At 41.0% G+C, this 72,089-nt stretch overlaps 2 protein-coding genes across 2 annotated transcripts; one reads left to right on the top strand and one right to left on the bottom strand.

Moving 5' to 3' along the window:
• Positions 1-51,100: 51,100 nt before the first annotated feature.
• cmtm8b (CKLF-like MARVEL transmembrane domain containing 8b) lies at positions 51,101-54,573 on the top strand. The gene is made up of 4 exons (XM_052144804.1): positions 51,101-51,269; positions 53,039-53,212; positions 53,426-53,545; positions 53,814-54,573. The coding sequence occupies exons 1-4, from the start codon at positions 51,114-51,116 to the stop codon at positions 53,898-53,900; spliced, it is 537 nt and encodes a 178-aa protein (XP_052000764.1). The 5' UTR covers positions 51,101-51,113; the 3' UTR covers positions 53,901-54,573.
• Positions 54,574-57,093: 2,520 nt separating this feature from the next.
• On the bottom strand, positions 57,094-58,830 carry LOC127656430 (zymogen granule membrane protein 16-like). The gene is made up of 4 exons (XM_052144754.1): positions 58,803-58,830; positions 58,449-58,539; positions 58,131-58,266; positions 57,094-57,755 (listed from the first exon to the last, which is right to left on the bottom strand). The coding sequence occupies exons 2-4, from the start codon at positions 58,501-58,503 to the stop codon at positions 57,431-57,433; spliced, it is 516 nt and encodes a 171-aa protein (XP_052000714.1). The 5' UTR covers positions 58,504-58,539; positions 58,803-58,830; the 3' UTR covers positions 57,094-57,430.
• Between the last annotated feature and the right edge of the window lie 13,259 nt (positions 58,831-72,089).

Raw genomic sequence — 72,089 nt, 5'->3', positions numbered from 1 at the left:
TCTTAAAATATATATATTTTAAGTACATTTTATCAAATTATTTATAAAACAATTCTGGAGAGGAAGTCCGTGACAGCCATCTGCGCCCCTTGCCTGTGGACCACCTTAACTTAAGCAGCATTGGTATCTTTCATGCAGTGGGACAGAGGGTTCCAATAAATAGTAGCGGAGAGTGAGGACAGCCCACTTGATGGACAAGCACTCCTTGTCTTTGGTGCTGTCCTTCATCTCTCATAGAGAGCTTCCAACTAATGTACAGCCCCGAGCGCTTCTCCCCCTCCACCACTTGGGACAGTACAGCACCCAGCCCCCTGTCCGGTGTGTCCATCTTCAAAACAAAAGGGAGAGAGAAGTCAGGGGAATGCAGAAAGGGCCTGGCAGAAAGGGCCTGCCACAAAGTGCAGCTTTTACCTGAGTGAATGCTTTTTGGCATGGCTTTGTCCACTGGACCGTGGCTGGATCTCCCTTTTTAGTGAGATCAGTCACAAATCTTCAATAATAGCCAGCCAGCCCCAAGAACTGTCTCACCTCCTTTTTGGTCTTGGGTCTCAGGCAGCTTTCAATCACTGCGGTTTTATAAATTTTGGGCCACACCTGACCATGACCCAAGTGGAACCCCAGATACCAAACCTCCACCGGCCCAATTGCACACTTCTTCGGGTTTGCTGTGAGCCCCTCTCATTGCAGCGACCTCAGAATGTCTCCCAGATGCTGCATGTGCCGCTGAAAATCATTAATATAAATAACGATATCATCCAAATAGGCAGTGGCATATGCAGCGTGTGGTCTGAGGACCCTATCCATAAGGTGCTGAAAGTAGCCGGGCCCCAAACAAACTGAACGGAAGGGTCACAAATTGGTGTAAACCAAACAGTGTGGAGAAAGCCGTTTTTTTCACGGAACATCAGCATTAAGGGGATCTGCCAATATCTCTTTGTTAAATCCAATGTCGAATAAAAGTGAGCCATGCCCAACCGTTCGAGTAGTTCATCAACACAAGGCAATGGATAAGCATCAAATTTCAACACTGCGTTAACTTTTCTATAATCCACACAGAACCGGACCAAGCCATCACTCTTAGGTACCCAATCACTGTGGGATTCTTCTATTTACCCCATATCGAACATGCCCTTAATTCTTCCCATACTACCTATTTCTTGTGTTCGGGTAAGCAGTATGGAGGACTATGTATCACTACCCCTGGTGTTGTCTTGATGTGGTGTTTTATGAGATTAGTGTGGGCGGGGAGAGGCGAGAACACGTCAGAGAAATTATTTTGCAACCTGGAAACCTCTGTACATTGTGTCGGCAAGAGGTGGTCTCCACAAGGGATCGGGGGGGATCTCCGGTCCGAGATCCTCACTCTCTGGGACTACCGTTACCAAGGATATTGGTACTGCCTCTCTCCATGGTTTTAGTAGGTTGAGATGGAAAATCTGATGTGCCCCGCCCCTATCCTTACGCACTACCTCATAATTGACTTCTCCAACTTGCCATGTGACCTCAAAGGGCCCTTGCCACTTTGCGGGCAATTTTGAGCTCGATATAGGACAGTAATATACGTAAGTACTTTATCTCCCTGTGCAAACTCCTGTAGCCGAGCTCCCCTGTTATATAGACAGAACTGACATTCTTGCGCCTTTAGCAAATTCTTCTGTGATAGTCGCCCCAGTGTGTGGAGTTTTGCTCTCAGGTCAAGAAAGTATTGGATTACATTTTTGTTCTGTGAAGGTCCTTCCTCCCAATTTTCCTTCATGACGTATAACATGCCACAGGGCTTATGCCCATATAACAATTAAAATGGGGAAAAGCATGTGGAGGTTTGTGGGACCTCTCGCACTGCAAATAACAGGGGTTTGAGCAACTTATCCCAGTTGTGAGCATCTTCGTGAATGAACTTAGGAATCATAATCTTTAAGGTCTTATTAACTCGTTCAACCAAGCCGTCCATTTAGGGATGGTACACGCTACTCCAAATCAATTTAATACACAATAATTCATACAGCTCGCGTAGTGTACGTGGCATAAAATCAGTTAAGATCAGTGGGGATTTCTTTCGGAATCCCAACTCGGGAGATCATTTTGAAGAGTGCCTCCACAACTCTATGTGCTGACATTTTGCACAGACACTGCTTCTGGATATCGTGTTGCGTAATCCACCAAGAATAATACAAAGAGATATCCGCATACTGTCTGCTCTAATGGCCCGACAAGGTCCATTCCAATTGATTTGATCAACGGAAGGGGTTGCAATGGCACTTTTGAAGTGGCTGGTGGATTCACCAGCTGACATTCACGGCATGCTGCACACCAGCGGCAAACATCCCCATGAATGCCCGGCCAATAGAAACAGGTCATGTAACAGCTTAGTGTTTTCCCCTGTCCCAAGTGACCTGCCATCAAATTATGATGAGGTACCTGGAATAACATTTCCCGACGGCATCATCGGTATCATCAACTGGGTTGTATTTTCATTTGTCCGAGTGTCCTGTGTCACTCTATACAACCAATCTTTTATGAGCTGGAGACATTGAACATTAGTGGGCGTGGGTCGTGCCTGCCCCCAGATGCACTGCCAGATGGTCTTCCACCAGCTGGATCGCTTCGTTCAGTGACACCAGTCAGTGTGTTCCCTATGGCAACCGGGAGACGAACTGCTCCAGCACCACCAGGTTGATGACATCCTTTGCATCGCTGTCAGCACCCACCGCCGAACTCGCTCAGTATTAAATAGCAGAAACACTGGCAGTGTTCTTCTGGGCTGCGGCCAACCCGTCGTAGGATAGATTTCTTCAGCAACAAGTAGTCCAGGAGGTTGGTGACCAGAAGCTGTTGTACCACGATCTGGACTTCCCTGTTCAGCAGCAGCAGAAGATGGACCACCCACTGTTCTGGTGGCCATTTCAGAGCTTCAGCTGTGTGCTCAAAAAGCTTAACCTTCTTGGTGAGAAACAAGTGGGGTGTGCTGTTGCCAGGGACTTAGCTCTGCAGCACCCGCCGGTCCTCCTCCTGGGCCTGAAGGAGCACCTCAAAGTGCTGTTGCTGCTACCTTCGAAGCTCCATGAGGGCCTGGTGTTGGCCCTGGTCAATACTGGCAAGGGACCAGAAGACTTCCTCCAGCAGTGAAGACTCCATGACAGCGTTTCTTCCTCCACTCCCAGGTTTCGACACCAGTGAATCAGGTTTGAGGAATGAGGAAGTGGGAGACGGCAAATTCAACTCAAATGTACATTTATTAATCACACAAAACATGTTTTCTTAACAGCAGAATGGTAAATCTCCACATAGAAACACTCAAATGCTCTGGGAATGGCAACGACCAACACACGACTTGCCAGCTGGGTTCTCTCTCTCACTTTGAAGTCTGGCCCCCTTTTTATTTCTCAGTCTCTCACTGCGAACATAGAAACAGCAATAACCAGCAATTAATCTCAGGTGAAAACCCTTACCACATCCTCTCTCTTTCCAGATGAATGTTCGACCATGCCCTCACCTCCACATATGCATATTGTTTACGTCTTTTGGCTATCATTTTTAAAAAGTGTGTATTTTAATGTTTATGGATTGGTCCCATTCACTTCCTTTATGAGTGCCTCACTGTACCCTCGATTTTTTATTTATTTTTACAAAAGAAAGAGGACAACTCAAAATAATTTTTCTGGTAATCAACATTATCAACAAATGCTGTCAGTAGAGTTTAACTTTGACTGAACCTGGTATATTCCTTTAAGATTGAAAGTCTGTGCCTGGGACATGTACATTTAAGGGCAAAGTAAAAACATAACATTTGCAAAAAATCTATAATGAAGGCATGGTAAATTTCCAGAATATGTATGTGACCTTCAAATAATTATAAAAGAAAGTTAAAATCTGCTATTTTTAATAAAAAACCTGGGGAGAAGAGTGGCAGCCTGTTGGCCCCAAAACTCCATTCCTTCGTTGAGGCACAGGCCCGATCATCTCAGCAGATGGGCTAAAAGCCAATCTCGCTTAGCAAACACATGGGCTCTGACAACACCTCAGGTCCAGTCTGTCCTACTTGAGCCTGGAAACTAACTAACAGGGGCTTGTTGTTAAAGCCAGGACCTCCCTTCTGCCTCCAGTTGAGTGCATAAAATTCTGGCTTCAAGAGCAAATAAATGAAACCAGTGCCAAAGCCACAGTGTCACAGTGTCACAGCTGGGTCAGACTCCTGTTTTGGGGGATGTAGTATGGACAATGAACACAAAGGAGATACTGAGGGAGACAGGGAGAAGACTCAGGCATGGGAAACCATCAGGTGTGTTTAGGTAAAAATGTGGCATTGAGTTGGGCTCAGGTGATCAGTGTGGATTAGAGGAGCCTCTTAGGAGAGCCTATCTAGGACAGTATTTGTTGTTAATCTTGAAATTTGGGTGTTTTTGAGAGGTTTGAAACTATTCTATTAGTATTCATTTCTTTTCAACACAATTGGCAAGTCATTTATCTAAATCAAATATTAATTCATCAAAGATTTAAACTCAGCAATGTAGGTTTTATTCAGTTTGCATTGTCCATTTACAGGTCATCTTTTGCATATTTTACACACAAAAAATGCAAGAGCTTTCCAAAATCATCAATTCCTATCTAAGTGAATGGGTTTGCACAACTTCCAGGAGGAAGAACAAACTTTGCTGTCTTCACCAGTGGTGCCTGCAGGTGTATGGCCATATGCACTGTGCGTACCATGAGCGCTCTGACTGACTGACAGAGAAGTATTTACTCTCAGAATATCTAATCAATCAAGCACTAGCGATGACCAATTTGCAAACGAATAATTCTTTTTAGTCTGTTTTTTTCAGTGAACTGACCAAACGGGCTTAAATAACTTTTTAATTGATTATTGATTCAGTACAATTCATTCGGACTGCTCACAGAATCATTTGGAATGGTTTCTTGCACTGTAAAACACCATCGGGATATTTACGAATACAGAGTACAAACAGCACTGAATAAAGTGGAAATGTACCTTCAATCAAGACAAAAGGCTGTCTTTTTGAGAAGTAACTTTGGGAGGTAACTTCAGCCAGTGATATGTCATGTGAACAAGGGGCTGTTCAAACTGAACGTGTTTTTTAGTCCACTCATGCTGTTTTCAATCGTTTCCATGTAAACATTGGCTAGATGGATGTCTTTTGACAACTGTGTCATGCTTCACTGTTTTTAGGATCTCTCATGGGGGCGCTGCATTTTTAGAAGCCATTTTAAATTAAAAAGAACTTTGATAAAAATGCGTCTCGAGACAACCCGGACCCTCTAGATATAAGGTTTTAAAAGGCAGATTTCTGTGCGTACTGAAATCACACAATGATTTGTATGAAACAATGAGCACTTTTGAGTAAAAATTTATCATTTAGTTTTAAGAATTCCAGTTCCCCTTCTGTCACTCACCCGACGTTATGTCGATTGTAGTGACACAAGGGGGCTTCTTTCGAAAGCCTCGGTTACCTCTGAATATGAGAAAAGGCCAATGAAAAATTGGTGAACAGAATTTGCATGTCCCGCCCCCGGACATACGGGTATAAAAGGCAGGGATCGTGCATCTGTTCAATCAGATTCCTTCTTGTGCTCCATAGATGCTGGTTATCACGGTAACCCCCTGTGATTTATTTTTCGCAGTACAGTCCCCCTGTCAGGTGGACCAGCAGCTCCCTTGGGCAGTCCCCGCTGCCCTGTTTGCCGTGTTTGTAGAGCTCTTCCCTCATTAGGCAGGACCTACCACCCGCACCACTTCCATGTCTGGCATAACAGGCCCATGTGACGTATTTGCCACATATTCACCTCCCAGCCTGGGCAGGATGTGGTCTCCGTGGGGTTTTTTCCCAATAATCCCCGCCTTTTATACCCGTATATCCGGGGGCGGGACATGCAAATTATTTTTTTTCATTGGCCTTTCTCACATTCAGAGGTAATCGAGGCTCTCGAAAGAAGCCCCTTGTGTCACTACAATTGACATATCTCGTTCCCTCCATCAGGGAACGGGGGTTACACTAGTAACCTAGATGTTATAGTGGCATCAAATCTTTGAAGATAAGAATGTTTTTTTGACAGTTACTATTACTATTAAGAACTGTATATTCTGCTTTGTTTATGTTATGTCTGTGAAATAAACAGTACTTATTACCTTTGAATTAGCAGAAATTGTGATCGTAGACTCGTATGCAAATTTCTTTTGTTTTTTGAATGACCATTTACAGATATAACATTATTCAAATATTTCTTTTTTCTGTCTATTATATAGTATATAAACTATTTCTGATATACCCACCCCTTAGCTGCACGTTAAACAAAACTGTGGTTGGTCACTTACATGTCAGTTAGTGTGCAGTTCTTGGCCAGAATCCGCTGCATTGTGGACCAGATCTTATGCCGTTAATCAAAGGTCTGGCTATGTCAGATTATAGTATTGAAACTACTTCATTAAGATGTTTATTGTTTTTTTTAATCTCATATCAGCCTGACAAAACTGAATCTTTATGGAAGCATACTCGGGAATATGTGATGATGTCTGTAACGATACTGTAAGCTGCCATTATCAGTATTTATCAGTGACTCTATATGACTCATAAATGTAGGATTAACATTGTTTCTTCAGAGACTCTTTTTCAATAAAACTCTGCTCTGTGCAACAACCAAGCTGCATGATGATCGGCAGGAGTTGCTACGTGAACTTGGCTTGCTGCGGAGACCAGGCCTCCAGTCCTGGGGACATCGTAAGCGGTGTAAGAGGAAGCGAAAGCGTGGCAAGAGGGCGGGGGTCCATACTAGGCTAAAAACGCACCCTAGTCAGCCGGCTCTCCCGTCTACCCTGCTTCAAATGTTTGCTCCCTGGACAATAAACTGGACTACATCCGACTTCAGCAGACTATGCAGCATGAGTTTAGAGACTGCTGCGTCTTTGTTTTCACGGAGACGTGGCTCAGCGACAGAGTTCCGGATGCCGCCATTTAGCTAGACGGGCTCGCCTCATTTCGTGCCGACAGAAATGCAGCTCTGTGCGGTAAGACTCGCAGTGGTGGCTTGTGTGTTTACATCAACACGGAATGGTGCAATAACTCTATGCTTGTCTCTAATTACTGCTCATTGCTGGTGGAGCTTGTGACTGTTAGATGCAGACCTTTTTATTTACCACAGGAATTCACCACTGTTATTATAACCGGAGTTTACATTCCCCCAGCGCTAACGCTAAGGAAGCGCTCTGTGAACTGTATGGGACAATGAGCAAACTGCAGAACGCTCACCCTGACGGACTGTTTATTGTTGCCGGAGATTTCAACCATGCAAATCTCAAGACAGTGCTTCCTAAATTCCATCAGTATGTGGACTTTGCAACTAGAGGAGCGAACATGCTTGATCTTGTTTACTCAATCATCCCAGGCGCGTACCGGGCGGAGCCCCGCCCCCACCTCGGCTACTCAGACCACATCTCTGTTATGCTAATTCCAGCATACAGACCGCTTGTCAGACACACAAAACCGCTCCAGAAGCAGGTGAAAACCTGGCCAGCAGGAGCCATCTCTGCTCTTCAGGACTGTTTTGAGTGTACTGACTGGCACATGTTCAGTGAGGCTGCAACATATGGTGACTCTACCAACTTGGAGGAATACACAGCATCAGTGACCAGCTACATCAGCAAGTGCATTGATGATGTCACCTTCTCCAAGACCACCACCACACGCTCCAACCAGAAGCAATGGATGACTGCGGAGGTGTGTGTGCTGCTGAGGACCCGAGACTCCGCCTTCAGAGCAGGCGACAAGGCGGCCCTAAGAACAGCGAGGGCCAAACTGACCTGGGCCATTAGAGAGACAAAGCGCGCACATGCCCAGAGAATCCACAGTCACTTCCAGGACAGCGGCGACACATAGCGTATGTGGCAGGGCATCCAGGCCATCACCAACTACAGGACAACATCAGTTGCCTATGACAAAGATGCCTCACTTCCAGATGCGCTGAACAACTTCTACACTAGGTTTGAAGCACAGAACAACCTGGTGGCAAGGAAGACCACCCCTCTTCCCAACGACCATGTGCTCTGTCTTACCACGGTTGATGTGAGGAAAACTCTACGTAGAGTCAACCCATGGAAGGCTGCTGGATCAGTAAACATTCCTGGCAGAGTGCTCAGAGGATGTGCAGACCAGCTGGCAGATGTTCTTACCGACATCTTCAACATCTCTCTGAGCAGCGCCGTCGTTCCAACGTGCTACAAGGCCACCACCATCGTCCCCATGTCAAAGAAGTCTTCAGTGTCCTGCCTCAATGACTACCGTCCCGTCGCACTCACACCCATCATCATGAAGTGCTTCGAGAGGCTCGTCATGAGACCCAGCTGCCCCTCACTAGACCCACTGCAGTTCGCGTATCGTCTAAACCGTTCAACAGACGACACCATCGCCACCGCCCTCCATCTGGCCCTCACCCACCTAGATAAAAAGGACTCATACGTTTGAATACTGTTCATAGACTACAGCTCAGCATTCAACACAATAATTCCTCAGCACCTGATTAGAAAGCTGAACCTGCTGGGCCTGGACACCTCCCGGGAGACCTCAGTCAGTCCAGATCGGGAACAGCATCTCCACCACCACCATGCTAAGCACTGGGGCCCCCCAGGGCTGTGTGCTCAGTCCACTGCTGTTCACTCTGCTGACTCACGACTGTGCAGCAATGCACAGCTCGAACCACATCATTAAGTTCACCGCTAACACGACCATGGTGGGTCTCATCAGCAAGAACGACGAGTCAGCATACAGAGAGAAGGTGCAGCAGCTAACGGACTGGTGTAGAGCCAACAACCTGTCTCTGAATGTGGACAAAACAAAAGAGATAGATGTTGACTTTAAGAGAGCACAGAGTGACCGCTCTCCGCTGAACATCGAAGGCCCCTCTGTGGAGATCGTCAAGAGCACCAAATTCCTTGGTGTTCACCTGGCGGAGAACCTCACCTGGTACCTCAACACCAGCTCTATTACCAAGAAAGCCCAGCATCGTCTCTACTTTCTTCAAAGGCTGAGGAAAGCACATCTCCCACCCCCCATCCTCACTACATTCTATAGAGGGACTATTGAGAGCATCCTGAGCAGCTGCATCACTGCCTGGTTTGGAACCGTTTCGGACTGCAAAGCCCTGCAGACGGTCTCTCTTCCCTCCATCATAGACATTTACAAAAAACACTGCATCCGCAAAGCAACCAGCATTGAGGATGACCCCCACACACCCCTCACACAAACTCTTCACCCTCCTGACTTGACTATATCAATTATATTTATATTAGTATTTTGAATAATTGATTGACTAAGAGGTTCTATATACAATAAAAAGAGGATGGGTGAAAGAGGACGCTCGCTCAAGAATAAAATTATTTAATACACTTCCATTTATCTTTAGTCTTGCATGTGGCTTCTTATATAGGCATTTGATTGCATTTAGAGCCTCCTCATGAAACCACAATTTAAAGAGTCTTAAATAAATCTGCACAATTTACTGCGTCAAAAGCCTTTTCGGCATCTAAACTCAATATTACCCCCTCAATATTATATCTCATGATATGTATTGTCCGTCATACATTTTTCTGAGTAACTGCCTTTCGAGTTTGATCATAAGAAATAAGTTCAGGCAATAAAACGTCTACTCTTCATGCTATGCATAGAATTTATAATCAACATTGAGCATGGATATAGGTCTATATGAGGCACATTCAGATATATCGTTACCTTCTTTTGGAATTATTGAAAAAATAGCCTCTTGCCATTTATGTGGAATCTCACCTTTTTTCAAAACCCTATACTGAAAGCAGAGCTGGTGTTGTTTTTTTATATCTTATACCATTCTGTGATAAAACTGTCTATACTTGGGGACTTCAGGATTAGTTTTAAGATTAGATATAGCTGTATGTAGCTCCTTGATAGTTATTTCTGACTTAAGCATATTGTTTTGATCTATGGTAACAGACGACATATGTAAAGAATGCAGAAATAAGTCTACTAAACACAAGACCACGCAGGGTTCTTCCCATCGGGATGAATTTCATTGCTGACTTCTGGTACAGTCGAACAAATAATGGCAGGATAGAGTAACACTCTACCCACAATGATCTAGTTGAAGCCCCATAATTAAACAAAAAGACATTGTATTTTAAAAGAACAGGAGCAATGATGAAAACGAGAGGAAGCCAGAAAAAACAACAACGACGACCTAAACAGGAGACTTTCAAGCACCTGAACTGCAAAGCCATGTGACTTGATTCACTGTTACTTGAGAAATTGAAGAGAAATTGCATTTCCAGTTCAACAAAATAAAAAAAGACATTAGCAATTTCACTAAGAGATTAGAAGAGGCTGAAACTCGCAATGAAGAGGCAGAAACGCAAATTCAAAATTAAGAGAAGGTGACTGAGGAATTGTTAATTGTGCAAGAGACATTAAATTCAAGGACAATTGATCAGTAAAGTCGGAGGATGAGAAAGCTCAGAGGATGGCAAATATATGATAGAATTTTTAGAGAAAATGTTGCAGACTCTGTTAAACCTACAGCCTTCAATTGATCTACAGATTGAGAGAGCCCATAGAGCTTTAACTTCAAGAACGACTGACGCAACAAAACCTAGATCTATTGTGGTGAAGTTTTTACACTGCACAATGAAAGATAAGATATTAAGATCTACTTGGGCCAATTAAGGATTCAATGGAATGAAGATTATCATCGACCAGGACTATACACCTGAAATCGCAATGAATGCAGAAAATATTCAGAGGTCAAAAAATTCCTAAAGTCCCACAGCAACATTTCCTTCAAATCATTATATCCTGCAAGGCTACGGGTGAACTATGAGGATGACACAAAAGTGTATCAGTCTGCTGAGGAAGCAACAAAAGATTTGGTATCAGGTTACTGTAATTATTTCTCCTAAATCGCTGAGAGAATGTATCCAGCGATTAAACTGGAAAAAAACATCCAGGAACGAAGGAAGACAACGCACCCAGATCCTGGGTTTAAGGAAAAAACGTCAGGCTTTTAGACGTGCTGCAGTCTCAGATTTAACCAGATTAGATGAAAATAAAAGACACTTTTAAGGTCAGTCTATAATCATAACTATAACACAATATAACAGAAAACAGCTTTATTTGCTTTGAAAGTTCTTTTTTTAGATTTGTAAATATTATGGACTATAATAAGGACCAGTGATGTGCACAGACCTTAAATGGGACAGGGGCCGAAGGAAAAAGTTGTTGAGCAAACAATTTCCCACTTCCGCTAATATCTCTGCTTGACCAAAAGGGAACCTTTACATTTGTGAAGGGCACCTTTAGATTTGTGCATGAAAGGGACAGGGGCTTGCGCATTTTCTTGGTTTATTCTTTTAAGGGCCCTCCTCTCAATAGGAGAGATGGAGGAAAACCCTTTAGGTAGGTAGGTAAGGGTATCCATCTAAGCTCTAAAAAGGTCCAATTTGAAAGGACTGTAGTGGGAGTCATCATAATTTATTAATTAATAATTTTTTTCTTTTTGGATCGATTGTTGTAAGTTTATATTGTTTGTTACGTTGGAACGGAATGGATTTTTGGCACATTAACCTCTTTAAGGATTTTTAATATGATGGCATCTGAAACTAAAGGTTTTCTTGTTTGTGGGAGTGATCTGAATATTCATTTAAATCCTAAACTTGATTCTTCTAAATGTACATGTCAGATGCCCAATTGTAAAGAAAATAAATTATTTGATGCAAGACATGAGGATTATAGATGTTTGGAGGGACTGGTAGCCAACTAGTCGAAATTGCACTTTTTATGCATATCCACATAAAGTCTACTCTAGAACTGATTATATATTTTTTTACTTTTATGAAAGATAGACATATAATAAAACATTGTGAAATAGGCACTATGGATTTTTCAGATCATGGTCCTCTATCAGTGCTATTAAATCTAGGTGAACAGCAAAAAAAAAAAAAAAAAAAAATCTAATTGGAAAATTAATTCTGGTATATTAAATAATCCACAAATAAAACAATCTGAGATGGAATTTAATCAGCATATTAAACAAAATGATAATGGGATTATGGGATGCAGGTAAAGCAGTAATGTGAGGAAAGATTATTGCAATCACATCTTTCTTGAAAAAGAAAAGGCTGTTTCAATTACAAGAACTCTAGATCCAACTAAAACAGTTAGAAGACCTCAAATGTAATACAAGAAAAGACACCTTTCAAAAATGAAAAACAATTCATAATGAAAAAGATAATCTACATTCACAAGAGATTAAAAAGAGGATTTAATAGACATGGTCCAATTTCATCCATTTTAATCAAACCATTAGAATAACTTTAACTTTTAAAAGTATTTATCAGAGGGAAGGGTGCTAGTGTTGCTAATATCAGCCACTGCTCTCATTGGAAGTCAACAGGATGACAGTCAGTGTTGCTCTTTCTTTCGTTCTCTGGTTTGCACGCAAACCTGCGGCCCACATTTGCATCTGGCCAGATTGAGAAGCCTGATCATTTCACAACACAGATGACATCTAGCCACAATTATGCTAATGCTATGTGAACAGACTGCTCTGGGTATGGATTTTGGGGTGGCATGTGACCTGAGCATGTTTTTGAGATTTACTCATATAGTTAATAATAAATAATTGATAACAATTAATTTCAGTCCAAATAAGCAGAAAAAAAAATCTTATGGTTGGCCCATATATTATAATCAACAGATTATTAGTATTTAAATTGTATCTATAATCATATAATCTGTCAGTGCTTGTGTGGGCATTCATTCATTTCAAAACTTTTTATATTTGTTTGACAGAAAAGCTGTTCTAGGTCTCAGGAGCAGTTTTTATTTATGATAATAGTCTCTTGATATTTGTCCATTCAAAATATTCCAGGGCATTAAATGCTGTTATGGGATCTGAAAATGTCTGTTCCCTTAAAGCATGTTATCACAGTAAATCATTGTATGCAAGTATTTTCAGAGCATGTAAATTCATCAAGATGATGTTCAATAAGGTCACCATTAATCCCCTGTTCTCTGTCCGTATTCTGATTTGTATTGTCCTCTGAATGATAATGCTCCATCAGAAATAATCATGAGATGCATGCATACATAAACACACACACACTAGAGCTGTTTTCATTTCCTGTGGGTTAATGTGACTGAGGATTATCACAGAGTCAATACAGTTCTCTTGTGTGCAGAACGATCATTATTTTAGTGGGAAAAACTGACTTGACAATCACAATCTCACAGCATTTGACTGTCACAAGAACTCTATATTTCTGTTGAGTTTTGAAAGGTATCTTGTAGCTTGACCCAACAATTGATTTAAGTATTCATCTAGACATTAAGAACCCCCCCCCATTTTATATGCATTTGATCATGTGGTGCTTGCTTGTTTTGGCCTTTAAAAATGTAAGTAAATGAAACAGATAGGGATATTTAAAGGTATAGTTCACCTACAAATGAAAAATTGGTCATTCTTTACCCACCCTCATGTAATTCCAGAAACAGAGACAAAAAAGCACCATAACGGTAGTTACATACAATATATTCCAAGTGTTCTGAATCCATTTGGGATTTGTTTCTTAACCCACATTTCACCATCATTAAAAATAACTGGAAAACATTAACTTTTACTCTCTCCTCCCCACCAATAGCTGGTGTGTGGTGGGCGTTCCGGCGCACTATGGCTGCCGTCGCATCATCATCCCTATGCTATGTAAAGTACCTAGAAAAGCGCTATATAAAATGTAAGGAATTATTATTATTATTATTATATACTGTATATATATATATATATATATATAAATAGCTAGGGACCACTGTTCTAAATTCCACAGCAGTTGACAGGAGAGGGTTGTGTTGTTGATTTGTTTAATTCGAGGAGATTGTGTACCAATTCCATGGGGGCTTTCTATAAAACTTGTGTGAAGGCTGTGTTCTAGAAGTGTTGGATGAGTGACAGCTTGGAGGTGGAGGAGAGCTTCGACTAGATCCTCATTCCCAGTCACAGGTGTGTGTCGGAGCCAGAGAGCCTGGAGCCAGCCGCTGAGGGAGGGAGCACAGGTGGCGGGGAGCAGACAGAGGAGCTGGGGCAGCAGGCTAGCATGTGGCACTGATCCAGACTCTGCTGCAACATATGCCGGGGTGTGAATGGAGCAGGGCGCAGGCAACATGACCTAGTGTGCAGCGAGAGAGAGTGAGAGAGTGCATGAGTATGTGCCAGTTGTCTCTAGCTGAGAGAGAAGGAAAGAACTGGAGGATCTCTCTCTCCTCTTTCCATTATACCAAAATAACCTACAATGCAATATTACAACGTCACACAAATAGCAACTAGATTTACATTTCCTGAAGGAAAACAAGACAGCAAAAGAATAGTGTTAAAGTTTTAGGTAAGCTGATGTTTAGTCTTTTGTTTCATGTGAATTAAATAACACATCAGAGCCACTCCACTGTTGGCACAGCTATTCCTACACACCTAAAGGGACCATTGCTGTAGTTGTTATACTTTAAGCTCGGATTGGCCCGCTGGCTCAACGAGAAAAAAATAATTATCACAATATTAATAACTACAGTCTTGACCAACACAAAATGGATATAGTTTTATAGCTTAGAAGCTGTACATTGCAATGCATATAGGCATTATGACCAAAACTGAACAAGACAAATCATCATTTATTAACAATTATGTACTGTACATATTATAGTAATCTGTACAAACATCAAACTGATGAAATAGCCATGTGTCATTGGATAGCTCTTAATGAGTAGCATACAACCAGCCTATTTATTTTTTTATTAGACAAAATTAATTAAATTTAAAATTAATTTTATTAGCGATTAATAGCTAAGTACATGTCTTTGACTTATACGTTACATGTAAACAGATGTTGCTTGTTTTTCGCTTATTACACAATACCATTACTTAAAGGATGGGATTCCTGTTAAAACGAGCCCAAAAACAACTAAATCAGATGCATAGATCATTAGATAATCTACATAATCAAACACAATTATCACACAGCACATAATGTACTATCTTGCTAAAAACATGCTAGCTTTCCTAGATCAGATAACCTCATCAGAAATGATGTAGCACATTGTTCAGCATCATGGTACACTCAATTAATTGTATTAGGATTCAAATCGCTGTAACCAGAGGTGGAAGTCATCCAAATATAGGCAGAGAGGATCGTTCACTCTATTTACACATGGCCACCAGGAGATGGTGCCAAGTATATGACACAGACTCAATGATGGCTTACCTTTAGTCATTGTTGTATTTGCATGTGTAACTAGTTCTTATGTACAATTATTATGTTTTATTTGTTTGGAGGGGCTTTTGGACACTTGGAGAAGCTTTTGGACAGAGCAGTTGGCAGCAGTAGGATCTACCTTATTTATACCATGAGATATATAATGTCAATTTATAGTTAATTTTTGGCACAAATATTTTTGTGTGTGTGATATTTAAGCAATTTCTAATGCTGCGAGTCTCATAATCACAATCTACATCATTAAAAAATGTAAAAGTTTTCTTTAAAATTATTTAAACAATTGACCCTCTTTGTTTTTTTGTTGTTTTTTTGTTTTGTTTTTTTAGTCTTAAGCCTCCCACTGAAACAAGAAACCTTTAAAGACACCTTCAGAGCTGAAAGGGTTAACTAACAAAGAGATTGTGATGTCGGGGAAGATTAAAGAATGTTGTGCAGGTCCTGGCTGTGGAAATTCAAGCATCTCTGTATAGCCTTCTGAAAAATGACAACAATAGTGGCTGAATTTATTTTTAAACAAAATTCCTGATTGATCTATGTGGGATTATATTTTTTGTTCTGCACTAAGGATTCTTTTGATGACTATTATGATTTAGGCTTTGCAAAGAAATTTATATCGAGTAGGCCTAGTGCCAACTACAGTATAGTGGACATGACAGTAATGTCGGTGAGGAACCAAGACAAAAAGATTATTGTTTCTGTCTGTGTTTGTCCGATATTGAAGGTATTGTATAGTCAGCCATTTTTATTGCAAAATAAACCACGATCAGGACTCCCACATATAGTGGATTGTCATTATTACACAGTTAATTACCAAAAAGTGAGATAAATTATTTTATAATGTAAGATGAAAGCGTAACACGGAGTTTAACAAAAGAAAATGGTGCGGCTGCCATCTCATCTGTCTTGTATTAGCCAGGACGTCCCGTAAATGCGCTGAAATGCCCATTATCCTGTATTTAAGCAATGAAACAGTCAAGGGCGATCTCCTCGGTCGACAGTAGGTTCTCAATAGGTTCAACTGTAGAAGTTTGATTACGTGCTTCACATAAATTGGGACTTATAGCTATTAAAGATTGCCTGGCTGGACTGAGTGCTTTCAGGTGATTTTGTAAATCGCTTGCACATTTTCAATCTTACTTAAATGAAATAAAAACTATGAAATAAAAAAAAATCCATGAGTGTTGGCAGGGTGTTTGCTCTAAAAGATGTTAGCCAATCACAGTGGGTGTATATATTGAAGGGGACAGCACATAAAACCAAGCGTTTCAAAAAGAGGGCAAGAGACAGGGTGGAAAAAAGTAATTTAATACTTTATTATGACTGTTTTTGTGCAATAACATTTACTAACATTATAAGTGAACCTCAAGGAAAATAATAAATAAAAAAGTATTACATGACCCCTTTAATATTTTTTTTATTTTTTATTTTTTTTACATTTGTAGTTTACAAAAACAAAAGTAGATAGTGTTGGGTAACTTACTCAAAAAGTAATACACAACAAATGACTAATGACTTTTCTAAAAATTATGATCAGATTACTCATCAAAAAAGAAATCAAATTACTAATTACTTTACTGTAAAATTACTTTCTAAAAAATGTTTTACAATATAGTAATTCACTCAGCATCACACATTTCTCCCTCATTATCGGGCGAACACCCTTTAGCTGTCAAATAAATGCTGTTAGAGAAACAAAATCCACATTTTAAATGTATTTTACATAATATGTTTTCATATTTATGAAATGTACCCAAGTAATATACTAAAAAGTAATTAAATCAACTGAAACGTAATTAGATTACAGTAACAAATTACTTTGTAATAAGAATGCACCCATCATTGTTTAGGGGTGCAGAAAAACCCTTTACCAGTGTTTGAGGAATGTCAATGGAGGGCTGATTTGCTGTGTATTTATAAGCAGCACCACAAAATAACTAAACATGTTGTTCATTAGTATTACTCAGTAATTAGACTGTAATTACGTTGTAACATTCCCACTATACAATTAAGTGCAAAACATGCATTTTGGCTAAGAGTGTTTTTAGAGAAGCTGTCATAATACATACTGACATAATTTTTAGAATGTCAAAATATAAGAACATGGTATATGCTAAAAAAACTTAAGGTTGTATACTATATATGTAGTGGTTTACTACACAAATAATTCTTCATATTAGCTTGAAGGCTCAGGGTGCCTTAAAGCAGTATGTTAAATATTCATGATACTAACCACACAAAGGCAAACATGCCACCACTGGCGATGCCACTGTGGTCTTTAGGGGAATGTCAATCCACAAACAAGACCTCCCAAAAAACTCTGCTCCCGGCTTCAATCTCAGTCTCTCACTCTCTCTCCCATTCTCCCTCCATTTCTCTTTACCACAGATCCTAAGGCTAGCCCAGGCCTGGCCCCTTGGGAGCTGCTCTAGCTTGCCAAGCCAATGCCTGCTTGCATTATTATCATATTTCATCAATTATGTAAACGATGTCCTGCCGAGCATGCCTGCAACAGAGCACCACCAGGTCCCGCCCCTAAACGCATGTAAATGAGCTTGCCTACAGGCTTGAGCTGACCTCCGCCTCTCCACGTCTCTACAACTTACTGTGATTCGCTTTCCAGCGTGTCAAGCAGCCTGGAACCGTGGAAACCTTGAGCAGCAAGCCCCATGGGGCCACTCTGCCAATGTTTGTATACCCGCAAATGTTTCTGCAAGTTGTTGATCTTTGCAATGTTTTAAAATGTTTTCATTTCTTGTAATGAACTTGATCCTGCAGTCAGCAAGCCAAGGGCACAGCATAGCCTCTTTACAATTTTTATAAGCTTAAGGAGGAGTGTTTTTAAAATATATTTATTTTATATGAGGTGGAGGACTAGAGCTGGTGCTGACCATGTAGGTTTCACATTATTTAATAGGAAATTCCCATTTTTTTCAGAAAAAGTTGGGACAGTATAAAAAATGCTGATAAAAACAAAAAGGAGTGATTTGTAAATTATATTCACCCTTCACTATATTGAAAGCACTACAACTACACATTATATGACGTTTTACCTTGTGAATTTCATTGTTTTTTTTAAATGTACAGTAATTTCAAATCATTCAATTCAGATGATTGCAACACGCTCCAAAATTTGAGACAGGGGCAATTTAAGACTAATAAATTTTTTTGGAGTTGAAATATTAAAGATGTTAAACAGGTGAGGCAATTGTGTTGTAGTATATAAGGAGCCTCAAAAAAAAACAGCCAAGTCCATCAAGAGCAAGGATCATTAGAGACTTGTCAATTTGCCAACAGATCCTTCAGCAAATAATCCAGCACTTTGAGAACAATGTTCCCCAAAGACAAATTGGAAGGATTTTGGGCATTTCACCCTCTACAGTGCAAAATATAATTAAAAGATTCAAGGAATCTGGTCAAATCTCAGTGTGTAAAGGGCAAAACTAAAACCACTTCTGAATGTGTGTGATCTCTGATCCCTCAGACGTCACTGTCTTAAATAACAGCATTTATCTGTAATGGATATCATGAACATGAGCTTGGGATAACTTTAGTAAACCTTTGTTAGTCAACACCACTCGCTGCTGCATCCACAGATGCAAGTTAAGACTTTACTATGCAAAGCAGAAGCCCTACATCAACACTGTCCAGTAGCACTGCCAACTTCTCTGGGCTCGGTCTCATCTTAAATGGAAAGTAGAACAGTGGAACTGTGTTTTTTTTTTTTTGTCTGAAGAGTCCACATTTCAAATAGTTTTTGACAAACAAAGCTGTTGTGTTATCCGGGCCAAAGAGGAAAAGCTGGTGTCAGCGTCAGGTCCAAAAGCCAGTGTCTGTATGGACCAGGGGTGTGTCAGTGCCCATGGCATGGGTAACTCACACGTCTGTGAGAACACCATGAATGCAGACGGATATGTACAAATTTTGGAGCAACATATACTGCCATTCAGCACTGTGTTTTACAGGGACGTCCCTGCATATTCCAGCAGGACAAATTCAAACCACATACTGCCCGTATTTCAAGTGCATGGCTGTGTAAGCAGAGAGTGTGGGTGCTAGATTGACCTGCCGGCAGTCCTGACCATCTCCAATTGAGAATGTGTGGCACGTTATGAAGCACACCATATGGCTAAGAAGACCCCGTACAATTATACAGCTAAAGATTACATAATGGATGAATGGGGGAATATTTCACTTTCTAAACTTAACAAAACCGTGTCTTCAGTGTCTAAATGCTTAATAAGTGTTATTAGAAGAAATTGTGATGTTACACTCGACTCCCCCAAATTTTTTGGAGCGTATTATAATCATATAACTTGAAATGATTGTCTATTTATAACCCCCATCCTCACTACATTCTATAGAGGGACTATTGAGAGCATCCTGAGCAGCTGCATCACTGCCTGGTTTGGGACTTGCACCGTTTCGGACCGCAAAGCCCTGCAGAGGATAGTGAGGACAGCTGAGAAGATCATTGGGGTCTCTCTTCCCTCCATCAAAGGCATTTACAAAAAACACTGTATCCACAAAGCAACCAGCATTGTGGACGACCCCACACACCCCTCACACCAACTCTTTACCCTCCTCCCGTCTGGCAAGAGGTACCGAAGCATTCGGGCCCTCACGGCCAGACTGTGTAACAGCTTCTTCCCCCAAGCCATCAGACTCCTCAATACACAGAGACTGGTTTGACACACACGTGTCCTGAGTTGCACTTTAATTACTGTCACTTTATAACTGTCTGCTACCTCAATAACTGCTATGTGCATAGAACATTATTGTGACGAGGACTCGGGCTGGTTGGGATCCATGTGCGGTTTAAGGGGAGGTGTCAACTCGAGACGAGCAGATGGAGTCCGCAGACACACACAGTGAGAGGAGGACGGGCAGGCTCGTAACAAGAACAGGCAGTGGGTCAGGGCAGGCAGCGAACGATCGTGGGCGGAGAACAGGCAGAGTAAACTAGGCAGGCGGCAAACTATCGAGGTCGGGAGAAACAGCCTAGACTGGTACACGAGATAAACAAGAAAACGGGTAGAACGCTCAGAAATGTGGCCGGGGCTAACAAGACTTCGCGAGGAGGGAATTCACAGGCACGGTTTAAATAGACAGGGGCAATGAGAGGCAGCTGGGAACAATCAGGGCAATTAATACTCGGGCGAGTGCGATCGCCGCTGGACAGGGAGAGAGACGCCCTCATCGGTGTTTGTGACAGAGCCCCCCCCTGCGAGCGGCTCCTGACGCGAAGACAAGACCTGCGCCGGGGTCTTCCCCGAGGTCGAGGGGCCGGTCTTTCCGGGTTGGCTCGGTGGAACTCGGTGATGAGGTTGGGATCGAGGATGTCGTCGGTGTCGACCCAGGATCTTTCTTCCACTCCGTACCCCTCCCAGTCCACCAGGTACTGGATCCGACCTCGGCGTCGCCTTGAGTCAAGTAGTTCTCGTACCTGGAACGCCTCCTCGCCGTCTAGGAACAAGGGAGGGGGGCAGTGGGTACCCTCTTCGTCTGCCCTCGGGGGGTCGGCCGGTTTGAGTAGGGAAACATGGAAGGTAGGAGAAATGCGGTAATCAGTGGGGAGTTGTAAGCGAACGGAGGCAGGATTGATCTTTCTGAGGATCTTAAAGGGACCTACATACCTGGGGCTGAGTTTCTTGCTGGGCAGGCGGAGACGGAGATCGCGGGTGGATCGCCAAACCCATTGGCCAGGAGTGTAGTTTGGACCGGGTCGGCGGTGTCGGTCTGCCTGGGTCTTGGAGCGGTTCATGGCTCATTGTAGGTGCACGTGCGCCTGGTCCCATACTGTCTCACTGCGTTGGACCCAGTCGTTGACCGCAGGGACCTCTGACGGCTCGCCGGACCAGGGGAATAGTGGGGGCTGGTACCCCAGGACGCACTGGAAGGGGGTCAGGTTGGTGGAAGGCTTGAGCAGGGAGTTCTGGGCGTACTCAGCCCATGGGAGGAACCGGCTCCAATCTGACTGGTTTTGATGGCAGTAGGTGCGTAGGAATCTGGTGATTTCCTGGTTGAGGCGCTCTGCCTGGCCGTTGGACTGAGGGTGGTAGCCGGACGAGAGGCTGAGGTTTACATTTAGAAGGCGGAAGAAGGCTTTCCAAACCCTAGAGGTGAACTGGGGCCCCCGGTCCGAGACGATGTCCTCCGGCAGGCCGTAGAGACGGAACACATACTGGAAGAGGTGTTCGGCGGTTTCCAGGGCGGTGGGCAGTTTGGGAAGAAGGATGAGGCGACACGCCTTTGAGAAACGATCCACGATGGTGAGTATGGCTGTGTGTCCTCGGGAACAGGGCAAGTCGGTGACAAAGTCCACTGCTATGTGGGACCAGGGACGCCGAGGTGTAGGCAGGGGCTGAAGAAGTCCGGCCGGCGACTGCTTGGGGACCTTTGCTAGGTTGCACGGTCGGCACCTCTGGACGAAGTCAGCGGTGTCCTCAGAGAGTGTTTCCCACCAAAAGCGGTTTCTCAAGAGGCGTGTGGTAGCAGTGATGCCGGGGTGTCCGGAGTTTGGGGCGTCATGTACCCAGCGGAGTACTCTCTCCCGGAGGCTGGGGGGCACGAATGTCCGGTCCGGCGGGCACTCGGGAGGAGGCGGGGCAGTGGCACCGGCTTCGGCGATGTCGGCCATGATGTCCCACTGGACGGGGGCTAGGATGAGCGCCGGGGGGACGATGGGTTCGACCGTGGTTTTCTGGGGTTCAATTTCGTATTGCCGGGAGAGCGAGTCGGCCTTGGTATTCCTGGATCCAGGGAGGTAGGTGATGGTGAAATCAAATCAGGTGAAAAACAAGGCCCATCTGGCTTGTCTGGGGTTGAGGCGCTTGGCTGAGCGTAGGTATTCGAGGTTGCGGTGGTCGGTGAGTACTTGGAAAGGGTGCCTGGCCCCCTCCAGCCAGTGTCGCCACTCCTCCAGGGCGGCTTTAATGGCCAGGAGCTCGCGGTTGCCGACGTCATAATTTTGTTCGGCGGCAGTGAGTTTACGGGAGTAGAAGGCACAGGGGAATAGTTTCGGTGGGTCGCCCTGGCACTGGGAGAGCACGGCGCCTATGCCGGTGTTGGAGGCGTCCACTTCAACCACAAACGGGAGGTCAGGGTCTGGGTGATGCAGGATGGGAGCGGTGGTGAATCGCTCCTTGAGTTGGGCTAGGGCCAGGAGGGCTTCGGTGGACCAGTGGAGTCTAGTTCGTCCCCCCTTTTACCATGGCGGTGAGTGGAGAGGCGATGGTACTGAAGTTCTTGATGAACCTGCGGTAGAAGTTGGCAAAGCCCAGGAAGCGTTGGAGCCCCTTCACCGTGGTGGGTTGGGGCCACTCCTGGACGGCCCGTACTTTGTTGTCGTCCATGGCCACTCCCTCTGGGCTGATCACGTACCCCAAGAAGGCTACCGACCTCTGGTGAAACTCGCACTTCTCGGCTTTGGCGTAGAGTTGGTGTTGGATTAAGCGCTTGAGCACTGTTCTGACTTGACTCACGTGTTCCTCGAACGAGTCGGAGTAGATCAGGATGTCGTCAATGTACACTATAAGGCATCGGTTGAGCATGTCCCGGAAGATGTCGTTGACAAAGGACTGGAACACGGACGGACTGTTGGATAATCCGAACGGCATAACCAGGTATTCGTAGTGGCCGCTGGTGGTGGAAAAGGCGGTCTTCCACTCGTCTCCCTCCCGGATGCGGATCAGATTGTAGGCGCTCCTTAGGTCTAGCTTGGTATAGATTTTTGTGGTTCGTAGTTGTTCCAGGGCCGCGGGCACTAGGGGCAGGGGGTACCGGAATTTGACAGTAACGTCGTTGAGGCCCCGGTAATCTATACAAGGACGAAGGGAGCCGTCCTTCTTGCCCACGAAGAAGAATCCGGCTGCCGCCGGGGAAGTGGAAGGCCGGATGAACCCCTTGGCCAGCTCCTCCTCGATGTAGGACTTCATGGCCAGGGACTCAGGCTCGGACAGGGGGAAGATTCGGCCATGGGGTGGCGAGGCTCCGGGTTTCAGTTCTATGGCGCAGTCACTTGGCCGGTGGGGCGGTAGAAGGGATGCCTTGGCTTTGCTAAAGGCCTCGCTCAGGTCGGTGTATTCATGGGGTATCAGCGAGGTCACGTCGGAGACCTTCTGAACCTTGGTGCCCCCCAAGGTGGGAGGAATCACGGTCCTCAGGCATCTAGTCGAGCAGTGAGTCCCCCACTGAGCGATCTGGTTGGTCTGCCAGGAGATTCGTGGGTCGTGGAGTCTGAGCCAGGGGTAGCCGAGGATTACTGGATGGTGGGGGGAGGTGACGACATTTAGGCGCAGGGTCTCAGTGTGCAGTCGCCCACCTGCAGGAGGACGCCGGAGGTGGTGTAGGTCACACGTCCTGTGCCCAGGGGCGCACCGCCTAGCGCCGCCACTGTCAATGGAGGAAGGCAAGCCGTTAGGGGAATATTATGCCGTTTACAAAACCCTTCGTCAATGAAGCTTCCCGCTGCACCAGAATCTATCATAGCTTGGGTGTTCACGCTAAATGATGGATTGCTGAGCTTAACGGGCACTTCGAGACAGTCCCCGGCTAAAGAGGAAGAGAGCAGTAAACTCACCCCGGGGTGCTGAGGGTCGGGTGGTCTCGTCGGGCAGGTTGCGCGGACGTGTCCGGCTTGGCCGCAATACAGGCAGAGGTGGTTGGCCAGGCGGCGCTCTTTCTCCTCCTGAGTCAGGTGGGCTCGGTCGAGTTGCATGGGTTCCGAGGTTGCGGGATGCTGGGGTGTCGGCGCGGGCTGCAAGGTCAGTCTGCCCGGACGCCTGGAGCGGATGAGGTTATCCACACGGATGGCCAGCGAGATGAACTGATCAAGGGAGACCCCCTCGTCGCGACAGGCCAGCTCAGACTGGAGGTTCGTATTCAGCCCCTGGCGGAAGAGGAGTTTCAGGGTGCTCTCGAGCCAGCCGGTTTGTGTGGCGAGGGTACGGAAAGTGAGGGCGTAATCCGCTGCTGTACGATTTCCCTGGCGGAGCGCCAGCAGCTTCTCCCCGGTGCTCTTTCCGCTCTCTGGGTGGTCGAAGACATCTATCAGGCTTTGCATGAATGAGTCGAATGTGAATTGCGCGAACCCCTGGTTGGTCCAGACCGCTGTCGCCCAGTCGAGCGCTCGGCCAGTGAGCACTGAGCTGACGAATAAGATTTTGCTCTCATCGGTGGGGTACAGCGTTGGCTGTTGCGAGAGGAAGATCGAGCATTGCATTATAAAGCCCCTGCATTTGGCGGGCGTGCCGTCGAATTTCTCGGGAAGCGCTAGACGAGGGGTGGCGGAAGAGGGGGGGCCCGGTGAAACTGAGGACGCGAGGTTGGGCAGAGGCGTGGCGGCTGCGGGCACGGAAGCAGGCGCCGGGAGGTTTTGGTGGGAAGCCTGAACGGTGCGCATAATCTCTTCCATGGCGGAGGTGAGTCTTCCGAGCTGGTGCTGCTGAGCGGCCAATAGATTTGCTTGGGTAGCAAGCTCCTCTGACATGCGGGCGATAACCGCTGGATCGATGGGCGGCGAAGTCTTCTGTGACGAGGACTCGGGCTGGTTGGGATCCATGTGCGGTTTAAGGGGAGGTGTCAACTCGGGACGAGCAGACGGAGTCCGCAGACACACACAGTGAGAGGAGGACGGGCAGGCTCGTAACAAGAACAGGCAGTGGGTCAGGGCAGGCAGCGAACGATCGTGGGCGGAGAACAGGCAGAGTAAACTAGGCAGGCGGCAAACTATCGAGGTCGGGAGAAACAGGCTAGACTGGTACACGAGATAAACAAGAAAACGGGTAGAACGCTCAGAAATGTGGCCGGGGCTAACAAGACTTCGCGAGGAGGGAATTCACAGGCACGGTTTAAATAGACAGGGGCAATGAGAGGCAGCTGGGAACAATCAGGGCAATTAATACTCGGGCGAGTGCGATCGCTGCTGGACAGGGAGAGAGACGCCCTCGTCGGTGTTTGTGACAATTATCTCATAGTATGTTATGTTTACATTTTTAGAAACTGTCATCTTTTTGCACTACTGAGTACTGGTCGGCGCTGCACTGTCTATTGTCCTGTTCACTGTCAGAAATTTGTTGTACTGTCCTGTACTTTTTGCACGTTTGCACGTGCACTTTATATAGGTATATATAGGTTTTTTATATAGGTATTTTATTTCGTTGTGTTGTCTCATGTGGTCCTGTGTAGGTCCTTTGTTGTTTTTATGTAGCACCATGGTCCTGGAGGAACGTTGTCTCGTTTTGCTGTGTACTGTACTAACTGTATATGGTTGAAACGACAATAAAAAACACTTGACTTGACTTGACTATTTTCAAAAAACAATTAAATTCACAAAGATTTGATTTTTTTTCTTTCTCAAATTGGCACTTTTCTAAAAAGAAATATATATATTTCTCAATCGTAATTCGTATTGTTTTGTAAAATGTTTCTTTGTCTACAATCGGCAAACCTACTCAGTTTTCACTGTCAGAGCCAAGGACATACAATGGCCTCCGGAACTGAATGGAAACTCAAAGAGTTTGAGCTACATATATCTGAGCTTCATTAAGCTGAAAATATAGAGCATTGAGAGCCCTGAAAGGAAGAGAAATGTAAGGACTTTAAGTCGATGTAATCTCATATCTGCATAATCTGTTCCCTTTCTGTTGTCTTACTGATATATATCTACACTAGATAAGATGACTGATGCTTCTGAGAGGCAGTTCGCCCAATTATTGAATAATAGAAAAGGGAATAATTTAGAATTTTAGGATACCCCTTTTAAGTTTTTTAGATGTGGAAAATGTGTTTAATGTAAATGTTTGATTGACTGAATGTGTCTGACCATTGAATTTTACATTGTGGGTTGCCATTTACAAACCATTTAGCTTATTTACTAAATATTTATGTTACTAGATGGATAGATAGACAGACCGACAGACAGATAGACAGAGAGATGACAGATAGACAGAAAGACAGACAGACAGACATACAGAGAGATAGATAGATAGATAGATAGATAGATAGATAGATAGATAGATAGATAGATAGATAGATAGATAGATAGATAGATAGATAGATAGATAGATAGATAGATAGATATTTGTTATAATTTGTCAGTAAAACTTTTGACTTCTGAATGCTGAATTTGGAGACACGTGCCATGTTACAGAGTAATTTTAATGTAATATGTCACTCGTTGGCAGATGTCACACAGCACAAAGGACAACAAGCTTATGTTTAGGTTGCCGCTGGTATCAGACTGAGGCTAATATCTTTCATAGTGAGTAGTGACCCTGGTGACATTTGATATTTGCACTGCAGTCAGACTGAGCTGACAGATCCAGACAGCTCTATCAGAGTGACAGATATATATGCAAAACAAAGCAGGTGATTTTCATTCCTCTGCCAATCCACTTTTATGTATGACACAGATATTCAGATATCAATCCAGTAGAATTGCAGACTCTCTCAGCAGGGAGGCTTCTCTGGCTGTTTGATTCCCCCTTAATAACAAAAAATTATTGTTAACTTTTTTAAAGGCCACCTGGCTGCTTCTTTCAGTAAGTTCCTGTTCATTTATTATACCCATGTTTGGTGGAATTTTACACAGTATTTGAGTATAATTTCTGTGCAGACATGATATCAACCTATTGTAGTTGTTGTTGAAGCAAGATGTAAAATACTATGTTAGAAATACCCAAGTCTATTATATAATTACTAACAGCCAGGCCTTTTTGAAAATTACTTGATTCACATTAGACATTGCTATTTGATGAAGAATCAACGTGGAAGTCAACTGCAGCAAGTACAACACATGAACAATATGATATGGCTATTATCATTTGGGCATACCTGGATTTCAATCAGCCAGTAAATACCAGTTAAAACATCCCAATGTCCAACAAATAAAATTTAAAAAATTGGACACAATGTCCGGTGAAAATATTAACACTTAAGTTGATGTCACAAATGTACAGAAAGACTCCATCCCAATGAAGACAGCGATTCGCTGCAATGGAGGTTTAAACTTTCCATCATCTGCATCAAAGTCCTTATCCACGATTTCAGTGGGTTAAAACTCACACACTTCAAAAGGCGGCTCTCATGCCGGCAGAAAGAATCATCTCACTTCAGAATTGCATTAAAACAGCCTTGTGTTCTTCCTTATGGAAGAGAAGGGCACCAGGCTGATGTGCATCTCAAGCAGTGGAGAAACGCTGCACACATTTGACTTCACGTTGCCAGCAAAACTCGTCTGTGCTATGCAAAAATCGTGGGATAATAATCATTAAAATAAAGAGAAAGAAATTAGCCATAGTGAGAAATTATGTAATAACCTAAAATTTTTTGTTATTTAATATTTCTTATGAACCAAAAAATATGTGGCAAATTGAAGTTTACATTTTTGCTATGCCCTCTGTTTTTATTTTGAATGTTTTTTAATAAGAAGCCATTTTTTATTTTTTTTTTAAATGGATCATGTGATGAGGAATCAAATTTTCCTTGATATTTTGACGTCTTTCTACTACACAAAACATACTGCAAATTTCAGAACTCAAAACTTAATCCCCAATGCAATAAAAGAATTTATTGAAACCAAGCTGGAAAAATGTTTTTTCTCTACTTCCACGACTTCCCTACGTCATTTGGGGGAACCTTAACTCATGACTGTCCCAACAGCGGAAAACATCAACGTCTACTTTACGTCAATACATCCTTGGCCCCGCCCACTGGTGCAGTTTGTAAACTGAGAGAGAGAGCAGGACAAAAAGGCCTGTTGTGACCTACTAAATTTTCCTAAACACCAAGTCCCATCTGGACTATTTTGAATTATTTTAAAAGCTTTTAAAAGATGCAGTGTCAAATTACAACTCTGAAAAGGAGACCCCATTCTCTTTCATTCAGCTGCACTGCATCTTGCTGTTTTGAGCAAGCTCGTCCTGTACGTATTCTTTTGTTCATCTGTGCTATTTTTAATTGTTGGTGTATGTAAACATGCACTAGATGGACATCTTTGATCGTTTTGATGCATTTCCAGTGATGTGTTACTATATGTGTGTGCATCTATTCACCAGGCTTTGTATTATGTATGTAAGTTATTTTTTCCCGGCTCATAACATCGTGGATTTCTTGTGAATCAGTCATAATATGATTCAAGCATTGTAAAAGAACAGTTAATGATGGATGAGGCAGTTAAAAACACTTGGACCCGATCAAAAACATAAGTAAACCATTCATTCATGAATATTTAAAATGTCATGACTGTTTGATAGTTTATAGTTCTGAGTGTTAACAGTTGTGCTTAAGATGCACAGTTTAATATATGTATTCAGATGCAATGTTTTGGATGATTAGGTGTAAACCCTGAAATGTAGTTTTATAATATTGTGGAGCTTGTTCATTCTCTTCCAAATGAGTTTCATATATGGCTATATTTGAAAGGCTTCAAGATGTTAACCAATCAGAACAGTAGGCATTTATTTTGACGTTTTCTGGAGGTGCTATGTCCAAAACCGAGCATTTCAGACAGCGGGTCAGTGAAGTGTCTGTGTGTGTGTGTGTGTGTGTGTGTGTTTCTGTTTCATGTTCTAATTTAATGTCTTTTATTTTGAAAGTTTAGTTTTCATTTTCTTGTTCCTGTTCATGTCATGTAATTTCCTGTTCCTCTCATGTGATCCTGTCTTGAATAATCATGTGACTGTCTTGTTTCATGTGTTTTTCTTCTCATTGGTTCATGTGTTTATTGTCTTGTTATCTTGTTTATTAGTTCTGTCTCTTCATTGGTTGTCTTGTTATCTTGTTAACCCATGTCTGTGCATTTATAGCCCTCATGTCCATTGTCGAGTATTGTGTTTGTTTTCCTGGTATGTTGTTTCATGGAATATTCATATTCTAGCTCCTAATTCTTGTTTTCATAAGCTGTGTCAGAAATCACCTCCGATCCTCTATTTAGTGCACTATTTTGGGTGTCCGCCATTTTGTAGGAGTGTCTGAATTCTGAGGGAGCAACTTGTTCCCTACTTTTGTTCACTCGTTCTTACCCACAATGCACTCTAATTTTGAGTGTACTCTGCAATGGTTAATTGCCCATAATACACTGAGGGGAAGATGTACAAGACAGGAGAGGGAGCGTGTGCAAGTGAGTGAGAGAGCGGGCGACAGAGAGACGCCAGTTTACTGCTTCATTCACTCCTGCAATGTTTTATTTCATGCTGAATGTATTAAATTACTTTTTGACAAATCAGTACTTGATTAAAATAACATAATAACATATAGAGATGCAAAATATCTAGGTTACGGATGTAACCTCCGTTCCCTGATGGAGGGAACGAGATGTTGTGTCGAAGAAGCGACACTAGGGGTCTCGCTTGAGCGCTGAATATACCTCTGATCTATGAAAAAAGGCCAATGAGAAGTTGGCAGACAGAATTTGCATGTCCTGCCCCGGACATACGGGTATTACGGCGGGGAAATGCGTCTGTTTCATTCAGAAACGGGGGGCAGCGGGAACTGCCCAAGGGAGACGCGGGTCCACTCGTAAGGAGACCGTACCGCGGAAAATACACACAGGCGGAACGTCCACATAGGAGCCCTAACATGCGGAGCACCTATTCCAGTACAGGGCTAGGGAGGAGTCATCTAGGGAGCCGAGTGAGTGGGATCTCCTGGGAGAAAAAGCGCACGGTATTACCTCTGCCGAGGGAAAAGGCACTAGGTGCAAGCGATTCACCCGGTCAATCCGTCAGCGTGTTACCGAGTTCTACCGGCTCTGACCTGAGAAAACACAGGACAAGACTGACTCTACCCTGAGATTGTAGAATCTCGCAAAGGTATTAGGTGTTGCCCAACACACTGCTCTGCATATGTCTGCCAGGCAGATGTCTCTGGCCAGGGGTGTCAGCCTCAGCCTGGGCATGCTGGCCCGAAGGCGGCAGCCCAGACGAGTCCTCTGCATCAGATGCCGGACTGCTCTCCGATGCAGCGGCGAGCTCATCCAGCTCGGGTGGCTCAAGAGGATAGGCAAGCTGAAGGAGAAAGCCGCTGATGTGTGCCGTAGATCCAACAGCAGATTCGACCAGAGGTAGAGGAACAGGTGTGTGACTCGCAGCTCGCTGCATACACGACCATCGGCTCCGAAGAAAATTTCTGAATGAAACAGATGCATTTCCCCGCCTTTATACCGTATGTCCGGGGCGGGACATGCAAATTCTGTCTGCCAATTCTGTCTGCCTTTTTTCATAGATCAGAGGTATATTCGGCGCTCAAGAGAGACCCCTAGTGTTGCTTCTTCGACACAATGTCGAAGTGAGTGACAGACGGGGAACATCCAGATATATTTAAAACTTTACTCTTAAAATTAACATAATATGCATAGTCCATCGCGTTAGAGTGCAAAATGAACAACAAAATGAGGTGACTGATTTTTTTTTCTTCAAATTAGTCTGTTAAGTTGACCTGTTCCAAAATGTCTCAGCAGAAACTCTTCAGTTCAACTGAATTTCTGTAAGTTGTAAGTCTGATTAGTGCCTGAGAAAATGTGTGTGTGTTGGCTTAATATCAGATAAAACCATTTTTAATATGCTACAAATATGACCAGTCTTCATCTCGTGCGAATGTACATGATTTTCCACATATTTTTCAAAAATATATTAATTTTTTAATGACATTGAAAATTATTGATGGAATGATGGAATAAATCACAATTAAAGTAACTGCCAAATCATCAAAGCTACTAATATGCTGATACAATCATATGCAATAAATTAAGTTTAAACATTTGACTGTGATTGTTGACAAGGTGGTGATATCTTTTGCACTGTCCTGGCCATAGCATTTTAATAAATTCATTGTAAAAGTACATATATTGATTGTTGCTAAAAAGAACACCCTATGTCAAAACTCTGAGATAGTACAATTACATTTTCCATTGCATCCCTATTGGAAATCAATGGTAGCTGTGCTTTGATGGACCCTGAGCTGTTAGCTACGTGGAGACAACATGAAAGAAATAGGCACTGAATGTGATTGCGGCTGTCATTCTGCTCCCAACAGTCCAAATCTCTCTCTCTCTCTCTCTCTCTCTCTCTCTCTCTCTCTCTCTCTCTCTCTCTCTCTCTCTCTCTCTCTCTCTCTCTCTCACACACACACACACTCTTTCCTTGTTTAAGGAAACTATGACTGTCAGTTTGACTCTATCTCCATCCTGTCAACGGCTAGAGCACTCGCTTCCTTCCACTGACAGCCCTACCAGACTTACTCTGATCAATATAGAAGAAGTGCTACTCTTCTGTTATGTCCTTTTGAGAATAAGCGAGAGAGGTAGACAGACTAAGATGACAGGAAGAACTAATCATGAGGACCATAACTGTGAACCAAGCTAGTTAGAGTAAATTTGGCAGTTGTGGAGGTAACATTAGAGTTTGATTTGTTTTTGACTATGCTCACAGTCTGTCAAGACCGTGGGCACAAGAAGAAGAATATTCAGTCTGAAGGTCTATCTGCCAAACTGACCAGTGATATTTGACCCACATATGTTTAGCATATTAACTGGTGTCTGTTTACAGTAGGCTATATCAATCACCAGTGTTGGGGAGTAACGGAATACATGTAATGGGATTATGTATTTAAAATACAACATTTAAGTAACTGTATTCCACTACAGTTACAATTTAAATCATTGGTAATTAGAATACAGTTACATTCTAAATGAATTTTGATTAATGAAGAGATTAATTCGCATTTTATTGTCATTTGTTTCATTTAATATTTAGTCCTTTCAGATGGAAAACATTTATACTTATAAATGATGTGATCCAAAGTGCATTTGAACAGCGGTGAAACACTTTCTTATGATGTGTTACATTCATACGAGCAGACAGAGAAGTAAGTTTGAAGTAAGTTTGGAGCAGAAGAAATAGAAATACACCTTGTGTAAATTGTCAGCTAAGCTAAAATGCTATTTATGTCCATTTTACGTGCACATGTTACCAGACATGATCATATTATTTTATCAAAACAATTCACGTTGGATCTTCTAGTAAGACCTTACTAAAAATCGTATTCTTGATAAAAATGTTTGTATTGTTTTCCTGTAAAAATATCTAAAAATCCTTAAAACAAGATCTATTTGATTTATCTTGTTTTAGAAGCAACACTGCATAAGATATTTAGTTTTTTCAGAGAATGTTTTTTAACATGTATTTTGTCTTGCTGTACTGGCAGAGTTTTTATAGTCAAAACAAGTGAAAACATTTTGCAGTGCTGAAGAAGTAATCCAAAATATTTAGAATATGTTACTGACCTCGAGTAATCTAACAGAATACGTTACAAATTACATTTTACAGCATGTATTCTGTAATCTGTAGTGGAATACATTTAAAAAGTAACCCTCCCAGCCCTTTCCATCACTTAATAATCAAAATGTTATGCAGTATATAAAATTTATTTTGTATATCAGTGTTAAATGCATATTCCCTCAAGTATATCAATTGTCTTCTAATATTAAGTTGATTTTAATAATGATTAAAAGTGAAGTGTGTAATGTTTGGGCCGCTAGCGTCACCAAACAAATTTGTAAAATAATGACTGTTTTCAAAATGGTTTCTGGAACACCAAATCATTTAAGTGAACAGTCACTTTCAATGTAAACGAATCGGTAAAAATAAACGATTTCCTTATTATTTCCTTATTATCAGCGTTCACATGAATGATTCACTGATTCATTTCAGCCCCGAGCAGCCTTAAAGGGAATTTGCCTTTTTATTTTTTGTGAAATATTTACTGTGATGCTGCTTTTATCACTATTTTAAACGTATTTATAGAGGGTGTTTTCTAATTTTTAGTGTATATACATTTTTGTTCAGTTTAATGTTGTTGCTATATTTGTTTAACCTTTACGGTTTTATCCTGATAATACTGTAATAACCATGAGTGTAGTAACTGTTTATTTTGTTACTGTGGTTATATTACAAATACCCAAGTTAAAATATGATTACTGTTGTACAACCATAGTTATTTTTGTAAGAGAATGTCAGCCTAATTAAATATACAACCATCAGGTGACATTATTGAATTCTGCATTGAAAAATATCATTCGATTTTTATCTAAAAATATTTTCTTCAAATAGTTTTAATTTACTGTAGCTTACTACTTCTTTAAACGAGTAGCTTTACTGTAGTTTAACTACATTAAGTTTTAGAAAAAGCTTGAAGCTTGGGAATATAGTTTCAAAGTTTATCCAGCATTGGTAGAGACAATGTTGCTTTGTCGGGCTGACTAGCATGCTCAAACAAACAGAGCAATGTTTTGATAGTGCCATAGAGCCACAGTATTTACACTTTTGTGGGGATTAAATTACAAATTACGTCTTTATTGTTGTTTCTGCATTTTAAGATGAAATAGGGGAAAGTATTTTAACATCTAAACAATTACACACTTGTCCTTTGATTGCAAGCATTTTATTGACACTGAAGTAAAGAAGGTTTCAAAAATTTATTTGAAATTACATCAACCCTGTCTTTTAAACATTCCTGTTTACCATCAGTGGTAAAGAAAAGACAAATTTTATAGAATGTTGTTTGTACATTTGGGCTCTATAGTCCCTCCTCTTTATCTATCAGTGCAAAAACACAAAGGGACACGGTTTGGACCATAGCACCACCCGCTCCTTTTGATCCGGTCCTGGGAGCCTTATGTGATTTCCTAGTGTGGAACAAGCCACCCCCTCCACAATCCATTTGGCTTTTACGTTAAAAAGAACACAACAGGCCTTGTTCAGAAGATGAATGTCTTCTGTCATTGTTCTCTTTGTCAAAATTCCTGATGTAGAATGACAAACAGGTGCTCAGTAGCTTGCTAAGGTCAGTGTCAAATTCATGGGCTCTGAGCCTCAGAATCCCCTTTGACTGCCCTTTGTTGAGTTTCTTTATCCCTTAGAGAAGAATGAAATTATTCAGCAACAAATATTTATTTGTTACATGGGCAAAGTTAAAAATGTACTTGCAAGTAGACATTTTATCAGGTTGAGTGCAATTTCAGAATATGCAACCAATCTGACATTTTAGCTAATTTTATACAAGAACCTTGATATAAACTAAAAATAAACTATTAAATTAGATCTTCCAAGATGTCTATAAATAAACTGAAATGGGTGACAGAGAACTGTCAAAAACTAGCAGCCAGTTTGATTGAATCTCACCAAGGAGGGTTATTTTTTGCTCTGGTTTTCTTTTTTTTATAAGTATAGAAATCGATATGGCAGAATGTGGAATACAGACAAAGTGCAATGTAAATACAGCCAAGTCCCAATGGGTCAATATGGCATGATGAGATTTCTTCCTGGCTCTCCGAGCACACACAACCCAACCCCCCACCACCCCCCCCCCCCCCAACCAACCCACACACACCTGCCCATGCACTCACAGAGGCACTCATCATCTCCCAGACAATCTCAGCTGGCACTTGCACTTGACATTTTTTATTGGTGAAAGGCCAGTCTAGTTTCTGACAGATGCTGTCATTGCATTAGGCTGACATTCAGCCAGTGGATATCAGGGCAAATCAAGGAATGTCGAGGAATTAGCACAGCATTATTGCCTTGTTTGGTTTATGTGTTATAACACAGTTTGAAAAAATCATATATATGCCTTTTCTTCTGTTATAGGCTCAATTTAAATTAAATTAAATAGACAATTTAGTGGGATCTAGAACAGTTACAAATATTCTGAATTGTCTTGAACAAATATGAACAAATCAGCTTAAGCACCACTTTTCAATACATATTATCTAATAAATTTTTTTTATGTACTTGACTAAATGCATGTGTCTCATTATTGTAAAACCTTTTGACCTAAAGGTTTATGCTTAAATGCTTGAAATTGGTTTGGGGGAAAACAAAAAGAGCTTATTTATTATTTTCTTTTTAAAACTAAAATGTTCATTTAAAAAACGTACAATGTTTTTTGGACCTGCTAGTAAACGAAATCCAAAATGTTTCAAGCATACATGGAACTCCTTCAATACTGTTTAGCAACTGATGAAGTTGGTATACAGAATGCCTAGAGTTAGTAGAGCTGTAATTTAGGCATGCATTTGATTAATTTAAAGGCATGAAAGGGATGAATTTAAAATATATGGTTTTGATTTCTTTAACATTTTTGGTCAATACATGTTTCCATTATAGACTTACTGAGCACTTTATAAGAAACACTACAGTCCTAATAAAGTTGCCAAAATGGTATTTTGCTGTTGTAGCCCATCCACCACAAGGTTCGAAGTGTTGGGCATTCTGAGATGCTATTCTGTTCACTACAATTGTACAGAGCGGTTATCTGAGCATTGTTGGGTAAGTTACTCTAAAAAGTAATTAATTACTAGCTACTAATTACATATTCTACAGTGTAATTAGATTACTGTACTAATTACTCTGTCTGAAAAGTAATTGCATTACTTATTACTAATTACTTTCAAAATTCCTTATCAACCAAGGAAAAATGGCGTGGTGGTAGATCCAGCCTCAAGGAGGGGGGAGTTGCTACAGCACGGCGACCGGAGAGCAGCTGGAACTGCCTAAGGGAGATGCGGGTCCACTCGTAAGGGGACTGTACCGTGGAAAATACACACAGGAGTCCCGACCTGTGGAGCACCTATTCCAGTACAGGGTAGATTTGAGTACCCGCAGTGGATTGGGTCGGCGAATTCTTCCGCTGAATTGCAGACCCATAGGGCTAGGGAGGAGTCACCCAGGGATCCTAATGTACGGGATGTTTGTCTCTAACTAATGGGAGAAACTTCCACAGGGCAAAGAAAACAGTCGCAACTCTAGGCAATTGATGTGCCAGCGCAGTAGGGCCCCTTTCCAATGGCCCGCGGCTGCGTGCCTGTTGCACACGGCACCCCAACCCAATCTGGAGGCGTCGGTAATGACCAGGACGCATCAGGACACCTGCTGCAAGGGTACTCCTGCCCTGCAGGTCTGTCCAGGGTTTGGATGTTTGGCGGCAGGCGGGGGTGATCATCACACAGTGTGTGCCTCGGCACCATGCTCGTCTCAGGACTCGAGTCTGAAGCCAGTGCTGATGCGGTCTCATATGCATAAACCCCAGCGGCGCGACCGCCGTGGAGGATGCCATATGCCCCAGGAGCCTCTGGAATTTTTTTTAAAGGGACCGCTGTGCCCGGCCTGAAGGTGGTGAGGCATTTCAGCACCGACTACGAACGCTCGTTGGTGAGACGTGCTGACATTGAGACTGAGTCTAACTCCATGCCGAGAAAAGAGATGCTCTGAACCGGGGCAAGCTTGCTCTTTTCCCAGTTGACCTGAATCCCCAAATGGCTGAGGTGCCTGAGCACCTGGTCTCTGTGAGCGCAAAGGAAGATGTGAGGGGACAGAGGCATGCCGAAGTAGAGTACTTTGTACTGATACACCTGGCCATCGAACGCGAACCGTAGGAAGGGTCGTGTCGAGGCAGAATTGAGACGTGGAAGTACGCGTCGCTTCAGGTCTATGGCTGCGAACCAATCTAGATGCCGGATGCAAGTTAAGATGTGTTTGTGCAAAGCCCGGTTGAAAACTCCACCGCCACCGGTTGTAAGCCACCGCCTTTCTTGGGTATGATAAAGGGCTGTAGAAACCCTTCTTCATCTCGGTTGGAGGGACAGGCTCTATCGCATCTTTGAGTAAGAGAGTCGCGATTTCCGCATGCAGGGATTTGGCATGCTTGCCGTCTACTGCGGTAAAGTGGAAGGGAGGCAGGGGCCTGGTGGGGGCCTGAATTGCGTAACCAAGTCGGATGGTCTGGGCCAGCCAGCGTGACGGGTTGGGAAGTGAAAGCCACGCATCCAAGCTCCGTGCTAGGGGCACCAAGGGGACGATTATTTTTGACGTACCCGGTGGGGCTTCGCAGCGGGGAAGACAAGGTATTACGCCGTTGGGAGGCGAGGACGTGTCCTGAGGCTCTGGTGCTGAGAAAAGACTTGAAGCACTTACCTTGCTCCGCACACCCAGCAGGGGGCGGGTTAGTGACTGAAGAGGAGGTCCGGTAGAGGCGTCCTCTGGACTCGTCAGAACCGCCCAGCCGGGGAACAGTCATGGGGCTGAAGGTCCGCGTCCAACATGCCAGGACTGTTGAGGTGTGGTGGCAGAGTGCCGTGAGAATGGCATTTGTGGGCCAGGTGACCTAGAAAGAGGAAATTGCTCTATTATTGAAAAATTTGCAAAAAATACCTTTAACTGAAGGTTCTCTTTCCGGCCCTCCACCGGGGGACGGAGTGGTCTGTTTACCAACTCCGAAGCAAACGTCTCGATCTCTGGGTCGTCCGTCTCAGGAGCACTTGGGAGCCTTTCGGGTCCTCGAAGGGGTCCGTGAGACGGGGGGCGTGCGCTTCCTGCGGGATGCTCGACGCTGGGGACGAGAGCTGGGCCCACTCTTGGTTGAGGCAGAGCCAGCACATCAAGAACAGGACTACCCAAGTACAAGTTTTGAAGTGCCTTGGCCTGGTGTTGGTTGCAGGAGGGGCCATGGCATGCAGGGCGGAAGCGGTCTGGGACTGCTCCACCATCGGTAGTGAGAGCGGAGGAGCGAGGAAGCCGGTTTCGGGCAGTAAAATGTGCCCTTTACGGCTTTCTCAACTCGTCAGGCTATGAGCAGCGCACATGCCCATGGAACCAATCAAGTATGGGGGGGCGGGGTTTTCCGGTCCAGCCTCGCTATAACTGGGAAAGCATAGCGGACCTCTGGGCGTCAGGCTCAGACTGGGCGAGCAGACACGAAGGTGGCGGCCCAGACGAGTCATCAGCATCAGACGCCGCTGTAACGCTCTCCAATGCAGCGCCGATGCCGTCGTCCAATTCCGGGAGCTCAAGGGACTGGCCGGCCGGCCGTGAAGCGGGCCACACTCATCATGAGCTCGGACGGAAGCAAGCAAGCATGCCAGGGAGGCGAGTCATTAGAGCCCGTCATTATACCAAAATCACCTTCATCGCCCATGGCGCCTGCCCCAATCCCGTAGGAAGGAGGGGAGGCGCGGGGGGCGGCTGAAGTGGCTTTCTCTCATGACAAAAGAAAGCCGCGACCGCAATGCTGCCATGGCTATGTTCTCGCACTGAGAACATGAACCATTCATAAAACGCTGCCTGCATGTGATCGCAGCCCAGGCACGCGAGGCAGCTTTTATGACCGTCAGTGGTGGAGAGAAATCAACAGCATCCAGAAACTACACAGAGGCGGAGAGACGTCTTTAAAAAGACACGTCCTGAAAAGGACGTTCAACGCCAGCTGTGTATTTGCTCTTTTAGAGAAACTAACTCTTTTAGAGAAAATAACTCTTTTAACTGCACTGTCAAAGCGCCCAGGGGCAAACTGCACTGCCGTGCAGACAAGGAAAAAGCCACTGAAGTGCGGCGTAGATCCAACAGCAGGCAAGCGTCAGAGGAACAGGAACGGGTGTGTAACTCGCAGCTGACTGCATGCACGACCATCGGCTCCGAAGACAATTTCTGAATGAACTCGACGTATTTCCCCGCATTTATACCCGTATGTCTGGGGGCGGGGTATGCAAATACTGTCTGCCTAATTCTCATTGGCCTTCGGCGCTCAAGAGAGACCCCTAGCATCGCTTCTTCGACACAACGTCGAAGTGAGCGACAGAAGGGGAACATATATTTTAACATTAGACGTTAAATTTATTTTTTTTAATTCATTATTGTTTTATATAGAATTGTTCTATAGTCTATACAGTATTTAACACAATTACATCAGAAATAACTGTAATTACATTTCTGAAAAATTAAGAGTAATCCCTTACTTTACTTTTTAATAAAAATGTAATTGAATGACATTAATTAATTACATGGTAATGCATTACACCCAACACTGTATCTGAGTGACCGTAGCCTTTCTGTCAGCTGGAACCATTATGATCATACTCCGTTGACCTCTCTCATAAACATTTTGTGTAAACTCTACAGACTGTTGTGCGTGAAAATCCCAGGAGATCAGCAGTTACAGAAATACTCAAACCAGCCCATCTGGCACTAACAAACATGCCACAGTCTAAATCACTGAGATCAAATTTTTTTCTGCATTCTGATGGTTGATGTGAACATTAACTGAAGCTCCTGACATCCGTGACTGGTAGATTAGATAATCGCATTAATAAGTAGGTGTACAGATGTTCCTAATAAAGTGCCCAGTGAGTATACGTCCATGTGCATTATTTCATAGTTTAGACGGCTTTACTATTGTTGTAAAATGTGGAAAATAGTAATAAAAAGAATGAGTACGTGTGTCCAAACGTTTTAATGGTGGTGTACGTAGAACATGCAATCACTGTTTGATCGATACATTTCACAAATTTCATTTGATCAACTTTCTGTTTATAACATTTTCAAATTGTTTTTACACCAATCTGTTTAAGTAGAAAACCTCAATTTTCAGTGTCCTAACATCATTGTTTTCAAAAGTATGTGGTTATTGAGAGTGTTTTCAGAAGTCTCAGTTTTCAGTGGAGTAAAAAAGGTATGGAAAAGAGGTGTAAACTTGTCAAAATCAATGCATTTTCAAATGTTAAAGGATTGGTGTAGATGTAGCCTAAGTAGAGAAGTAACAAAGGGAACTTCACTATTACTTACAGACATTTGAAATCATTCAAAGAACAGTTGGAACACATTGAAGCTTCGCTCATTTTGGCTCAATTTTCTAAGTTCTCAGTGCATTTCGGTACATCGGCCCTTCACAGTTTTGAAAACTGTTATCGGTATGAGGCAGGTTGAGCTGCCCCATGTGACTGTATACAACATTAGGGTACTGAAACATTAGGTTACTATCATTACTTTGGTTTCCTGGGGCTGTAAATACTAGTTTAGCAGACATATGGGACAGCCCTGTCATGCAATTCTAACACCTTTACTGTGTACCCTAATGTGATTCTAAACACATCTAAATGACATTTCCTCTCACTGAAATAGTGTCAATGGCTCTATTAGAAGTTGATAATGGCAGATATAAGTGCTGCAGGAGAGGATATAGAAGATCTGTATCTTAAGTGGTTCTTTCTTTCATGTCTCACTCCATCACTGTAAGGTTTCTGAGCTCACTCAAACACACAGGCAAACAATATCTCTAACCATGTGCCCATGGTGATATGTTCCCAAAACAACCACATACAGTATAGCTCAAATGTGTGCATTAACACAGTTAGGAAAGAGGACATATATTAAATTCTACATTGATTTGAATCTGATATGTCATAGTAACCATGGAATGAAATATAAAAATATAATTCTATGGGATGCAGAAGCTAGGAGTCTAATTCACCAGCCATATCTTGGTCATTTAATGCATTTCCCATGTTTAACATTGGGAAAAGATGACATTCAATTTTTGGATTATCACTGTTATGCTTACTAACATGCTTACTAAATAGAGTTATCAGGAGCTGGCATGCTTTTCTAAGAGACGCCTCAATAATATAGCAATCCAGAACTTCTGCATAATAGTAGTTTTTGACCTCTTAAATAATGGGAGACAGGCAATAATAACAGTGTCTGAGCAGCGGTGATGTTTTGCTTCTTAATTGGGCTTACCTTTTAGAGGCATTTCTTTTTTGTTTGTTTGTTTTTTGTTTGTTTTTTAGCTATGTGATGGAATTCTGGTTTGGATGCTTTCAATTTTTTTTCCACAGCATTAGTCACCGACCCTTTTTAAACAGAACCGTTCAATTATTTGCTGTAATAAACAGGCCCAACTGAAACTGCACTGCATAGAGTTTTGCTCAGCATAACAATATAGGCTATGCATGCATGGGAATTTGCACACTTCTTTGCTAAATTTAAAAATATAGAAATGTATTTGAGCTTACCTATCAGACTTCTCAGGAACATGTTATTTGCAAATTGACAGCAGTGCTGAAAATAGCTGATTAGAACAAGGAAGACATCAAGTATGATTCCCTAAAGACATTTGTTGTGCTCAAAATAACTGTGTGCTGCATTAGCATATGAATAACCTGTATAAACATATAAACATGTATAAACCTTTAAACTCCCATATCAGTGTTCATTCAGTTATGACCTGAGTACTTTAAATACATATTACTTAACATTCTTTATGAAAAGTCATGACCATATTTATTAATTTGCTTATAATGATTTTAGGAGTTGTACATTGGAAAATGTGTTTATTAATAATGTGCTTACATTTTAAAATGTTTTTCTCATGATTCTGGGGGGCATTTGTTGTGGATTTGATTAAGAGATCTTTTGTTTTATTAAAGAGTATTGAGCACAGTATTATCTAGAGCACTCATATTTCCAGTAGTTGACTGTGTTTATTTGTGGTAGTTGTAGTAGTAAAATAGAAGTCATAGTAGTAGTTGTAGTAGTAGTAACAATAATAATAATAATACTAATAATAAGTATTATTATTAAATATATTATAATTGATGTTGTTGTTGATAATTATAACAATTATTTATAATTCAAGATAACCATGTTATAAACTATGTATAATAATTTATATCATAATTAAATAATATCAATATATAACATTTGTATTATAATTATTATTAATACTAATAATAATCATACCTTTTATTTACAGTTTATAATAATGATTTTATTATAAACTATTTATTATATAATAATAAATATTGTATTATATAATAATTTTTATTTTTTTGCCTTTCAGGACTCTTAATATGTTAGGGTTTGATGTAAGGACTCTTAACACATTGAAATGTAAACGTCTAAATGATAACACTGACCAGTTTTGCAGGCAATGTAAACAGCATTAATTCGTTGACAATATAGATGGTATTTATTTAAAGCCACTTTTTCCCTTTCCAGTGTAATTTAGATCGTCTACATCTGCACTAGTACTTAGATCCAGAACCTGGGAACATCCACAGAGCCCCTGATTAAAAATATACTGATAAGCTCAAGCCTTCTGCAGTCAAAACCTTTCCTTTGCCCTGTTCTTTTCTATGACAACTGCAGGCTAAATAATGACTGGCATATACTGTGCGTCCCCAACGGGGAAAGAGTGGTAAACATATTGAAGATTTATCACATCTGCTGCCATAGATAATTACTTCAGAGGAAGTACAGAAACACTTTCAAGAATTGTATTTACACTTGCAATCTGTAATTCATGTACCAGTTCATGCAAGCCAGTGGAATTCCAGGGATGCAGCTTGGCTAGTTCGCATGCAGTCTGGGCTTTTCGTCCACGCAGCGTATCGACTGAACCGACAGGAAAAGAGAAAAAGAGAGAGAAAGGGAGGGCGAAAGCTGCTGAAAAATTCATGCCTCTGCCAGCTCTGTCTATTCGCTGCTCAGCAGGGGCCCGCCTTTGATACTTCACACTCGCGGAAAAAAAAATGCAAATGATTTTTTTCACTGCGTAACACAGAGAGAATGTATCCCTAGTAAGTTATAGGAATATCCTGCCAAAACATAAAGAAATTTAGCCACCTCTCTCCAGCACTCATGATTTTTCTTTTTCTATTTGCATGTTGGTGAATATGAGTGAAAATAACCACTTACCACACTCTTCATTTTTCCTTGCCACCATTTTTGTTTTTAGAATTCATCAATTGGTCCACATACTACAGTGTTTAGAAAGGAGCCATGCTGAAAATCATACAGCTGAAATAAACAAAATCTTTCAATTTTCGCCCACACTTTATTTTACAGTATTTTACTGACTAATACCAAAAAACTTAGAGATACTTGTACTTACATTGTTATAACTACAGTATTAAATAATAGTAACATGTAATATGCGTTTCACAGGCATTGTAATATACAGTGTTACCTTATTTTATTTTTTCACATGTTAAAATACACGGTGAGAGATATTTTGTTGGCTTCCTACCCAATTACAAATGAAAAATGTATCATGCTTAAGATTACTCGTCTGCTCATTGGAAGCAATGATGGCCAATATATTAAAGGAGGTAAATGTGGTCTTTCTGTGAGGAACTGAAGGATAAATATTGGCTTTGACAGGTAGCACAGCAAAGTGGACCACCTTACTAAGACTGGGATCTATTTTTCTCACTTCAGCTCAGTTTCAGGAATGCTGATTAGATATGCTCTCTCTGACATATCTCCAGTGTCAGGGAGTAATCCACCAACGCAACCACAGACCAGACCTGCTCCCCATCTCCCACAACTACCAGCAACCTTCGCCATTTTAATTGCTTGCCTCGTCTTAGTTTTGTATGATCGTTGTTTGGTTTAAATCGCATCTGGTTTGATTATCAATTTCCTACATTGATATTTGGCAGATATACAGTGTTTAAATAATTGCCACTTTGAGGAGATTTTATTTTCTCTAGTGTAAGAGGGTTGTTTGTGTTGGGGGGATGCTGGGATGTGAGGTGGGGTGCAGGGGCGTCTGGGTAAGGTTTGCGGGGAGGTGTACGCATGTGCATGTGTGTGTGTGTGTGTGTGTGTGTGTGTGTGTGTGTAATAATGTCTTCGCTTTGTGGGTGCCCACATCAGCCAATTATGAGGCGACATCTGGTTTAGCTGACAAGTGACTGTGGAGGAGGGTGGAAAGTGTGTAAATGTGAGTGTGTGTTGTGTTTGTGCAGCAGGGAGGCATTTTGGGGAACAGATTTGGACTCTGAACACACAGCAGGGCAGGGGCTGGGCAGAGGGCATTGTTTAAACACATATAGCACAGAAACGCATGGCTGTTACATACTCACAGACATAATAATTAATAGACAGATATGTTTACACCTAGAATGCAATTACCATTTTTATCCACTTGAAAACATATATACAAATGCCTGTGTTATTTTTGCATCCTCTTTTACTCACATAACTTTCTGTTATGACATTATAATAACACACCCTTTGAATTTCAAATGAATGTTGTCAATCAAAAGATCACTTCTGTATTCCAGTTCATACTGCAGTTGGAACAATTCTGATCAGAATGCACATCCTTAATAGTGGGGCTACAAACCTGCACCTCCTGAAACCTCCAGTGTAAATAAATACATTTATGAACCAAACCTGATTTCTGAATAATTTGAACAAAACACTGTAGTCAAACTGTAAAATAGACTAAATCATATTTGCGCAGCTTTATAATGTAGAACAAATAATTTGATGACAAGATTGGCATTGGCATGCTATTGGTTACTTTGGCCTGTCAGGGTGCAGTTTGACAGAGTGAATGTAGTGTTCTGAGAGGCCCCCGGAATCAGGCCAGTATAAATGAGGCAGCTGAAATGGATTACCTGCGGCGATGTGGATCATACTGAGGTGGGTGAAATACATAAACACTGTGAAATGGGCCCCAGCCGAGGGCCCTGACTTACACACAGGCACATCTCTGACACTCAAATTAAAGAGATTCACAAGAATGTTTTCACCATAAAAACTTATGATAAATTATATAAGGAAAAAGTGGATGAATGTATGGTCTATTAATTCTATTAATCAATTTTTTTTTTTCACATTGACCAAGGCCTCTTTTGTGCGTATGTAAGACAAAAACAGTTTTTTTTTTTTTAAAATAAGTTGACATTTTCAAAACATTGCATAATACAGACTTGTAAAAAGTGTGTCTGGCTGTTTTGGACAAATAAAACAAATTAAATTAAAAAAAAAATAAAACTTGCACCATACAAATAATTAAAAAAATAGTTATTTACAAGCTACAAACAGTTTAGTTGTTAGTCAGCAAACAAAATTTCCTTCCGGGTTTAATACAAGTTAAACTCAATCAACAGCATTTGTGGCATAATGTTGATTAAGACAATAATAATTTTGAATCGTCCTTCAAAAAAAAGCAGAAATCGTGGTTACAGTAAGGCACTCACAATGGACATGAATGAACCAGACCAGAAACATTGAAATGTACTCAGTTTAATAAGTATAGCCACATGACAAAAATTTGACATGGTGACATGATATACATTTTATCAAATCAGGGATTTACCAATATTATGGCATTTACCAGCGATACATTGTCATGACAACAAAGTTGTTATATTGTATATAACTTTTAAATTTATACTTTTTTATCACACTAAAATCATGTAAATATGTATAATATTTACATCTTGTGGCTACACTTTTTAAACAGTATGTATTTTAATGTGTATGGACTGGCCCCATTCACTTTTATTGTAAGTGCCTCACTGTAACTGTATTCTATTCTATTAACAGATGATCCTAATTTAATTTATTAGGATTAATTAAATAAAAAAAATCTTGTGCAGTGGCACTGATTCAATCGGTCTTTGCCACAAGCTAAGTAGTGGCATATTTGCAAACATATGATATGATTAGCTACGTTTAAAGTTAGTATTTTTATTTTTATTTTTTTAATAATGCAAACCTACTTCAAGATTAAACCCACTTTGATTGAACTAGGTCTTTGGTTCAAATCACTTGTCTTTGTTTGCTATTAGTGGTCCGTTTGTGGTTAGAATGGATTTCTTTTACTTTTAGCTTCTCATACAAACGGGAGTATTGATTATATCCTCCAGCTCTATGGTTAAGCAGAGATGGACTGACCATTGCATCTCACCCTGACCTGCAAACTTGATGTCTATTTCCATGATCCTCTGCTCCTCTTTAGATTCAGATTGAAATGTTTGCATGTATGTTGTTCTCATAGAAAGGTGAGAGGATTTGCTTCTGTCTCTGAGTGATTTGGTAAATCTAGGCCAGTCCTAGACACCAAAATAATTAATCCCTTCGGTGTTGGCTCCTCTTTCACCTTTTCAATGATTCTCCAAGCGGCTTACCATCGTGTTGGAGTCTGGGTGAAGAGGAGACAAAACAAAAAGCAGCAGAAAGAATCATCAGGGATGAGAACATCTTATTGCAGCCCCACCATCCCCCTCTTCCTTCAAACATACTCGCTCCTTGCTCCAGAGACCATGAAAGACCCTTCATTCATGATAAAAAAAAAAAAAGTTAATTCAGATGGTTTAATTTCCTTTTTCAATTTTGCTTCAAGGAATTGATAGTGGCACGATAACCATTTTCATGGTTGAAAAGTGCAAAAGGAGAGTTCTGGTTTTCATCTACCTCTAGGACTTCATCTTGGATGTGACCATCCTCAGGAGTCATCATTAGGAATGAGGTAACTGAGAGCCAGCTTTAAAGGACAATTCGTTGCTATTATACTATCAAAACTTGAAGACAAGCCTTCTATCAAGATAAAAGTTTAAAAATTGTTTTAGCAACACTTCATAATAAATTGCTTGCTAATTTTATAAATGTTAGGCAAAGCTGCTGATTGTTTGTATTGTTATTTTTTATTGCAACAGTGTCATGACTATGACAGCCCCTTTTAACCTTTGACCCTTCTTGAGCCTGGCTCAATGGCAATAGCAAGGCAAATAGAAAAGCCCTTTGACTTGGATTTTAAGGCTAACTCTCTAAGTGAATGGATGTTGTATTGGGCTCCTGTGATAGAACGCCATCACATACAATACCTGATTGCTTTGAGCTAGTAAAAATATTTACGTTTCAGTGTGGGTCTAGTACGTCACTAGCACTGGTGTTTAAATGTCATTTTTCTTTTTCTTTTTTAACATTGTTTTGTTCCATTAATGATCAATAATGAAGCCACTGGCAGTATTTTGTTTAGTCACTTATATCAAGATTTTTACTATTTAAAAAATGCAACATAATAATAAGTAAAAATGTCAGTAGATTCCTCAATATAATTTTTTAACATTGATGTATAAGGTTGAGAAATAGCAAATAGAAATATCATAGTATCAAATGGAAGTCATCGGAATATCCTGTCTCAAATCCATTTGTGTTTGATTTTAGGTGAGATTATCCAGCTTTGGAAACTCTCAGATGTGAATTTATGCAGAATCATTTCCAGCACATACTGATCTTTTTTAAAGCTTAAGATAATAATCTGATCTAGATCTGTTTTATTACAGAAAGACTTCAGATCTGATAATTAGAGTGTATTATATGCATTCAGCATCAGGTTTTAGTATAGACTAATGTAAACTATTCCCTCAATTGAAACAGTTGTGTTGATTTAAAGACTAATTACAGCCCCATTGACTGTCTTTGGTATAATCTTAGGAACAATCCCTGTATTTTGAGGGTTGTTTATTATATGGTCTCTTGAGCTTGAAGTATTCATAGACAAAGCAGAAGGCTTCTAAAAAATGAGAAGAACAATCAGCACCCCTATGCCTCTGATCATCAATAATACATTGATGACATTATTTATTTGCATTTATTTATTTTGCATCCAAAACAAGAATGCATATCCAAATCTTTTCATTTTAGAACATATTCTTTATTGGGATTTTAAGGATTAGTGTCTAATATCTGATAATGTCAGCCGGGGCAATGTAAGGCAGATCAATTAATGATCTTTACAGCAGTGCCTTCGCACATCCTGACTTTGCCGTTAGCTACAATTAAAAGTACAGAGAAAAAGTATGTGACATTGAACTCTTGACCTTGTGAGTCTCATTGAGCCTGTCTCTGTCAGACTATGGTACATGAAATAAATAGGAACTAAACCTGAAGTCTTTTCAGCTTAAGACAGATGAATGAAGAAAGCTTCATATTTAAAGGAATGTTCCAGGTTCAACACAAGTTAAGCTCATTTGGCAGCATAATTGTGGCATAATGTTGATTACAACAAAAATCTGTTTCCACTTGTCCCTCCTTTTCTGTAAAAAAAGCAAAGATTTAGGTTTCAGTGAGGTGCTTACAACAGAAGTGAATGGGGCCAATATTTGAAGGGTTTAAAGGCAGAAATGTGAAGCTTATTAATTTATAAAAGCACTTGCATTAATTCTTATGTTAAAACTTGTGTATTATTAAGTTGTTTAAATTGTATTTTTTACAGTCATTTTAGGCTTTGTGGACTTTACACTGTCATGATAATGAAGTTGTAAAACTGGCTATAACTTTACACAGAAAAAGTTAGTAAATTATTTTAGCACACTAAAATCATTTTAACACACATATCCATTAGGTCTTGTGGCTGTACTTTTGAAACAGTTAGTATTTTATTGTTCAGAAATTTGCCCATATTTACTTCCACTGAAAGTGCCTCACTGGAACCAAGATTTTTGCTTTGTTAAAGAAATGGACAGATGATTTACATTTTTGTGGTAACCAACATTATGCCACAAATTGTCTCGATTGAGTTTAACTTGTACTGAGCCCGGAATATTCCTTTAATATAGTTATACTGTGTTGGAATTGTTGGAATTTTGGGTAGACTTAAATATACATATTTTTTTTTGTCCAAGTAATGTGGATGATGGCTTAATTATTATAATATATGTTTTTTTTTTGGTCTAGATCTTTTTATTTTTCTACATTTCATAATGTCTGGACCTTTCATTTAATTTATATTGTTGAAAACATTCATGTGTCTTAAAGATGGCTGCTAACCTGAGTCTCACAGCACGTATCCTCCTAAGATGACTTAATTACATTCTGTGAAACCATACATTGAAAGCATAACCTTCACAACTGAGTACATGGCAACCGCTGTGAACAACAATTAATAACAGAGGTTACTGGAACGAACAAGCCCCACGCTGGGTACTGAGCAATGGACGTCTTATTTTGCCATTCCACACTGAATGTTTGGCAACCTTAGTTCATGAATAACAACTAGGCTTTAATTATAAAATGACATATATAAAAAAATTATCATTAGATAAATATATACAAATTATTAATTATGGTCAGGAAATAAAACAAGATATATGTCTGGATGGGTTATCTTACTCGTCAAGAATTCACTCTTATACTCTTTTATATAAAATATTTCTACTTAGCCTGAGATTTTCTTAAGCTGAAATAAAACATTTTCATTCAATTGCCCGAGAATGCCCATTCACTAGTGCCTGTGACAGACTGAATTGGCTGGGTAGAGCCAGACTTTTGGACAAAAATGCTTTTATGGCATTTTCAGTTTTTGTTTTGTTTTTTGTCATAAATAAAAAATCAGATCAACAAAGTGAAAGCAAACCTTTGATGTAGAGGGCTGACAGAAAGGATGGGGGTCTACCAGCCTTCAATGTAGGTTCATGGTGGTTATGTTATATACTGTACATTATAGCAGTATATAGAGATTTGTTTGGTTGTTCCCTTTAAAAATTCAATTAAATCACACAATTATTTAATCTAAAGTGCAACTAAAATGCAATTCTTACTATTGTCTTAATATTACTGTACATCCTTGTTGATCTTGATAATGTGTTCAAGAGCACCAAGGGATGTATGAACAGTCATAAAAAGTAGTTATATAATATCTGTCTAAATGTCAGCCTACTCTTTAAATTATATAATATAGTACTATTCCAATAATGATTTTAGAATTAAATAACATATGATAATCAAGATATTAAAAGTAATAGACACTACTGATTGACCTCCTGTCTGAATGTCCTGGTCATTCTTACTTATATATATATAAACAGGGTTGGGAGGGTTACTTTTGAAATGTATTCCACTACAGATTACAGAATACATGCTGTAAAATGTAATTTGTAACGTATTCAGTTAGATTACTCGAGGTCAGTAACATATTCTAAATATCTTGGATTACTTCTTCAGCACTGGTAAATTTTTTCACTTGTTTTTACTATTAAAACTCTGCCAGTACAATAAGACAAAATACATGTTAAAAAATAGATTCTCTGAAAAACTAAACATCTTATGCAGAGTTGCTTCTAAAACAAGATCAATCAAATTATATTGTTTTAAGGATTTTTAGATATTTTTAAAGGAAAAGAATAAAATAATTATTATCAAGAATATTATTTTTGCCCTTATAACAAAGAGCTTACTTGAAGAAAAAAAGAAATTATGATCTAACATGAATTTTCTTGATAAAAAAATATGATTGTGTCTGGTAACATGCATGTAAAATGGCTAGAAAAAGCATTTTAGCTTAGCGTAAAGCTAACAATTTACACAAGATTTATTTCTATTTCTTCTGCTCCAAACTTACTTCAAACATACTTCTCTGTCTGCTCGTATGAATGTAACACATCATAAGAAAGTGTTTCACCGCTGTTCAAATGCACTTTGGATTTAGTACAAATGCACTTTGGATAAGTATAAATGTTTTCCGTTTATAATAAATGGACTAAATATTAAATGAAACAAATGACAATAAAATGCAAAGTAATCTCTACATTAATCAAAATACATTTAGAATGTAACTGTATTCTAATTACCAATGATTTAAATTGTAACTGTAGTGGAATACAGTTACTTAAATGTTGTATATTAAATACATAATTCCATTACATGTATTCTGTTACTCCCCAACACTGGCTATTATTATTATTAAATATTTGTACATGAATTTATTAATAAAATACTGGACAGTAAAATACAGGCCTTTGTGACTATTTCAGATTAAATCGATTGTAAATTCAGGAATGTAAAAGACTTTCAGTGCCATAGTGGAAAAAACGATAAGGACTTGCTGCCCTCTTGTGTTAAATTGAGTTATCACAGTGGAGGGAAGAAATACATTCCAGTATTATTTTTGTCTTAATTGCCTTTACTTTCAAACGCTAAAATCAAACAAGAGATGATATGATCCACATCTAATAAAGGGTGTGGTACTCCTTTTCCTCGGAGCGCAATTACGAATCGTGCTTTGGCGAAGGCTTTTCTTTTTAATATTTATGTTGCTCGTGAATATTAACTAGCCCATGCTAATTTTGTTTGGTAATCTTCCAATAGCGAAGAATGGGCTCATGAATATGTGAACTATGCCTTTACCATATTAGGATTTCCTTTAGGAGAAGGGATCATATCTTGTTTAATTCGGGGAGTTTGGTAATCCCGTCAGAATGGAGGTCGACTCCGAGTCCCACATCGACACCAGCTGTGCTGACAGGACCAGCAAAAACTCCAAAATAGAGAGTTTGGGCCTTTCACATTCCTCTCTGGCCTATGATGGGAACTTTATTCGCTCTGCTTCTGGCGTGTTTATGGTGGGAGAAATCGTGAGTAATCTGCATAGTCTTTGTAATTTTAGTAATTCGTTTTTTGTAACGTAGGCATCCTAAATTGTGTCCTTAAGTCACGTGTTGAAACAAACAATTATAGGAGATAACTACTGATTTCCAGCTTTGCATTGAGAAAATAATGTTTTTTTTTTTGTCGTTTTCATTTTCGATTCTCTAGAGGAGGATGTCAAACTGCAACACTTGTTGATTACATTATAAGTGAAACTGGTCCTAAATTTGAAACATCTTATTTCCTTTAAACATGACATAAATGTTAACTGCTATCTAGCAAATGTAGTGAATATGAAGAACAAAAATAAGACTTGTTGATGTCGATAAAGATACTTAAAGCTCCCCAAGGAAACGGAGGAAGAGGACCAACCAAAACAGTCGGGAAGCAAACTCTTCCTTTCGGCTTGTATTGTTCTTCTTCCTTCCACCACCACATGCTCTGAGTCAAATCCAAGCATTCCCTTTCCTGCTTTATTTTGCAGCCAGCTCGATCTTTTTTTCCTGTAATATCAAGCACACAGGGAGACATACTTTGTGGTGTATAACAGGAAGGGAATGCTGGAGAAAAATGTGTAGTCATAACGTGTCCGTGGACATTATTTGAATTCAAGATTTTAAATTAAAATGTATATGAATGTACAAGAGAATATTTATCTTCAATAAACTCACGTCCTGTAATGGTCACCATTTCTTTTAAAGTTTTCAAAAAATTTTATCACCCTTTTTTCCTTCACTAGTTCATTTTAAATAGTCCTGTGGCGTGACAAATTAATTTTAAAATGTGTAAATATTCCAAGACTTTCAGTAAGAGATCATAAAAGATTTATGCAAAATAATTATAAAATAAATAGCAAAATTCTGTTAAAATAGTCTATCCACAGGACAACTTGCCAAAATCTTTGTGTGTGTATGTGTGTGTGAAATGGAGCAGTGGATAAGCCATGTTAGCTTTATTGCCATGTTTTATTTTATTTGTTATAATGAGATTTTCCAAATCTATTTCAATTTTTTAATTTTTTTTATTAATTAAATTATTTATTTATTTGGTTACAGGCACTAAAATATGTGCAGGTGATTATTTTCCTCAACCATACAACATGTGATCCCCGTTATCTGTATTTTTTATACCTGATTTTAGATCAGTTTCTTTGAATTTCTATGTAGGTTACAACAGGGCTGAAGGCCCCCGGGTTAAAAAGCTAATTTGATTTAATATTCTCCCAAAACAACAAAAAGTACTTTCCTTAACACCTGTTTGTCACTATACATTGCAAAATATTCCTGATCCATGAGATTATTGTGTGCAATGCCTAAAGTTTGATTTTGAGGTAATTTGATCTAATATTTAATACATTTTAATGTTGCATATTTATGTAGCTAATGAGAATTCCTGAAATTATCAGATTTATTTTTAGACAAAATATTGTTTATTATTTTCATGATTAAATCAACTTTAATAACTGTCCAATAAGTGAAAGGATAATATTTGGAGTAAAAAGACCCCTTTTGAAGTTGGAAATTCTGCACTATAACTATTGCCCCTATATTTCCACGAAACCACTGGTGTCCTTTTATTATTATTATTGTTTTTCAAACAAATTATGTTGCTTGATCAATATATGTATATATATAAAATGCTTTTTTTCCAATCTTGATAAACTTTGTGACCACACAAAAAAGATCATTTTCCTTAAGGGGTGCATTTAGCTCCATTGCTAAACTTATAATACTTTTTGCTCCATCTTCAACCTCAGGTGTTTGGGCTACTGGTGTGGACTCTGATTGGTGGGACAGAGAATCTCCAGGTTCCTGGGCTGGGTTGGGTAATGTTTGTGTCAGTCTTCTACTGGGTGCTTACTATCATTCTCTTCCTCTTATACCTGACCATGGTCAATACCAAGATTTCCCACATTCCATGGAAAATGCTGGTGAGTAGATTTCAAATAAACCTAACTAAATTAAACCACACAAATAAATGTTCTAGTTAAAGATGAATTCTGTGTTGAGTCCATGGAGAATAAACTATTGTTAGAATGGATACAGATGTACTTAAGACTCGTTTCTTTGAAATGTACTTGCACTGGGGAAAGCTTTATTTTCACCAGGCAGGCCTCTATTAAACTTGTTTTCTTTATTCACAGGGAATGTGTTTTAATGGCAGTGCTTCTGTATTGTACCTAACAGCAGCTTTGACCAATGCTGTATCTTTGAATGTGGCCATCAGGGGACGCTACTACTTTATCAGCTGGATGGCATCAACGGTATGAAATTCCACTGATTAGTTTAGCAATTCTCGTTTCCATACGAACAATAGCCATTGATACTGAGGAACATTTTCTTTCCTTTCACATCTAAGTATTTTGCTGGACTAAGATAATTAGATTAACAATAACTAAATAGATATTACTATACCCAATTTGAATGTCTGTATCCTATAATGTCTTTAATTACATACAATAGTTTTCAGTAAATAAAGGATATGTAACAGTTGTAAGTTTGATGACAAATTCTTGTTCTTTTCCTTTCCAGATATTTGCCTCACTGGCTATGTTGTGTTATGCAGGAAATACAATTGTGAATTTCAAATCTTGGAGATCACAAAGTGAAGATACATAAGCATGTATTTCAATATTGGTTTACCTTGGGAAAAGGGACTGAAAGAGTGGAAAAAATTTAACAAATCCATTTTTTTAAAAAATCCATATGAGAGAGAGAGAGAGAGAGAGAGAGAGACTGTGGTTGTAGCAAATTGCTTAAAATATTTGTTGCACTGAACTTATAAAGAAGTACTTTATAATAGTATTATTATATTTATATTAAATCTTGTTATTTTATGTCTCATTGTTATTGTTTATGTATCAACATGATTCCTGTATTTATATTATGTAGACTATTTGATTTTATAAATCAATTGATTTGACAAATGTTTTTTTTTTCATCCTAATAAGTGGACCGAATAACTCTTTATTATGTTGTAGGTTTGTCCTAAACTTCATTTAAATACAGCAATCAGAAAATGTAGGGTACAACAGGGCTAAAGGCACCACTTAAGGAAAATGTGCTTATCAAGATTGAAAAAATCAATCACCATGTCAGTGTGTTAGTCCATGATAATAAACTGTAAAAATAAAAAAGTTAATAAAAGATATCGAAAGCACAAAAAAACAGTGCACTGTTTCTCCCACATGCAGTGGCAATTGTATCTAAGCACAATGCAACAATTCAAACAGAATTCTTAGGTATTTTAGTGGAGCTCATGTTTTAAAGAGCACATACCAAATCACAGCATACTGCCTACTACATACTTTAAAATATTATATGCTCAAGTAAACATGTTGCAATCAAAATGGATGTCATTCTCAGAAATATTAAAATATTCCAAACTTTGTTTAAACACTGCTTTAAATACTGCATATTTAAGTTGTTATTGTTCTGATTAAGTGGCATATCACCATTAAACCACATGACCTCAACTGCTGCAATTGCTCTTAGGATCAACATTATTAAGTTTGACTTGCGAATGTATTCCGCCAATTCATCATAAGTATAGTGCACACAATTTCAGGAATGGAGGGCGTTTTCAAAAAGCTCCCATTTTGGTGGAGGTAAACACCATTCCTGTGCGGATGAGTGGTGAAAATGAAGAAACATCCAGCATGAACATGATGCCAGTATTAGTTAGCTATTTTTAATACAAGTCAAGTATTAATTGGGTAAACTGGGCAGATTTTTGATGGCCAGTGTTTAAAACTAAAGGATATTGATTCAACTTTAAGGTTAATAAATGTCTCTGAAGTCCATCCCGAATTGATTCCAGAAGTGCACTTAAATGCAGCAGCCCCCACTGTCGGGCTGTGTTGTAAGTTGGGAGTAATTTATTGTCTATGTATTCCATTTTAAGAGAAGTGATGTAAGCTGTGGTCAGAGAAAGTGTTACTTGCTGTTTAAATGGATTGCATTTGATAGCAGTTTATTCTCTATGGAGTCCATCCTAAGACGGAAATTGTGCAGGCAGGTGCACCTCGGAGTCTGGCTGGAATTTTGTAGCAGTTCATTTTAAAGCCAATCCCAAAAACTAAGATGAACAAATATGCATATTTACAGGCTTATATTTAGCCACAGGAGGCAGCCGCAATGCATGTGACTTTAAGCAATTGACTTGTAGGCAATATGTCCTATTAATAATAATTAATCAAGTTAATTACCAATAATAATTAGATATCATATCCATAGCAATCAATAATGACATGTTCTTAGTTTCCCCCTGTATAATATAACTATATTATACATGGAGTGATGGTGTAGTGGGCTGAAGCACATAAATGTTAATCAGCACATAACTGTTAATCAGAAGGGTGCTGGTTCGATCCCCACAGCCACCACCATTGCGTCCTTGAGCAAGGCACTTAACTCCAGGTTGCTCCGGGGGGATTGTCCCTGTAATAAGTGCACTGTAAGTTGCTTTGGATAAAAGAGTCTGCCAAATGCGTAAATGTAAATATATATAATGTGTGTGTATATTCAGTATAAAGAAAGAAAGAGGAGAGAGAGATATTTCAGCCACACATGAACATGGATGACTGCAATTGCATTATACCAAAACATTTTACAAAAATAACTTCTGGTTCATATCTATAAAAGTACATTATTCAAAATATAAGCAACACTTGATAATGACTTTACTTAAGATCACTAAGTGTTTTAGTATTTAGTCACTCTGCACTTTCTATTTGAAAGAACTTCTATGGAAACGCCCAGGCATGGAATAAACCAGTTTCTGTAAGAGCTATTGTAAAAATTCAGCCACCAAAGAGAACACTGACAATCTGACATTTACTTTTCTGTTGCATCTCATAGGTGCTTTATAAGGCTTATTCAGAACTCTGGGAGGGTCGTTCTAAGACTGTACTTTTTAAAAAAAATTTTTTACAAAGTTTTGCTGAAATATCCACTTCTGTCACTCAAATACTTCCTTTGCTGATTTGTGTAAGTTTCCATCCAATATTATTTTATACATTTAGAAGCTCATGATTCCATCAATGAACACAAGCTCACCCTGTAAGAAAACCAACCTCTATGCTTCACATAACCTTATTCATTACCTTTGGAATTCTTCAAGTTGTATGTAATTCTTATTGATGTCTATTCTTTCTGCTGTTTCTGACCTGATTCACTTGATTTTACTCATGATTTACGCCTGTCCAATCTGCTGCTTGTATTTCTGGTTCTACCACCATCTGTTCTTATTCACAATCACAATATACCCAACTGCAGATGAGGATTGAGATTTTTGCCAATCTGGCGAATAGAGTGGTCTTCTTTGTGCAAACACATGATAATAGAGTTTTTTCTTTTCAGTTACTTTAAACCAAGTCCCAAGGATTTGTTTCCAAAGTTTCCAAGGTAATTTTTAAATAGAGATGAATGAAGCCAGTTCCCTTCAAGCTGTCCTAGAAGAGTAACCACAGATGTAGTTCATCACGTATCCCAGTAACATTTCATGACCATAAAATCTCCAAATACTTTTATCATATCCATTGTTTTATCATTTAAAATAGCAAACTATTGTTAAATATTTTGCATGAAATGTGTACATGTGCTGCCTAAATGTAGCTTCTTTTCTTTGCATCCACTGGATATATACCATCAGCTGGCTAAACATAAGACTATATTATTTTGATTGAGTTGCCTTTACTGGTATTCTTTTTACTGAATTTCAAAATAATCTGCCATTGATTTTCAAAGAAACTTCATTCAAATTTATTCATGTAAAAATTGCAATGTTTTACTTTAGATTTAACATGATTATTTTTACATTAAAATTTCAACATCAACATCAACATTTCCAAAAATAAACAAGTTACAAGGGCAGCTCACTAAAGTAAATGAACATGATTAGAAACAATTGTTTTTGCAACAGAATCAGACTTTTAATGATTTTTTAAGGATGGAACAATAACCAGAAATAATTCAAATAATATTGACAGCTCAACAGGAAGTCAAAGAATCTCATCACCAAACAAGAGACCAGAATATACTGTAAGACGAGTACATTCCTAAAAGTGAGTAGGCTACTGATTAAACTTGCATTTTCCATTTATAACTGACAAAATGCAATGTCTATGGGATATGTTTAAATGTATGATTTAAGCTATGTTGGAATCGGGGTAGTATGTAGCCCAGTGAGCTCCAATGGAGGTGAGAGCCCATCCATTCTGTCGTCCACTGATGAAACGTAGCTCACTTCCCTCGTGGGTCGGGTACAAGTTAAATGAATTTCCAGAAGGCTGCCCTACTTTTAGTGAGCGCCCGTTATTATTGACAAACATAAGCTCATTGATATAACCATTATAATACTTTCCAGAGACCTGAACAATGTATTCATCCTTGAAGAGTAACATTTCTCCTACAGTGCCATAATAATTCACACCGACAATTTCTGTCCAGTTGCCATCATAACTCAGCTGGATCCTAAAAAGATAGAGTTCATAAAGAAAGAAACATTTAGCAACAACTCAAAAATAATGCAAAATAAAAAATTTAAATAAAACAGCAGTTTTCTCTATAACTAGAATTCCAGAAATATCAGTTTGTTGCTAAATGGCAAATATTGTTTGGTTTGACATGAGGTCCATTAATTATGACAGTTGTTTTTTTCCTAATGAGACAAATGATTTTTTTAGCAAGCGTCTAATAACAGTGTCAACCAGGACACGAATACATAAAAAGGATTATAAAAACACATTTCGTGAACCATCAGGCTTGTATATTTCTGATCCTCTAAATAATTGATGTAATGTGTTCTACAGTAGGTCTATCTGTAGAGTGGTGCTTGGGGAAACGTACCCGTTGATGTAGTTGCCATAGTAGTATGGGTACTCATAAATTCTGATACCAGTTATGCGGCCCTCATGTGCAGTTGAATATTCTATTCCACTGCCGTCCCCGGCAGCAGGGGAGTAAGAGTAATGATCAGGTAAAGCTGAAAGAGGAAATAACAGCAATACATTTGTAAGACCAAACGGAACGCTTTCTTATAATCAGTAAAAATAAGATTGCATTTCTATTATAAATAGCAAATAATTTAGTTCTTGTACTTCTGACTTGTTTGACAAACAGTCTTTTTGACAGTCTTATCACAGATGAGTGGTGAGAGATACTCACGTATGGACACAGCCATGGCACAAAGGGCAGAGAGTACAACAAAAAGACGCAGCATTTTGGAATGATTAGTTCTACACTGCACTCTAAGAATCTAAGGGGATAAAAACGAATTATGTGTCAAGTTAAATTGTGACAATACATTTTAGATAGCAAGATTTAGATAAGTTTTAGAAGTTTTAGTGCAATACACTATAATTTTGTAAAAATAAATAAATAAATAACTGTCCCTAAAACAAACACATATCTATTTTTTTAATTATCCACAAACAAATGATCACATATTAAATAAGTACATTTCAGAAAATTAATGAATGATTTAAAGTTGTATTGGTAATTGTTATACAATGCTATTACCTCCCGTTAAGCCTGAGTGGTGATGCTTAAGAAGGTACGTTGACCAAACCTCCATTTATACTCTCTTACTGGTCCAACCGCTTCTACTTTGTGTATGTTTCATGACATATTTTCTTTCATCGTTTCAGGGAAGGAAAATGTTTTTAGAAGAGATTTCCTTGTTGTTCATGAATGGTGAACTATTTTTGAAGTAATGTAGTTTAGAGGGTTTACTTTTGAAGAATTCAGATTTATAAAACTTCACCAGCCAATTATAACACAAATGTCAATGTTGAATTTGTTTAAAAAAAGCAAGTTTCAAGAGCTGATCAAATGTGATCATGCAGAACTCTATTGTTTATTGTAATATTTTGTATTAATAATGTACAACGTTAAGGACATTTTCTTGCAGTCAGTGTACTGTGCATTACTTTTGATAAAAGTCTGTTTAACTTGCTAAATGGTAGCTAAATAAAGAACATGTATTGCACATTATCATGAGGGAAACTGTTGAAGTTTGTGTTGTTTTTATTTAATGCATTTTTATGCATACTGTACTTGTGGTCATGCTCTTAGATTTTTTACAATAAGGCCAGTTAAAAGGTACATGTCAGATCTGTTGAGGATATTGCTTTTTTAAGCAATGCCGATATTTTGAGCTTATATCGATAATTGATATTGAGTTGCAGGGAGTGTGCCACATTCTCCATGCACACCTTAATTGTCCTCAGTAGGATTCATCATGCAGTGTTTCACACTTTAACAAAACTCGTCTTCTTGAGATAAAAATAGTAGAATTCCACTGAGCATTATAAACTTTTTGCAATAATCTGAAACAATCTGCAAAATAAAATATAGAAAATGCATATCATTTTAAAATCATTGTAATAGCATATTTGCCATTCCCACACATGATTGAAGCAACTAATAAAATGGTTATAGCCATTTAAAATCAAGCTCCTTTTCTTTGCAAATATGTGAAATATTGTCAAGCATTCCTTTTGTGATTATATGTGTGTTTATTTTTGTCTTTGCTTGCGGGAAATCATTACAGAGGAACAATAGAAGGAGAAAAACAAATATCTGGTTAAGGAGGACTTGTTTGACCGGTGTCTTTCTGAAGGTTGTTTCACACATACTATAATCTTACAGCACAGCTTTGCCGGGTCCATTCTAAAGACAAAACTTCAGCTGTGTTGTATACTATTACATGTGCTGTTTTACTCCAGTGCTGAAATTGAATATTTTCAATGGTATTTGGGTTGATGCACAGTGACATAGTGATTTTTTAATGGATAAATCTGTCTTTATCAAATATAACAACTTACTTAATAATAGTCATCACTATTTGTCATGTCAGACAGCTGACAATTTCTTAAGAATTTGAAGAATTTGAACATTTCAAAGAATTTGTTGACTGATTGTCACGAACCCCGCTCCTCTGCCCCATCCCCGCTTCGTCGCACACACACTCACTCCTCAAGCTCGCACGCTCGTTCCGCCCCCTCGAGCTCGCACGCTCGTTCCGCCCCCTCGAGCTCACGCTCATTTTGCTCCCTCGAGCTCTCATGCTCGTTTTGCTCCCTTGAGATCTCCTGCTCGTTAGCAGGTCTCTCTCCTCGGGCTCCTATGGCCAGAACATTATGACCACCTGCACTCGTCTCAATCACCCCTTTATTCGTTTCACCTGCACTCGTCTCATCACCTTTCATTGTTTACACCTGCACCTTCCCCTATAAATACCACAGCACATCTGTTTCATGGGGGTTGGTTATTGTATTTAGTTTCCCATGTCTTTGCCCCCCGCTAGTCTCGTCTAGTTCTGAAACTCCTCTTGTTTACCCCTTAGCTTGCCAACTCTAGTATTCCCCTAGTTCCCTTGTTTTTCATCCCGCTAGTCCCGTCTAGTTGTGCTTGTTTCCCGGCTTCGACCTCTCGCTCTCGTTGACCACTCTCTCCCGGATTTGCCCCTTTACACTACTTTGATTCCCCAGCTTTTGACCCTACGCTTCCCTCGACGACTCTCATTTGGATTTGCCCTTGTTTTGTACTGTTGCCTGCTGTTATTTAATAAAGCAGTTTTTCCCCGACATTGTGACTGTCTCAACTTGTGTTCGCTACAGAATAACCAACCCCACCGAAGACAGTCACAATGCGTCGCGCTGAGGATTTGCGCAGCTCACTAGAGCGGAGGAACACGTCACATTCAGCGCAAGGAGCTACGGTGTGGAAACTTGACCAAGCGCTCGCGGCCCAGGGGCAGCAGGTATGTGCTATGTCTGATTTTTTTCACCCTGTTTCACCTGTGTCTGCCCCTGAGCCCGTTGATGCTCTCCATGCATCTGCGAGCGCCGTATGCTCTCCATCCCTGGAGAGGTTTTATTGCTCTTCTGACGCTAACCAAGGGTTTTTCATGCAAGGCAGCGGTTGTGTAACTCATAACCCCGCCCTTGACATTATGGAGCCAGCAGCCCGACTCTTGGTTTTGCGCCAGGGGAGCCAACCCTTGGAGGCTTATGTGACTGATTTTTGTGCCCTGGCTAACCAGGTGAATTTTGATGAGATGGCTCTGAAAGACATTTTTCAATTTGGACTGAATGAGCCAGCCTCATCATTCATGCCTGGTGGTCGCTGCTCTCTCAACCTGGCTCAGTTTATTGACCTCGCCCTACTGTACGCTGGTTCCTCGTTTACTGTGGGGGAGGCAGACACTGAACCAGCGCTCCACACCACGGCCCCCGTCTCGAAGCCTACCACGGCCCCCGTCTCGAAGCCTTACACGGCCCCAGTCCCGAAGCCTTACACTGCCCCAGTCCCGAAGCCTTACACGGCCCCAGTCCCGAAGCCTGTCACGGCCCTAGTCCCGAAGCCTGACACGGCCCTAGCCCCGAAGCCTGACACGGCCTCAGTCCCGAGGCCTGTCACGGCCCCAGTCCCGAAGCCTGTCACGGCCCCAGTCTCGAAGCCTGGCACGGCCAGCGAGTCAACGCCCATGCCTGCCACGGCCAGAGAGCCAGCGCCCATGCCCGCCACGGCCAGAGAGCCAGCGCCCATGCCCGCCACGGCCAACGAGCCAGCGCCCATGCCTGCCACGGCCAACGAGCCAGCGCCCATGCCCGCCACGGCCAACGAGCCAGCGCCCATGCCCACCATGGCCGGCGAGCCAGCGCCCATGTCTGCCACGGTCAGCGAGCCAGCGCCTGCAGCCTCGACCGCCCCAGAGCCAGCGTCTGTAGCCTCGACCGTCCCCATGGCCACGTCCCCTGTTGGCCGAAGACGTAAGAGAAGGAAGAGGGCCCCTTCTCCCCAGTCTCGTCTTGTGCTCAAGACCGCAGAGGTTCCCTCAGAGTCTTCCACAGCTCTACCGACCTCTGCTCCGCCCTCAGAGTCTTCCACGACTCTGCCGGGTTCTGCTCCGCCCTCAGAGCCTTCCACGGCTCTGCCGGGTTCTGCTCCGCCCTCAGAGTCTTCCACGGCTCTGCCGGGTTCTGCTCCGCCCTCAGAGTCTTCCACGGCTCTGCCGGGTTCTGCTCCGCCCTCAGAGTCTTCCACGGCTCTGCCGGGTTCTGCTCCGCCCTCAGAGTCTTCCACGGCTCTGCCGGGTTCTGCTCCACCCTCAGAGTCTTCCACGGCTCTGCCGGGTTCTGCTCGCCCCTCAGAGCCCTTGCGGCCTCCGCCTCACGAGCCTCCCAAGGCTCCTCCTCCCAAGCCTCCCAGGGCTCCTCTCAAGCCTCCCAGGGCTCTTCCTCTCGAGCCTCCTAAGGCTCCTTCTCTCGAGCCTCCCAGAGCTCTACCTCCCAAGCCCCCCAAGGTTCTGCCTTTCAAGTCTCTCGAGCCTCCCAGAGCACCGCCTCTCAGGGCTTCTCCTCCCGAGTCTTTCAAGGCTCCTCCTCCCAAGCCTCCCAGGGCTCCTCGTCTCGAGCCTTCCAAGGCTCCTCCTCCCAAGCCTCCCAGGGCTCCTCCTCCCCAGCCTCCCAGGGCTCCTCCTCTCGAGCCTCTCAGGGCTTCTCCTCTCGAGTCTTTCAGGGCTCCCCCTCCCAAGCCTCTCAGGGCTTCTCCTCTCGAGTCTTTCATGGCTCCACCCCTCAAGCCTCTCAGGGCTTCCCCTCTCGAGTCTCTCAGGGCTCCTCCTCCCCTCAAGCCTCTCAGGGCTTCTCCTCTCGAGTCTTTCAGGGCTCCACCTCCTTCCAAGCCTCTCAGGGCTTCTCCTCTCGAGTCTTTCAGGGCTCCTCCTCCCCTCGAGCCTCTCAGGGCTCCGTCCCTTGAGTCTCTCAGGGCTCCTCCTCCCCTTCGGCCTCTCGGGGCTTCGTCTCTCGAGTCTTCCAGGGCTCCTCCCCCTCCAGAGCCTCTTGGGGCTCCGTCTCTTGAGTCTTTCATGACTCCCCCCCTCGAGCCTCTCGAGCCTTCCAGGACCCCACCTCTAGAGCCTCTCGAGTCTTCCACAACCTTTTTCCCCGAGCCTCTCACGGCTCTACTCCCAGAGACTCCAGAGCTTCCTAGGGCTCCGCCTCCCGAGCCTCCTATGGCTCCGCCTCCCAAGCCTCCTACGGCTCCGCCTCCCGAGCCTCCTACGGCTCCCCCTCCAGAGCCTCCCATGGCTCCACCTCCCGAGCCCCTCACGGCTCTGCTCCCAAAGACTCCAGAGCTTTCTATGGCTCCGCCTCTCGGGCCTCCTACGGCTCTACCCACCGAGACTACAGAGCCTGCCAGGTCGTCGCCTCGGGGACCTCCCACGGCGCCACCTCCATTGGCTCCACCTCCTGAGCCTTCCAGGCCTTCCCCCCTAAAGCCTCCTTCGGCTCCACCTCCAGAGCCTTTCAGGCCTTCGCCCCTAAAGCCTCCTTCGGCTCCACCTCCAGAGCCTTCCAGAACCCCACCTCCAGAGCCGCCTACAGTGCTGCGTCTGACGGCACCGCCTTTCACGGCTCAGCCCGGACTTCCTGACCCTCTCCCTGTCCTGTGGCCTCTTCCCTGGCCTCCGGACCCTATTCCTGTCCGGTGGTCACCTTCCAGACCCCCGGACCCAGTCCCTGTCCTCCTGTCGCCTTCCAGACCCCCTGACCCTGTCTCTGCCCTACGGCTGCCCCCTAGATCTCCCGACCACCCGCCTGTCCGCTATGTTCCTCCTGACCTTGCCTTGAAACGGCCCATTGACCCCATGGACTGTCTCATTTCCCTCTGTGCCCCTTGGACTGCCCTCAATTTTGTTTGTGTGTTTTGTGGGTTGTCTGTTCAGGGTTTTTTGTTTGTTGGGATCGTCCAGCACCACTTCCTCGCAACCAAGTGCGGCCGTCAGGAGCCGTCCGTTTTAGAGGGGGGGGAGTACTGTCACGAACCCCGCTCCTCTGCCCCATCCCCGCTTCGTCGCACACACACTCACTCCTCAAGCTCGCACGCTCGTTCCGCCCCCTCGAGCTTGCACGCTCGTTCCGCCCCCCTCGAGCTCATGCTCGTTTTGCTCCCTCGAGCTCTCACGCTCGTTTTGCTCCCTCAAGATCTCCTGCTCGTTAACAGGTCTCTCTCCTCGGGCTCACATGCACGCTCCTTTGGCCAGAACATTATGACCACCTGCACTCGTCTCAATCACCCCTTTATTCGTTTCACCTGCACTCGTCTCATCACCTTTCATTGTTTACACCTGCACCTTCCCCTATAAATACCACAGCACATCCGTTTCACGGGGGTTGGTTATTGTATTTAGTTTCCCGTGTGTTTGCCCCCCGCTAGTCTCGTCTAGGTCTGAAACTCCTCTTGTTTACCCCTTAGCTTGCCAACTCTAGTATTCCCCTAGTTCCCTTGATTTTCATCCCGCTAGTCCCGTCTAGTTGTGCTTGTTTCCTGGCTTCGACCTCTCGCTCTCGTTGACCACTCTCTCTCGGATTTGCCCCTTTACACTACTTTGATTCCCCGGCTTTTGACCCTACGCTTCCCTCGACGACTCTCATTTGGATTTGCACTTGTTTTGTACCGTTGCCTGCTGTTATTTAATAAAGCAGTTTTTCCCCGACATTGTGACTGTCTCAACTTGTGTTCGCTACACTGATGGAGCAAAAAGAAGGTTACAGATATCAAACTTTTAAGTATAATTTAAATATTTAAAATAAAAAATACTTTATAGCAGTTGTTACCAAAATGTGTCCACATTTTGTGTGTTATTTGACATTTCAGGATTTGGAGCACTCCACTAAAGGGGTATTTTGTACCAGTCAAATGGTCATTCTCAAAAAACATTGACTTACAACTTATAAAATATTGAAATTCAGTTGTAATAGCTAAGGGTCATTTTTTATTTAAACATCTTGACATTACTTTTTTATTTTCAAAAAGGACAACTTTACTCTTGTTCTTAAATGTATTATTTAATTTTGTTTAACAAATGAAGCAAGGGTTGTTACACCAGTGGTGGTGCCAATTGCATCACAAAACATGATACAGACAAAAAAATTAATAATTATAAATAAATAAATTATAATTTTTATTCTTCAATAAAAACATTTCACATTAACATTAAGCAATGTAACACCAATGACATTTTTAAAGGGATAGTTCACCCAATAATGAAAATTCTCTCATCAATAATTCCACAATTATTTATGTTGCTTAACCCCTTAAACTCTGTTGAAATAATTGGAAATGTTTTTTCAAATTTTTCAGAAAACCTCCAAAATAAAATAAAAAGACTCCATCTCAGTATGTGTATGTTTTAGTAGTAGCACTACTTGCTCTGCAGCAGCAGCTTAGCAGATCTAGTCAGCCAAGACCAATTTCTTATATATATGTCATACCCACATTAACATGCCAAGTCTTTCCAAGAGTTGTCATGACTGCAATTACTAAGTTCAGGCATGACACTCTGAATGGTGTAGGCTGATATGATCCAATGCAGAGGGGTTACCAGGATATCATGTTTGGGGGGGCATTTGGCTTGTTTGGGGGGGGGGCAACATAAACAATTGAAAAAATCGGCGCAAAATTAAGCTATACTACACACAATCTGTTTTAGTGCATATCTTTTTCTAAGCCAGGAACCCAGAGAGAGGCACAGGGCCCCTATTAGACTATAGGGCTTAAACTGGATTTTTGTTGTGTCAGACCTCACTCATCTGCTAGCGATGGAAAAATATGCACAAAACAATCCACTTTTAAATTGTAATTTATCATCATATGCAGAGGCGTTTCCAGCATTGAACGACATCCGGGGCTTAGCCCAGACAATATTATTTTCACATTAGCAACCACTTCCCTGTAGTCCAAAGCTGGTGAGAGGGTGTTCTTTGAGTTTTCTCTGGCTGGGCCTGTTTCTACAGTTCCTAAATCTTCCACTCTAGTACTATCCTCAACATCCTCTCTCCTCCCTGAATCATCTGTGATGCAAAAGAACAGATACAGCACATAACTTATTGCAAATCAGCTTCAAACAACTAATTCATCAAGTGCTACATATGTCAAATTGTAGACCAAAACCATTGAAGAAAATGTATTGGGAAGAGCAGATCAGTGGGATTGCCCTAATATCTATCATGATTCTTGAATTTTCATGAACATTAACATAAAGCCATCACAAAAGAGTTATATTATAGTGAGTAAAGTGAGGTAAAAAAAATATTGAATATAAATAATTTATATTTTTTGACATAAATAGTCAAAATGATGTATAAGATCCTAAGTTAAAGCAATACATGAATGACTTTAGTCTAAGTTCATTGACACACTATGGCATCGAACTGTATATAATTCTCATCATCTCTATGAGAATAATTCATCTGTCAAAATCCTTTCATTAGGATCATTGAGATAAACAATGTTTCACTTTTAACTTTCTCTAAAGTAAAGTGACTTATTAATTGTTATTGATTCTGGCACAGCTGCTGCTCCTCAGTCTGTTGCTCATCTTTGCTACACTCTACAAAACCATTTAATCAAATCAAAGTGTATATTTCCTACAAACTAATATCACAAAACAAGTCACACATACATTTTATGTTAATGCTTATTGGTTATCCTTAGCGAAAACAACACCTGTTAAACAAGAAAAGTACACTCCGAAAGGGGCTCAAACCACGGTCTCCTGCATGAGAGGCGAATGCGCTAACTCGGAGCTACCAAGCCGCTAGATCAAAGCCAAAGCACAATGAAATAAGGCAACTTATGATTTCGGGGGTTTACATAGGCTTTTGTCCGGTTTCATATTTGTCAGTCAACTATTCAAAATACATTCGGGGCTACACTCAAAACAACAGATGGACAGATTATTTCTCAAATTCTCAGGGGAGGCAGAGCTTATCCTAGGGGAGGCACTGCCTCCCCCAGCCTCCCCCTAGACACGCCCCTGATCCAGTGTCAAGAATATGAAATTACTGAGTTCATGCATGAAACTCTGAATGGTGCAGGCTGGTGTGATATGTGATACAGTATATGAAATTCATATTCTGGACACTGAATCAGATACAGCTAGTATTCACAGTGCATCGTCCCCACTAGTCTGTGCTTTATAATCCTCTGGCAGAATTCAACAGGAGTTTGGAATACTCCTTATTTCAAGGATGAAGCACCACACAGAAAGAATGATACATTTATTAAAGGGTTGGCATCAGGTTGGATATTTCACTTATGTACATGTTCTTGTCAAAATGTTCCAATACCTTGCATCATAAAACATAATAAAGTTGCTGTTGTGTGAGAGGCAGCACAGAGCCTGCACAGAGACGTGCAAACTGAGCATGCTCTCCCAGAATGTTTTATGTAGCACTGGAAACTATGATCCAATTAATTGGTTCATTCTTAAGTTTTGTTGAAACAAGAGAAATTATTCACAGGGTTCCCAGCACCATTTGAGTGAGAAAATAATTTAGGAGAAAGAGTTTTAAACACTTGCACATCTGTGCCTGATGTGTGTGCTCAGCTTGCACATGCATGTCTATATAATAAAGTGCAAAATGTTTTATAAATTAAAACGAATTTGTAGAGCAAGAAACCAGAACAGAAACTATATTAGAAAAAAATAGAGTAATTCCTAGCATCACTTCATAACTGGAAAATGTAATCTGATTCTGATTATTGTGATGGGTCAAACTCAACACTGCTTAAAGAAGCTCTATGTGTGCTTTTCAGTGACAATAAATAGATGACAAAAACATAAAATTGTGAATGAGTATTATATTTCATATAAGACACATCACCGTTCCATTACAAGTGTTCTTGGTGTGTGAAATATCCTTTATTTACATGTAGGGCCTTCTCAAGCATATCATAGAGCACAAATTGGGATTCAAACTTGCATAATATTAAGCGTACATTATGATGATTATGCAAAATGGCACTGTAGAAGCATCTAGCCATTTGTTTTATTATTCCAGCGAAGCGGCCCACAACACTTTTTTCTGCATTTGGCCCCTGTGGAGATGGGGGCATGGTCGAGCATTCATCTGAGGGAGAGAGGAGGCGGTAAAGGTTTCCACCTGGGGTGAATTGTGACTATTTACATTTTCTGTGTCCGCAGTGAGAGACAGGGGGAGATAAAAGGAGAGCCAGTCGACAGATGAGACAGAGAGAGTTACACACCAGAGAAGGCGTGTCTGTGGTCAGAGAGGGTCTTTGCTGAAATCTGATCTTTGTTTCCATTGATGCTGAAAAGCAGTCTTTTGTTTTGCATAAAGCTACATTTTTAAGCGTTTTCTGTTCTATTTTAATAAAGTGTGACTCACATGGACTGTGGAAACCGGCTCCCACTTCCTCCTTTATCTGTCCTTGCCACACTGGTGCTGAAACCCAGGAGTTGGAGGAAGATGCACCATCAGGGATCCCTTGCCACTGACGGAGGTTAACAATGCCAAGGGATTGATCGATTCGGTGGAGCTGGAGCAGTGTGTCATCCGGTGGCCATGAGGGATGGCTGAGGCATCCAGTGCCATCACCCAGTGTTGCTGAGGACTGCTGTGCTGCTGGCTAAGGACAGATTGCCAGCGTTGTCGGGGACTGGCGTGTTTTTTTTCTTACCTTTTCTTTTTTCTCTCTCTCTCGATCTCCCCCATTCTCTCTGTCTCTCTCCCCTCTCTCTCCCCTCATCCTGCTCATGTTCCCAGGAGGCGGGAAAGACCATCTGGGAGCGGAACAGCCAGAAGGGCAACATCTCCCCTCTAGAAATGGAAGGGAAGATGGGGTATATGACGAGGAGAAGGCCATGGCCTTAAGGATGGATGCTTGGTGCTGAATTATACCAATCAGCCGGGAGAGGGATATAGAAGAGCCAGAGATGCCAGTTCGAGAGAGAGAGAGAGAGAAAGAAAGTTGCACACAGCTCGCAGATGTGTGCATTTTGCGTTGGTCTGGGAAGGTCAACAGTGTGAGCATCAAGTGGAGCTGCTTGTGTGTGTGTGTCGGCATTGTTGTGCTGAAAAGCACTTATTAAGTTGTGTCTGTGTTTAATTAAAGTCTTTGGTGAATTGTTCACCCGGCCCCCACTTCCTCCTTCTTAGGGAAGGCAGAGATCTGCCACAGTCCTTGACCGGAAATGTTTGGACACCCCTGCCCTGCTGTGTTTTCCCACGGATTAACGGGAATGTTGACCATAAAGCAGTTGCCATTCATGCGCATTCACAGCCGCATTATAATTTACCATGTGGCTCAAGAGCACTTCTCTGTTATAGATATCACTCATAAATATGTGGGTGAAGACATATCAATGTTGTTATTGCAGAGTAAACAACCCCTTTCATATTAGGTGTAGAGTATGAACGGAGAATCATGAACTCATTAATTCTAAATACAGGGCACACATTGTGTGCTAGGGGTCCTAAAGAAAACCCCCACACTGTTTCTCCCCATCTAAATCACCGGGGAGCGCCAGCGAGTCTGGAGTAGAATGCGCTATTGACGTTTTACGACCCAGAGAGACACTCCAGAGACCCTCGTGACTTCGCCTTCTGAACCCGTACCATGTGAGAAAGGAATGTTCAGAGAAGTGCTGACCCTCACTTCATTCTCTTACTGAGAAAGAGAAATGAACCCTGTTAATCCTATATATATATTCTATATATCCATGTGATAAATATTGACATGTATCTAATGTGCCATCTCACATTTTCCCTTAAATGTGCTTGATCTATGTTTTCTTGCAAACTAATGGGTTAATGTTTCAGACTTTGCATACTATGGTTAACCGAAATCATATGTGTGGCATATTTGGTCTCTATAACTTGGTATTTTGAAGATCGAAATGACTGTGTACATGATATGTCGATAACAACAACATATTAGTATTACAAGTATATTTCCTAGTTTTCTTTCTTGCACATGCAATGAGAAATGTGAGAACAAAGAGCAATAAACCAAATTCCCGCCTGGAACCCAAACCCTTCTTATTGGTCGAGCCAATGAGAGGTGGGACATGTTTTCTAAGGGTATAAAACTACTGCGCCCACTTCCTTCTCTCTCTTATCTCTTAGCTCTCTCGCTCTTGCTTCCTGCCTCTCCTGTTTTCTGGTCCTCTGAGCCTTGTGCTCTCTCACTCTCTCGCTGAATGATGCTGAACTAGAAGGCCCCAAGGACTCCCAAGCGTGCGCCAGGCTACGGCCTTGTCTCTGACTCCCACTGGTTCTCTCTCTCATCAAGACAACATCATCAAAGATCAACTCAAGCCATCAACAAATTGCATCAGGACAGTTTAATTCAAATGGGACATGCAAGTATCAAACTTAGTCTCATTATTTGATACATTAAGTATCCTTAACCCCTTTCTAAAAAGGGCATGTCAGAACTAATATGATGGTTTGCTCAGGCTGTTGATCTGCTGAACTTCAAACAATGCTATAACTTCTTGCCTTCCTGTATTCTGCTTCAGCCCTCTTTCCCTTGGTAAACTGTATGAATGTATGTATATGTATGTTAGAGTAGTTTAAATGTTTAGTCTAGTTAATAAAGTCTTGTTCATGTCACATGTAAAGTTGTCTGTGTCTCAAGCTCATATCTATAGTCACTAATCATAGATTTTGACTACTTGCTCTTAATACTTAGTAAGAAAGACATTTCCCATGCCCCGGAAATGTACCTTTCTATTAATTAATTAATTAATAACCAATGTTGAGTGTTCACGGGATGAACCGAGTATTTGGTTGTAATGTTAATGTAGCTACATCAAGTTAACCCGATTAACTGATCCAAATATTCATGATCGATTATAACTAGTCATGATTGATTATTAATATTTCATAGAGCTGATTCGCTACATAGGGCAAAAGCTATATTCTTGATAATAATGTTTGTATTGTTTTCCTGTAAAAATATTTTTAAATCATTAAAACAAGATCAATTTGATTAATCTTGTTTTAGAAACAACACTGCATAAGATATTTAGTTTTTCAGAGAATCTATTTTTTAACATGTATTTTGTCTTGCTGTACTGGCAGAGTTTTTATAGTCAAAACAAGTGAAAAATCTACCAGTGCTGAAGAAGTAATCCAAAGTATTTAGAATATGTTACTGACCTTGAGTAATCTAACAGAATACGTTACAAATTACATTTTACAGCATGTATTCTGTAATCTGTAGTGGAATACATTTCAAAAGTAACCCTCCCAACCCTGGTAATGAACTAGAATAATTAATTACATTTACTTGAGTTACTTTTTGGAAAAAAATTACTTTTATTTGTATGTTTAATTGTGGGAACTTTTTACTTTTACTCAAGTACATTTCTAATTAATTTTTTTTACTTTTACTTTGTTACAATGGGCGACATTCCTGTCGTTACATTACTGGTTTTAATTCAATTAGTGTTATTAAATGTGTAATTTATTGAGAGTTTTTTGAATGGGACTTTTATGACAGCGGAACTTACAAAGGTACCAAGTCGAGCTCATCCCTTCCACACCAAGCACTCAAAACAAACACTTTCTTTCACCATGCAATGCCTTCTTTTTACACCAAGACAGGAGGATATTTTAAGATAAATATTGCAGCTCCAATTTAAGAAAGCACTTTGCGGTAAGTTTTGGCAATGTTGTGATAACATGAGCTTGTGTTATGGTGATGGTCATTTTCAGGATGATTTTGTATCTATGGGCTCTTAAGACCTCTGTTTAGAACTATACATTATTATATTAGTGCTGCAATAAATCTGTGTCTGTATCCATGTTAACATCCGTGTTAAGTGTAAAGGACTTTTGCTCTGCCCATCACGTGCAGACATATGACATCCCTTTTTGGTCAAATTTATGACTTTGCATCACACACTTTGTTACTGAAACTGACATCTGCGTGTCTTTAGCATGATGTGTACGGCCCGTCTGCATGTGCCTTCATCTCGCTTCA

This window comes from Xyrauchen texanus, chromosome 15 (genome assembly GCF_025860055.1).
Source record: "Xyrauchen texanus isolate HMW12.3.18 chromosome 15, RBS_HiC_50CHRs, whole genome shotgun sequence".
Lineage (NCBI taxonomy): Eukaryota > Metazoa > Chordata > Actinopteri > Cypriniformes > Catostomidae > Xyrauchen > Xyrauchen texanus.
The sequence above is the reverse complement of the archived record's forward strand: the minus strand, read 5'-3'. Positions and strand labels throughout refer to the sequence as shown.

What these genes read in the sequence shown, in the direction of transcription:
- cmtm8b (XM_052144804.1), top strand. Translation starts at nt 51,114, where the DNA reads ATGGAGGTCGACTCCGAGTCCCACATCGACACCAGCTGTGCTGACAGG. An exon ending in TGTTTATGGTGGGAGAAATC is followed by an intron (nt 51,270 to 53,038) that starts GTGAGTAATCTG and finishes CTTCAACCTCAG; the next exon opens with GTGTTTGGGCTACTGGTGTG. An exon ending in TCAGCTGGATGGCATCAACG is followed by an intron (nt 53,546 to 53,813) that starts GTATGAAATTCC and finishes TTTCCTTTCCAG; the next exon opens with ATATTTGCCTCACTGGCTAT.
- LOC127656430 (XM_052144754.1), bottom strand. Translation starts at nt 58,503, where the DNA reads ATGCTGCGTCTTTTTGTTGTACTCTCTGCCCTTTGTGCCATGGCTGTG. An exon ending in TGCCATGGCTGTGTCCATAC is followed by an intron (nt 58,267 to 58,448) that starts GTGAGTATCTCT and finishes TTCCTCTTTCAG; the next exon opens with CTTTACCTGATCATTACTCT. An exon ending in TATGGCAACTACATCAACGG is followed by an intron (nt 57,756 to 58,130) that starts GTACGTTTCCCC and finishes CTATCTTTTTAG; the next exon opens with GATCCAGCTGAGTTATGATG.